General features: G+C 39.9%; 2 protein-coding genes and 2 long non-coding RNA genes across 4 annotated transcripts; 3 read left to right on the forward strand and 1 right to left on the reverse strand.

Moving 5' to 3' along the window:
• Positions 1-15,233: 15,233 nt before the first annotated feature.
• Positions 15,234-19,403, reverse strand: LOC141594752 (uncharacterized). Its single transcript, XM_074414745.1, has 3 exons — positions 19,337-19,403; positions 17,712-19,058; positions 15,234-15,361 (listed from the first exon to the last, which is right to left on the reverse strand). The coding sequence occupies exons 1-3, from the start codon at positions 19,401-19,403 to the stop codon at positions 15,234-15,236; spliced, it is 1,542 nt and encodes a 513-aa protein (XP_074270846.1).
• Positions 19,404-29,032: 9,629 nt separating this feature from the next.
• On the forward strand, positions 29,033-44,341 carry LOC141596473 (putative jasmonic acid carboxyl methyltransferase 2). Its single transcript, XM_074416651.1, has 4 exons — positions 29,033-29,231; positions 29,767-30,162; positions 42,513-42,764; positions 43,892-44,341. Exons 1-4 carry the CDS (start codon positions 29,151-29,153, stop codon positions 44,258-44,260), a joined length of 1,098 nt encoding a protein of 365 aa, XP_074272752.1. The 5' UTR covers positions 29,033-29,150; the 3' UTR covers positions 44,261-44,341.
• On the forward strand, positions 32,755-35,657 carry LOC141596474 (uncharacterized). The gene is made up of 3 exons (XR_012522490.1): positions 32,755-32,871; positions 33,860-33,946; positions 35,455-35,657. It is a non-coding gene; the product is annotated as an uncharacterized LOC141596474 (long non-coding RNA).
• Positions 39,038-42,485, forward strand: LOC141596475 (uncharacterized). Its single transcript, XR_012522491.1, has 3 exons — positions 39,038-39,226; positions 40,217-40,303; positions 41,815-42,485. It is a non-coding gene; the product is annotated as an uncharacterized LOC141596475 (long non-coding RNA).
• Positions 44,342-72,089: the final 27,748 nt, after the last annotated feature.

Below are 72,089 nucleotides of genomic sequence, written 5' to 3' on the forward strand. Positions count from 1 at the left end.
GTTAAGACATTTTTATTGCTTTTGTGTGCGCGAAACTTCGCTTTTATTCTTTTTGCTTAGGATTTTTAAGTACTTTAGACTTCGTTCTGGGTTTTGCGCAATTTTGGGCGCGTATTATTGTGCTTTTGCAGGTATTTAGAGCTTCTTAGCTCAAATCATTGAGCAATTACGAAGAAATAAGACGCTGCAGCAGTGTTTCCAGTCGATCGACTGGCACTATTGGTCGATCGACTGAATTGCAGGTTTACAGGAGCTACTGTTCACGTCCACCTGGTCGATCGACTGATCTCCGTGGTCGATCGACCACCGCTGCTGCTATATTCGTTCACGACCTCTCCCCTGCTGTGTTTGGTCGATATGCGGACCTAAGGGAGTTTTCTACTCCACTTTATTTTCCGTCGAATTATCCATTTCTTCTATTGTCTCATTTGTGCACAATTTTTACGCTTCAAAATTGTTTTCTTCGGTCTTATGCGTGGTTTTTAATTGTCTTTTTAGGTCCTTATTGGTAGCACTGCTGGCTACTGAAACCTCCTAGCTCACGCTGGTTTGGGGAGGTTTCCTTTGCTGCGCCTAAAGTCTTGTGAGTTCCTGATTTCCACTTCATGTCATATTTATTTATTTCTCGCAAATTCCCATTCCTCTTTTCTTCACTACATGATTTTGCACAATGGGGACATTGTGCGATTTGGTTTGGGGAAGGGTTTTGCGTCGCATATCATTTGCTTGCATTCACGTTTATATTATGTTTTTGCATTGTTGGTTCTTTATTCATATTTACACAAAATTCAAAAAACAATTGAAAAAAAATTTCAAAATTTCAAAAAATTGCACGTTTATTTTAGCATATAGGTCGAGTCGGAACGGTAGTATTCCTATGATGATTTTGCATTTGCACCTGTTTTGCCTGAGCCTTGCTAGATTAACATGTTATTAGTAGAATCGTATATGCATACCTACGAGTTTTCGTTAATTTATTTGCTGGACTTGAGACTTGACTTAGAAAATTGGCAAGCTACATCATTTTTCTGAGGTTTAGAGCTTATAACTGGTGACATTCATGACCAGTTCATTTAGGAATGTGAGTAGTACTCCTTATGAGACATGTTTCCTTAATTTGCATGAATATGAATTTGATCTACTTAATACCTGTATGCATTCGGTCTGTGGTTTGTTGACACATGTGGTAGAGGTTGCCTTTTCTCATTTTACCCATAAGCTTCACACTGCCAAAAATAGCCTTTTTGTCCCATTACTACATCCTACATTTAGCCTGTCCCTCGTCAAGCTAGTAGTCTGTGTTCTTGGGATTGTTACTCGTTTTGGTGGGATTTGCTCTGTTGAGATGATGATTGGAAAATGAAAAAGGAAAGGAAGAAACAAAAGAAAAAGAAAAAAAAATAATGAAAAAATGATTCGAAAAAGAAAAAAAAAAAAGAGAGTGTCATGTACTGTTCAAAGCAGTCGATCGACTGCCCCTTTTAGTCGATCGACTGAAGATTCGAGGAAGAAATCAATTCGCATAATTTAATCCTTATCTTTTGGCGATTTTTGCTCCCATGTTTCATTTATATCCTATGGGGAGTTTATTGATTTAAATAGTTTGGAGACTGTGAGATTTGTGCTTGATATAGCACCGTTTCGTTTGATTATGAGCAAGAAGTTGGATGTTGTCCTTTGGTTCCGTTTTGGTACTAGCTTGATCACCTGTACCTCCACTCTACCATAAAATGTTTTGCCTCTTCTTACCCATACCTCACATATCCCATATATATACCTCGGCATGTGTCATTGGTAATCTGTTCGGTTGGAATGCGTATGTACGGTCGTAGAGGTCACTTTCATATTTTATTGCTGGCATGTTTTCATAGGTCGTAGTTAGGTGAGAGTCACTACAAGTTTAATTCTTTCTATCTTATATATATATCACCTGTGCTTATTGAGTGATTTGAGCGACCCGCGAGAGTCCAATTTGATAAGTCTCTATAGTCAACGGTTCAGCAGTTTTTAACGACTTTATAATTCGTTTGCATGATTCACATTACTAATTAATTGTTGGTTGTGCATTAAATTGGTTTAGGCCTTACAGTTTGCATTTCGCTCTGAGATTGAACTCGTTCCATTAGGTCATTAGATCGAGTCTAGTTCTTGCTTGGGGACAAGCAAGGGTTTGGTTTGGGGAAGTTTGATGCGTGTTATTTATATGATGTTTTACATCCCATTTTACACGCATTTCAGAGCTCATTCTTGTAGTTTATGCTACATTTCTCCCTATTTCCGTCTACTTCCGTATTTTGTACATCATTGCAGAAATGTGAAGAATTCAACGGGAAATCAGGCCAATTCCGCCCCCGAGTAATCTGCATTGCAAATGACATAAAGGAATCACGTAAGGAACAAGCTTGGTGCGCAATTCAAGGCCCAAAAGACAAACCCACGAGTTTAAGAAGTCAAGTAGCAGCTTATCCTGTCGATCGACCATCCCTTTCAGTCGATCGACCATCCCTTTCAGTCGATCGACCGATGCTCGGGTTCCAGAAGCTACTGTTGCTGAGGAGCAGTCGATCGACCAGCCTGATTAGTCGATCGACCAGATTCTTATTCCAGACGAGATTTAGAAGGTCGTGAATCTCAAAGCCCGTGAAGTTTAGGTTTTAGAAATAAGTTGTTACGTTGATTGCTATATAACGTAACACCAACATCCAGTTTTAGTATCATATAACACATCACATACTTTATCAGTTTTTAGTTCTATTTCATAATTAGGGTTCTTAAGACTATTGTTCTTCCGTTAATAAAGTTCGGTTTACAGTTGGTATTTGATCTCTTCTTTTACGCGGTATTCTTCTGCTCTTATTTCAGTTTTACTACTTTATTGTCATTCATAGTATAGGAATTGCTAGGATAGTCTCCCGAAAGCCAACTTATCGTTCTTTGTTAATTGTTTATTTCCTTGCTTTGATCATGAATTCTCCTGTGTTATTAGTCAATTTTATTGTTATTGATATTCCCAGTATGAGTAGCTAATTTCATTGTGCTAGGATGTAGGCGATTTATGGCATAGGCGGCATTAGGTTAGAATAGGCTGTTTCGCGTGTTGGTCGATCGACTGACCATTTCAGTCGATCGACTGACCTCGTAGGGTTTATATTCGTTTTAATTGAATTTAATCTTGTTTTTAACAAATCGAATGCATGCGACCAGTTAGATACCTATTTTGTGACTGACCCATTAGATCGAAAGATAGGGGAGGTTATTAGACCGTCAATTAAATCGACTAGACTGTGCTAAGATCGAAAGATAGGTATAGTTTAGACCGTTAGTCACTTTTCAGGACGAAAGTTGGTATTAGTGACATTAGGGACCTATAACGAGATCGAGAGATGCTATTTGTTAAGAGTGGACCGAGAGGACCTCTTTATTTCCCGCCTTACCTGGTGTTTGATTCAGACCGACTTAGTTTTTTGTCGCGCTTGAAGCTATAATGACCCGACCATCCTAGTACCCTTCTTTTATCTGTTTAAATCATTTATTTAGTTTACTGTCTTTATTTACTGTTAGCTGTAGACCAATTCAAATCAACCCTCACATTAGTTACCTGAGACTGAACATAAATCAATTAAAGTTTACAACTGCCTCCTTGTGGTTCGACCCTGTTACCACTAGCCTAGGTTAGTCTTAATAGGAGATTATAAATTTTATCTTTGGTACTCACAACGACGGGTATCAGGGGATACGGTACGGCCTAAGCAGAACCAAGCCGAGGTAGAAGAAGCCGGGGCAGAAATTTTTACTTGCGCAGAATACGCTCAACACTCATCGAAGATCCATACCACGGCATAGACTACGCTGGGGGCAAATTGATGGGGCATATTCTGCACCCGCTGACCGAGTCAAACATATTGAGCAAGGTCAAAGATATCCAAAGCAAGTTAACACCTTGGGGACGCTGACCCTAGAGCGCGGACTGTCGGCTGTCCCTTGGGTCTCGGCCAGGCAACTAGCCAGCCGGGACACACATCCGCGTACTCACATCCAAGACCCCTCGGCATGGAGTCAACAGGGCCCGCCGGCCTGCCATGGGTCCCTCGGCCGAGGGTAGAGCAGTCTTTGAACCTGCTCTGCCACTTGGACTTGGCCAAGTGGCAGAGCAGGTTCAAAGACTGTTCTACCCTCGGCCGAGGGACCCATGGCAGGCCGGCGGGCCCTGTTGACTCCATGCCGAGGGGTCTTGGATGTGAGTACGCGGATGTGTGTCCCGGCTGGCTAGTTGCCTGGCCGAGACCCAAGGGACAGGCCGACAGGCTGCGTTGGCTAGGCTGTCCAAGGTGTTGACTTGCTTTGGATATCTTTGACCTTGATCAATATGTTTGACTCGGTCAGCGGGTGCAGAATATGCCCCATCAGTTTGAGTTGAGAGAGCCGTAGGACTTGGGCAAGAACCTGTAGACAATCAGAGAAAATGTTAATATGGAGGATGTTGCGCGAGAGCGCCCACTTTAAGGCTTCCCTAATTGCCAAAGCTTCCGCTTGTTTAGCATTCTCCGCCATTCCTTTGATACAGAATTCAGAAACAATATCATTATCAAAAAGGATGCATCCGCCAAACCCAGCAGCAAACTCCTTAGATCACGCCGCATCCACATAAATATGTGACCGAGAGCAACTCACAGAACTCTGAATCAGAGGAAAGGGTTCTCCATTCCTAAGATTAGTCAAGTCCTCCTCCGTCAGTGTTTGGGGAGCTATGGACCCCGATTTCCCATCTTCAGCAGAAAGAGCTAAGTTAAGGGAGTCTTGATAAAGAAATATAGCACCAATAGGGGAGCACTCGGTACTATCAAAAATCCTTCTGCACCTTACCACCCAAATAGTCCAAAAGGTACACAAAAAGGAGAGACAAGCCTCAAGCTTATTATCAGCCTTAAAAAGAACAGAGAGCCAGTTGCAAACCCAAGACCGGAGACTCAAATTATCCCCTGATTGTGCCCTAATCCCTAGGAGACTTCCAGCCCAAACTCTGTTAGCAAAAGAACAGTCCCGGAACAGGTGTTCCGGTGATTCTGTTTCTTGTGAATCACAAAGCACGCAAGTAAAAGGACCATCAAAGCCCCTCCTAAGGAATCCTTCCCCAGTGGGCAACGATTCCGTGAGAAGTTTCCATAAGAGAATGATCCAGCTTTTCGGCCCTGGCAGGTTCCAAAGGATTTTTTGAAAGACACCCATATATGCAGCAGGAACTCTTGATCGGTCCTTCGGGGAAGCTGAAGTGTTCCAGTGATTTTGAAGAGCAATGTGATAGCCAATCTTAACTGAGTAATTCCCAGATGACGAGGCAGACCAATAGAAAGTGTCGCTGCCTTCAGAGCATCGAATTGGAATAGCAAGAATGTCCTTAATGGAAGTTTCGTCAAAAGACATAGACACAAGTCTATGGTCCCACCTGTTGTTGTCACAAATAAGATCTTTGATTCTCAAATTACACAAGTTAGGTGAATCAGTAAGAAGCTCAACACATCGTGGTCTCGGCACCGTTCCATGAACCCATTTAGTATTCCAAACACCAAGGTCAGACAATGGGGAGAATTTCCACGCTAAATGGGGTTTGATGAGTTGAAGGCCCCAAACTATACCTTTCCATCCCCACGAAGAATTACTCTTGCCATCGTTAAAGAGAAGATCACCTTCACACCACTTTAGGCCATATTTAGCACCAAAAGACTTACAGAGAATAGAATCTGGGTGGGTGATCATTCGCCACCCAATCTTTGCTAGAAGTGCTTGATTGAACTCCTTCATACGTCTAATACCCAGACCACCATTCCTTTTGGGTTGACTAAGGAAAAGTCTACTATACCAACTAATAGAGGGAGATTTCTTATGGCCCGCCCACCAAAAATGTGACAAAATAGCATCTAGTCTTTTTGTCACACTTACCGGTATTTTGAATACCGATAGAAAGTAAACCGAGAGGGAGGACAAGACAGAAGAAATCAAAGCCAATCTACCCGCCGGCGATAGAAGAATGCAATTCCATGAAGATAATCGCTTCCTAACCTTATCAATGATAAACTCAAAAATTTCCCGTTTACTTTTATTCCCACCTGAGAGTCCCACGTCCGTAGGAATACCCAAGTAGGATCCCAAATTAGTGCCACACGGTATATTGAAGGTTTTCAAGCATTTTCGAGCAAAGGACAGACTAGAGCTCGAACTTAACATCATAGAGGACTTATTATCATTAATAACCTGGCCGGAGGCATGACAATACTCCTTAATAACTTTGTCAAGGCTTTCGCAACTCTTAGAATTACCTTCAATAAAAAACATAGAATCATCCGCAAAAAGCATATGGGAGATAGGTATACTATTTCTGCTGATCTTTATTCCTCGTATGATCCCCTCCTTCTCCATGCGTAGAATGTTTAACGAGAGAATTTCCGTGCACATAACAAAAATATAAGGGGAAAGAGGATCGCCCTGACGAAGGCCGCAACTCGGGTGGATACGTCTTGAAGGAACTCCATTTACCAGAATTTCATAAGACACCGTCGTGATACATTTCATAATCAGCTGAATAAAATTAGGAGGGAATCCCATCAAGAGAAGCGTACCTCTGATAAAGTTCCAGTCCAACCGATCATAGGCTTTACTCATGTCAGCTTTAAAGGCCATCCTACCCATCCGACCACTTCTAGATGAAGAAATTTTGTGTAATATTTCATTTGTAATTAAAATATTATCACCAATATTCCTTCCAGGAACAAAAGCATTTTGAAAGTCACCCACTAGTTTTCCCATGTACTTTTTCAATCGGTTAGTGATACATCTAGTAATGACTTTTGATGGGGCATATTCTGCACCCGCTGACCAAGTCAACATATTTAGTGGGGTCAGAGACATCCACAGCAAGCCAATGACTTAGACAACCCAGCCGATGCAGCCTTTCGGCCTTCCAGCCTGGGTCTCGGCATGGCAACCTACCAGCCGGGGCACATGCCCGCGTACCCACATCCAAGAACCCTCGGCATGGAGTCAACCAGGCTCGCCGGCCTGCCATAGGTCCCTCGGCCGAGGGTAGATCAGTCTTTCCACCTGCTATGCCACTTGGCCCACTTGGCCACTACGTGACAAAAGGTGAAAGTCTATAAATACTCCTCAATCCTCATTGAGGAGGGGATCCAGAATCTAACCTAAGAACCACTTAAATTGGTATTATCTCTCTCATCTCTCTACAATACACGTCCGCGAGCTACATACTACTTAATCACAATAAGTTCACTGACTTGAGCGTCGGAGTGAGTACGCTTGGCACAAAGCCAAGCCCTCAGTTTGCTCGTTGTTGCAGGAGAGGCCGAGGAGAGCAGTCAAGGCTAGACGAGGCATTATTCGACAAAGCTAGCGTGGTAAACAAACCTGCTTCGGAATTCATACCCGGAACAATTGGCGCCGTCTGTGGGGAAGCCGATACTAGAAGCTAGTCATTCCCAAACAAAAAAAAAAAAAAAGAAAACCCACCCAAAAAAAGCTAAGAAGATGTCAAAAGAACAAGAGGTGTTCGAATCAAGAGCCCCTCCACCGGTGATACCGTCCACATTTCGAGGTTGTGCAGCCCTCCACCAGCCGGATAATTCAACCGGAATTCGGGATGCCAATAATGCCAGATACGCCGCTGCCCGCCGACCAGGTCACCGTCATGGGGCGTGTGGTTGATGCAGCAAAGCTGAAGCAGCTTCTGGACCTGATTGTCAGCGCGCCGGCTCACACTGTCACACCGATAAGAGCGGCGGAAACTTGATCCAGAAGCTAGGGCCCAAAAGGTGACTCGAGAAACCCGAACGAAGCACTAAGAGAGGCCGAACTCGCCAAGACGCAGGGGAGCCAGAGTGTCAGTGGTAGAACTAAGCCCTTCCCGCGCTCACGGAAGGACGATGTCGCCGCGACACCCACGAGGCATGCCCCAGACGAGCGAAAGGAGTTCGACTCACCAGAGTCGGAGAAGGAGTCCGACTCACCAGAGTCGAAGAAGGAGTCCGACTCACCAGAGTCGGAGAAGAAGCCCTTCCCGCCACAGGGAGAGGGGCCGGACTAGGGATACGAGGAGCCGATCGCCGCGTGTCATTAGACACGTGGTCGACAGGCCCCTCAGTGCCTACGTCCTAGAGACCCAGGTGCCGCCAAAGCTAAAGCTACCGTCTATATCATACAAAGGAGAGGGCGACCCAACCGATCATGCCGAGGCTTTCGAGTCTCACATGTCGGTGTGGGAGCAGCCTGACGAGGTCTGGTGCCGAGTTTTCCCAACGACCTTGGTTGGAATGGCGCAAAGCTGGTACAAGGGGCTACCCGATGGGTCGGTATACTCCTATTCCGACCTAAGAGACGCGTTTTTGGCCCAGTACTCTACCAATAAAAGGAGAGCCGTCGAGACGTCGGATCTCCTGACCATCAGGCAGGAGGGAGGCGAGTCACTCCGAAGCTACGTGAAAAGGTTCGATGCCAGGGTTCAGCAGATTAGGGAGCTGAACAGCGAACTAGCGGCCTTCGACCGATGAAAGGCCTCCCGGAGGGGACTTGAAAACGAGCTCATCAAGTGCGGTGGCTCGAGCCTTGAGTCCGCCAGAAATTGGGCCGACCTGGCCATTAAGGTCGAAGACTATCACAAAATATGGATAGGCCACGGCGAGGCCGGGCACTCAGAAAGAAAGAGCCACCGGGAGGACAAGCCGGATGAAGGGCGCCGTGACAATAATAGGTCGCGGACCGACAGGCCCGCCAGAAGCGTAACCCCCGACGCCGGGGAGTTCAGTCCGTACTACCATAAGAAGTACAAAGATCACACCCCCGGTCGTATCGGCCGCCGAGGTCTTCTCCCGAGCGTAAACGAGGGGCGAGAAGTGGGAAAGGCCCCCAAACCTAGGGGGACGGTGACACGAGCCCATCTTCGTGAGTACCACGGCCACACCCGGTCACTTAACCAACGATCACGGCATTTGAAGAATGCCATTGAAGAACCGATCCGAAAAGGCAGCCTCGGCAAATATGTTGCCGGAGGCCAAAAGACTAGCACCGGCGGCTCAGATAAAAAATCCGTCTTTCAACGAATGGGAACAATTCATGTTGTCATCGGGGGAAACGAGAACGGCGGATCCGCTCACGGGCACAAGCGGCACCTGAACGAACTGTATCAGGCCGTCAACTTCGTGCCCACTACAGCGGCCCGCCCTTCCAACATCCCGAACATAACTATTGGGAGGAAGGACTACGAAGGAGTCATCGCCCCGCATAGCGACCCACTCGTAGTCCACTTAGACATAGCCAACCACCTGGTCATGAGATGCCTGATTGACACGGGTGCTTACACGAACATCATGTTCAGGGAGTGCTTTCTGGGGCTCGGCCTGAAAATTGAGGACCTTAGCCCATGCACCAACCCATTGTACGACTTCTCCGGGCAGGCTTGGTCCCCCGGGGTCTATCAAGTTCGGTGATGTTCGGCCGGTCCGACGCAGACCAAGAATGTGATGTCCGAGTTCGTGGTCATCGACGGCTCATCCGCATACAACGTTCTCATCGGTCGTGTCACCCTGAGTGAGGTCGATGCTGTAATGTCCATCCGGGCCCTGACACTGATGTATGTCTCGGACCGCGGAGAGGTTCATAAACTCGTCTCAAAGAACGAAAAAGACGAGGTGGTCAACGTCCAAATATCGGCAAGAGGATGCAACATGCAATCCTTCAAAGTGGCAAAGAAAGAGGAAAAAGGGAAGAACCCATCCTTAAGACAGGAGGACGAACCGATGAGCACCAACCACGTCGCCATGGTCGAAGGGGCTGAGACCGAACAGATAGAGATTGATCCAGGACGCACCGTGACTATCGGTGTCGGCCTGGAACCAAAATTCAGGGCCGATCTCCTAGACCTGCTGAAAAGGAACAAAGATGTCTTTGCATACTCGGCCACCGAGATGCCAGGTGTGAGCCGGGAGGTCATCGTCCACAAGCTGAACGTACTCCCAGCCCGCCCGCCCGTGAAGCGAGAGGGTGAGAAACTCCTCGGCCGAAAAAGAAGATGCCATCAAGGCCGAGGTCGATAAGTTGTTAGATGCGGGCTTTATCATCCCTTGTACATACCCTGAATGGCTAGCTAACGTTGTAATGGTTAAAAAGTCATCAGGGGGGTGGAGGATGTGTGTTGATTTTACGCAACTTAATAAAGCATGCCCGAAAGATTGCTACCCCTTGCCTCGGATAGATAGCTTAATAGACGCAACGGCAGGCTACACAATGCCGAGCTCGCTCGACGCCTTTTCAGGATACCATCGGTATTCATGGCGAGAGGAAGACATGCCTAAATGCGCATTCATCACCATACACGGCACCTACATGTACAAGATGATGCCGTTTGGTTTGAAAAAACGCCCGCGCGACTTACACAAGACTGGTGGACAAAGTGTTCCAAAATCAAAAAGGACGAAACATTGAGGCTTACGTCGACGATGCTATTGTCAAGAGCAAGTCCGACGGCGAGCACCTAGCCGATTTACACGAGACATTTTGTTCACTAAGGAAATACAAGATGAAGCTTAACCCTACAAAGTGCAACTTCGGAACCGGGCGGCAAATTCCTCGGCGTGCTTATCGCGCGGGGAATTGATGCCAATCCGAAGAAAGTGCGAGCAATTCTAGACTGCCGGAGCCGAGGAATCGCAAAGAGGTCATGATACCGGGAGGATGGCGGCCCTTGCCCGTTTTATCTCTCGGTCGGCCGACAAGAGCACCCCATTCTTCAAAGTGCTAAAGGGGAATAAGGACCTCTGGGGGAGGAACAGAGCACGGCTTTCAAACAATGAAGGCCCATCTCGCAAACTCTCCCGACACCGTCGGGCACCGACGCCGGGGAAACACTATATCTATATCTAGCAAGTAACCTCGGCCACGGTCGGTCGTCGTAATCGTCGAGAAGAAAACAAGCAAAGAAGACCCAATCTACTTTATCGCCCATACACGTTGTTCTCGCCGAGAGAAACTACCCGCCGATTGAAAAAGCGCCTTTGCCGTGGTTGTTGCCGCAAGGAAGTTGAAACCCTACTTTGACGCACATCCCATGACGGTCTTAACCGACCAGCCATTGGAAAAAGCATTGGAAAAATTCGAACAATCAGCGGACTTATCAAATGGGCAAGAGAGCTATCCGGCTTCGGCATTCAATACAAACCGAGGCCTTCGATAAAGGGGCGGGCGGCAGACTTCTTGGCCGAATGCACGTATCGGGAAGAATCGTGTCCCGGCATGTGGGAGGTATATACCGATGGATCCTCCACAACGAACGGCTCGGGAGCCGGCATCCTTATCATCGGCCCAAACGGGACGAATTCGAGTACGCTTTGAAGTTCACCTTCTCGACCTCAAACAACGAATCCGAATATGAGGCAGTGATAACCGGAGTTGAGTTAGCTTGAGCGCGGGGCGTAACACATCATTTTGAAAACAGACTCTCTCTTGGTGACTAACCAATACGAAGGAGAGTACGAAGCTCGGGACGATGGGATGGTAAGATACCTGGAAAAGGTAAGAGCCGAGACCTCAAAATTGAAGTCATTCAAAATGCGACACATCCCAGTGTCCGAGAACAACCGGCCGACGCTCTCTCAAAGCTGGCCGATTCGACCATAAAGAATATCACCGCACCGTCTTTGGTGGACATCGAACGCTAAAAGCATTGACGAAACCATCGGCATGGTGTGCGACGTGGAAGCCGAGACGACATGGATGACTCCGATAAAGAGGTTTAAACCGACAAATGAGTTACCGGAGGACCGCAATCTCTCACAAAAGATAAAGAGGATCGCAGCAAGGTACTTGGTATTTGAAGGAGAGTTATACAGGAGGTCCGTGACAAGGCCACTCCTGAAGTGTGTCGGTCCAACCGATGCAGAGCTAATACTGACAGAAATACACGAAGGCATCTGTGGTCATCACATGGGGGCAAGAACACTAGCCCACAAAGCTCTCCGAGCCGGCTACTTCTGGCCCACCATGCTTGAGGATTCAGAAACAAAACCGAGAAAATGCAACGGTATCGGATGCACGCTCCGGTGATACACGCACCTTCCCGAGACCTGCAACCAGTGCTTAATCCCCTTCCCTTTGCACAGTGGGGAATGGATCTACTAGGGCCATTTCCAACGGCATCCGGAGGAAGAAAGTTCCTAATCGTCGCCGTCGACTACTTCACCAAATGGGTTGAGGCCGTGGCGGTGCTGCAAAAATCGCTGCGGCCGTAAGAAAGGTGATGCGGGAAAATGTCATAACTCGTTTTGGGTTACCCCAAGTCATGGTGTTCGACCATGGCCGAGAATTTTGGAGTGACACAATAATGAGCTGGTTGGAAGAGCTCGCCATCAAATTTGCATACTCCTCCGTCTGCCACCCCCAGAGCAACGGACAGGCGGAGGCAGCCAATAAAACGATCCTCAACGGCTTGAAGAAGACAGTTGAAGACCTCAAGGGAAGATGGGCCGATGAGCTACCCGGCGTTCTATGGTCCCTCCGGACCACGGAGAAAGAAGCAACGGGTGATCCTTTTCACCTAGTCTACGGGTCCGGCGCGATCCCGCCGATTGAAGCAACGGTGCCAACATTCGAACGGCCACTTTTAACCCGGATGAAAACGAGGAAGAACTAAGAACCTCCCCTGGACCTGGTCGAAGAAAGCCGAGATACGGCACGCCTCAACTTAGCAAAGATATCGAGCCGAATGAAAAGGGCCTACAAACCGAAGAGTCCACAAAAGGGACTTAAAAGTAGGAGATCTGGTCCTAAGGAAGTCAGCCGCCACCAACAAAGGAAACATCCATGGCAAGTTGACGGCCAATCGGGAGGGTCCCTACAAGGTAGTTGAAGAAATGAGGCGGGTACATACCGGTGACGGACATGGGAGATATACCTTTGATGAGCCATTGGAACACCGACAATCTCAGAAAATACTTTGTATAACAAATGAGTTGCCCAAAACAATTGTTGGCACCCCAATGCATATTCATATCTAATGAGGAGTCATCCAAGTTTTTCATCAAAGTGTTAATCCACCCCAATCAGAAGGCATACTAACATATGTACACAAAGCAGACAGAGCAAAACCTCGTCTCATCCCGGCCTTTAACGGGAGTGACGGGGGACGAGCCGATATGCTAACATATGTTCAACGGCGGTCAAAACGTAAACTCCGTTGCCCGAATCTGGCCGGGAAGAGACGAGTGAAACGCAATCGCCTCGGCAAATTAAGACCGAGTTTAAAGACGTTAAACACAGTTGAGATACGCATTCTAACCGCCTCGGCCAGGCCGAAGGTAAAAACGAAAAAGCGCTCAATTAGTTAACGAATCGCCTCGGCAAATTAAGACCGAGCTTAAAGACGTTAGACACAGTTGAGATACGCATTCTAACTGCCTCGGCCAAGCCGAAGGTAAAAACGAAAAAGCGCTCAATTAGTTAACGCAACCGCCCTCGGCAAATTAAGACCGAGCTTAAAGACGTTAAACACAGTTGAGATACGCATCCTAAACTGCCTCGGCTAAAGCCGAAGGTAGAAACGAAAAAGCGCTCAATTAATTAACGCAAAAAGACAAGTGAAGGAATAAATCAAAGGCCTCGGCCAAGCCAAAGGCAAAACAAGCGAGTTCTCATTAAAGAAAAAGGTAACAAAGTTACAAGAAGGAGAAATACAGACGACGGCCGTCCCCTTTGGGATAAGCCAAGACTCTACCTACCAAGGTTCTACAAAATACAAGGAAAAGTAAAGCAAAAGGTTACGGACTGGTTCTTTGAAGCGCCAAAAGGATGGCGGGGAGAAAAAGCTTAATAGTTGGCCCCGAATAGTGAAGCTATCCGAGACGCCGGGTGAGCCCGGTGACGACCGCCCGTCTCCCTATGCTCGTTCCGCTTGCCCTTACCGCCATCGCAGCGTTACCCTCGGTGAGCGACTTAGATGCGCTCCGAGCAGCCTTAGCATCCTCGGCTTTCTTAGCGGCCTTAGCATCCTCACCGCCTTCGCCCAGCGAGACTCCTCCTCGGCCGCCCTCGTCTTTCTGCAAGGGCCGCCTTTGCAGCGTGATCGCCTCCTCCTCCTTCTTGGCCCTGGCATCCTCGGCGGCCTTATCGCGCAGACCTTCTCTTTAGCTTCGAGCCTATCATCGAACAGCTCGTCAAATTTTGTCCACCGAAAGGAGCCATCCGGATAGACCTCATCTACCACCTCCCTGAAAGCTTCTTCGGTCGGGTCCCTATACCGAGCACACATGCGTGGGAGAAGCGTGTTTTGAAGTGTCTCAATATCCTTCTCCCTTTGGGCAAGGATAGCACTAGTCTCCCTATGCGACTACGCTTGAGCCGATACGCCCTTTTCGACTCCTCCTTTGGGCGACAACGACGTCGTAGCCGCCCTTGTACTGTCCCGTTCCTCCTTGACTTGGCGGCGGAAGAGTCGCACCTCTACCTTGGCCTTCTCGGCCGACAAAGCAGCGGCTTCTCAATTTCCTCGACCCGCGCTTGTGCGGCAAGGAGGTCATGCTTAGCCTTTCCGGCCACCCCCTTTGCGGCAACAACATCGAGCCTCATTTGCTCTATCAACGGCCCCGTATCGGCCAAAGCCTTTCTTTGCTCCCTAATACGGAGCCGACCAGATCGGACCAAATCCCAACCTTCTTGCTCGACTTTGTACCCTCCGCTATGAGTAGGTCGTTGGATATCGACGCGAGTACGGAGTCGGCATTTTTCCCGCCGTCTCGCATAGGCCTCTTCTCAACTCGCCGCTCGAAGAATCGGGACAGATCGCGCGGTTGATCTACAAAAATTCAACCAAAGAGTCCACGTCAACGTTCATGGACATGCCGAGAGCGGTCATCGGTATATCTAATGAGCCGGCTAAATCGAGCCGCAAGTTAGACTGTCGGAGGGCTTGCTCTTCTTGGCCGATTGATCCGTTTGCTCGCGCGGCATTAACATGAGCGACGGAAGCGAAGCATCGGTGTCATGGGTCGATCTTTTCCTCTTGCGCCTAAGCGGAGATCCTCAAAGATCGGAATCCTCTCCATCGACAATGTCAACGACCTCCACCTCGGGTGGAGGCGGAACAGAGGTTGACACCGTCGCCGCCGTAGACTTGGCTTTTCGGACCCGGCGAGGAATGGCAGCAGCTACCTTGGCTCGGGCCGCCGTATCGTCCAAGCCCTTCAGGAGGTCGATGGCGACGGACGGCGGTCATGCACATCGACCTTCGGATTCTTCTCCTTAACGTTTCCGTCTTTGTCCAGCCCCATCTTCTCGAGGAGTTGCTCGGACAGTTCGGGACCAAAGTGCTCTGTAAAAGAAACAAAGCAAAACTTAGACAAAGGGACATGTCAAGAAACAAACAACGAAAAACATTAAAGCAGAAATGGGCCTCACACCGACCCCACTCACCCCTGTGCTAGGGCGGTATGAGGCCGACGTGGCAAAGCGGCTCATCCATCTGGATGACTTGCGTCGGGGGCAACCAAACCTTCGGCGCCCCATCATCATCGACCTCGAAAAGCTTCAGTGCCTGCTTCTCGTCCTCATTAAGATAGACATTCCCGGCGTCCATCTTATTCTTGCCCTTGGGGATCATCTTCTCACGCTCCCCTTTGCTCTCGCACCGCAAGTTAACATGGTGCTCAAAAGACCGAGGCAACGGATAATCATCTGGGACCTCGACATACACCCACCGTTCCTTCCAGCCCTTGCAAGAGGTGAGCTTAGGCACGGTGAGATAGCCCGCTCGTCGGGACGCTATACCACCCCGGCCACCTTGAACATTCATTCGAAGAAAATGAATTCGGCGGAATAAGTTTACCGTTGGGATCACCCCCTGGCGACACGACCACACAAAGCCGACTATAGTCCTAACGGCCAAAGGGGTGAAGCTGCGCGCCGCAACGTTCATCGCCTTTGAATTATGGAAGAGACGTACATATTGAGAGGAAACCGGAGACCATACTCCAGGTGCCTCATATATACACCGATGTGACCCGGGGGAGGGCAACAGACGGCCTGACCCTCCCCAGGGATGACAATGTTGTACCCCTTGCCAAAAAAGAAGTGCTCCTCGAAAAATTCAGAGCCAGAGCAGCGGACCAACTTATCGATAAAACCACGATCGGCGCCGGTAGTACAGGCATCGTAATGATGCAAGACTGTCGCCCTCTCCGCCCCGGAAGGATTCCTTTCCTCATCATCATCACCGTCATCCACATCGTCATCATCCTCCCACTCCTCCAGAACTCTGCGGTCAACTTCCGGGGAAGGAGACCTAGGGCCCCTCGACCTTAACGGAATTGCGGCTACCACCTCCTCCTCATCAAAACGCGACGGGGAACCCCCCGGCGCACGGCATCTTGGGACCGGCATCGTAGAAGACATGGTTCACAACAATTACTTAAACAAAACAAAAAGTTGAAAAGGTTTTTCGGTTTACCTTGAAGAAAAGTGCTACGCCGACGTAAAAATTCGAAGATCGGAAAGAGGGAAAGGCTTGGAATTTTGGAAAGAAGAAAATTTTTAGAATGAATGAAATTGCTAACCAATTTCACTTCAAAAGTCTGGTATTTATAGGCAAAAGCCCATAAAGGAGGACCAATCAAAACGCAGCCCATAAAGCGTCAGCCAATCAACGAAGAGACACATGTCAGGCATGCGTACACGGAATGTCAATCGACGCAACAGTTGAATGTCAATCAATGCAACAGTAACCAAGCGTCTTCAACACGCCCCTTTATATCCCTTCGACTATTCATCTTCCTCAGCAAAATCCTAAAGTATCTGTTCTCCGCCGGCAGTATGACTAACCAAGCTAGGTAGCACCGGCCGGGGGCAATCAAAAGTACACCGGCACTCTCAACCTTGAGTCCGCCGGCAAGTAACATTTTCTCTTCCACATTTGATGTCCATTACCCATCCATGTGGAGGGGGGATATGGAACGGCCTGCACAGAAGTAAGCCGAGGGAGAAGAAGCCGGGGCAGAAAATTTTCACTTGCGCAGAATATACGCTCAACATACATCGGAGCCCATACCACGGCATAGACTACGCTGGGGGCAAATTGATGGGGCATATTCTGCACCCGCTGACCAAGTCAACATATTTAGTGGGGTCAGAGACATCCACAGCAAGCCAATGACTTAGACAACCCAGCCGATGCAGCCTTTCGGCCTTCCAGCCTGGGTCTCGGCATGGCAACCTACCAGCCGGGGCACATGCCCGCGTACCCACATCCAAGAACCCTCGGCATGGAGTCAACCAGGCTCGCCGGCCTGCCATAGGTCCCTCGGCCGAGGGTAGATCAGTCTTTCCACCTGCTATGCCACTTGGCCCACTTGGCCACTACGTGACAAAAGGTGAAAGTCTATAAATACTCCTCAATCCTCATTGAGGAGGGGATCCAGAATCTAACCTAAGAACCACTTAAATTGGTATTATCTCTCTCATCTCTCTACAATACACGTCCGCGAGCTACATACTACTTAATCACAATAAGTTCACTGACTTGAGCGTCGGAGTGAGTACGCTTGGCACAAAGCCAAGCCCTCAGTTTGCTCGTTGTTGCAGGAGAGGCCGAGGAGAGCAGTCAAGGCTAGACGAGGCATTATTCGACAAAGCTAGCGTGGTAAACAAACCTGCTTCGGAATTCATACCCGGAACAACTTTCATTATAACATTGCATAAGCTAATCGGTCGGAAGTTATCAACTGTTTCAGGGGCACTAGATTTTGGGATAAGCACTAAGAAAGTCTTATTCAGAAATTCTGGTGAGCTATTACCATTGAGGATAGCCAAGACAGTCCCAACAACATCATGCTTAATAAAATGCCAACACTTATGGAAGAAGATAGCAGGAATACCATCAGGTCCCGGAGATTTTAACGGACCAAGTTGAAACACAGCCGTACGAACCTCCTTAGGGGTAAAGCGAATGCCAAGTGCATCTTTATCATCAGGAGAAAGGAACTCTTTATTAATACTAAACAAATTTTTCACAGTAAGGCGGTACTCCTCAAAATTGATCTGATTTGCTCCTTCCTGAAAGAGTCTAGAGTAGAATTGGACAAATAAACCCTTAATACCCTCACTGTCAAAATTCCACTCCCCATTATCCATTTTAATCCCAGCAATGTAATTCCTGCCTGCCCTACCCTTAACCCAATTAAAGAAATACTTGGAGCATGTATCTCCCTCGGTGTTCCATTTCATCTTGGCCCTTTGTTTCCAATATTTAGCCGAGACTTTAGCATACTCCACTTGACTAGCATATGCAGAGGTGAAAGTTCGAGTCACTCCCTTCGTCTCAATTTCGTGGAGCCCTTCGACCAAATTGTCATCAAAATCACTCCATTTCTTATTCCATTCCTTCCTCTTGGAAATAGACCAAAGACGCATACAATTTCTAGCTCTTGATAACTTACGTATCATTCTGACGGTGGCAGAGCCTAAGACAGGCTCAGTCCATTCGTTATGTACCAAGCGAATACATTCCTCATAATCCAGGTTCCAAGCCTCCATACGATAAGGTCTTCTACCATAACAAGTAATTAAATCTGTTTCAAAGATAATAGGCGCATGATCAGAAACTTGAATAGGAAGATGAGTAATACCAGAATTCGGAAAAATATCATTCCAATCCCACGATCCATATCCCTTATCAAGTTGTTCCAACACTACACTATGATCTTCTCTCTTATTGCACCAAGTAAATCTTGGCCCCTTAAACGGAATATCCATCAGAAGATGCTCAGCTTTCCATTTATTAAACAGAGCAGCCCCCGGAATCCGACCCTTACTACCTCCCCATTTATCTTCTTGATAATCAACTTGGTTAAAGTCCCCTATAAGAAGGAAAGGGTTGTCAAAAGATCGAATCCATTCACTAAGATCATGCCAAACAGCTTCACGTTTATGGGTCACTGGTTCGCCATAGACAAGACATAAGTACCAAAACCTACCGCTACATTGCGTGACTTTGATAACAATGAAGTTTTGACATGCTAGAAGACATTCAAAATTGGCATCATGTCTAAAACCAAACCAGAGACCTCATTTGGTTTCATCAGCATCGACACCAAAGCTCCGAGAAAACCCAAAAGAACGAAACATAGGATCAACTAAAGCTACTTTACATTTTATCTCAGCTAAGAAAACAAAATCAAAATAAATACTCGAAAGAAGCGCCCTAGTCTTAGCGATTGTAGGGGCAAGGGGATTATTAAATCCCCTGACATTCCAACAAAGTCCTTTCATGAAGAGAAAACCACCACAGCAATACCAACCAACTCCACACCAGGCTCATACCGACACAACCCAATGATTCCCCTACCACGAAACCAACCCATAGCGGCTCACCAGAGGCGATCAGAAGAAAACAGTAGCCATCCAAACGTCTTACAGAAAACCAAATGAAAATCGGAGCGAAAAGGCCACTACAAACCCATACCAAATCAATCTCGAACACGCACAACACATTCAACCAACACAAGAGAGAACCAATAAAAAACCGCAACAACCCCGGGAACAATAAGTAATAAACCTCATGACCACAGCCACCCTAAAAGTCGAAATAACACCAACATGACAGTAACCACCCAGCCAAGGGCCAACACACACAAACCCGTACCATAAAAAGCAAAAAACCAGGAGAGGAGCACTAAACATGAACCCCGCAAAAGACACCCAATTTCACCAAACGACACCTCCCAAGACCACCGCCATACAAGCAAAAGGCCGAACAAAGAGACGACAAAGGCAAAACACAAGAGACACAAGAACACAATAAACCGGCCAAACCAGGGGTGAGGGGAATGGGGGTATCACCCCTAGGTTGCGAATATGGTTTTCGGTGACAGGACAAGGGTACGGAGGGACAGGTGTCCGACACAGATGGGGCATAAAACCAGACCTAATAAATGGTCATAACATCCATTAAACTAAAATGGAATAAAAAAAAACTCCACACTCCTTCCATGAAAGTCCTAAGCCCCTCGGAAGAGCACAACGCAAACCACCAATCCTTCCCGCTCGCATCGAACACCATCACAGGGTGCGAAGAACAATGAAGTCAAAGAAGGAAGGCCGCAAAAGAAAATCCGGCAGCTGGAGCGACAACAAAAACACGACAACATCAAGCTCGCAGCAACAAGCTCGAACCATTTAAAACATAAGAAATTCCGACCAAAGGGATGACCGCTAACAGTCGACGTAGTAGAACAAAGCCAGTGAGTGACGACCCAAACCAAAAACTCCATTGAAGAGGTCTGGCAATTCACCTCACTCGGCCATACCATTCATCATCTACACCGTTCAGAACTTAATTTCCAATTAAACCTGCAAAATAATCAACCTTATTGCAATTCAACAGCGACAATTGAAATGTATGAGTTTTTCTTCCAAATCAATCAAAATAAATGAAAGGCGCCAGAAACAACACTCGCGAAAACCAGCAAGAGTCACACTAAAAACGCCACTGAATCATAAAGGCCTCGCTAACCCATATTAGCAACAGACGAGAATAGACGACGGTGAACCGCACTTCACACTCCAAGGTAAGCCGCAGACGGGTAGACAAAAAAACGGCGGCAGGAGAAATCGATCCGCCGGAGATGAGCAAAGACACCGCCTCATCTCCGGCAGACCGCCGGTCGGCAGAAGAGCGAGGGTGTCGGGTGGTGGCTGAATGTGGTGGATTAGGTTAGTGTTTGATTTGGGGGTTTTTAATTTGGGGGTGAAGAGGCTTTCTCTCTCTACGGGTTGCAGTTGCTGCTGAATATACTGTTTTTAATGCGTGGAGGAGGAAATTAATGGAACACAATACTAACATTTTTTTTTATTTATGACAACCACTATTTTGACTTTATTTTTATATTATAGGTGATTCATTGATTATATCGTCATGATTTTTATTTTTATATATTTATTTACCATAAAAAAATATTATTTCAAATAATAACACATGTTACGGATATTTTATTATTAATAATCCACCTAAATTATTACTCCATTTTTTCATTTATAATCTTATTTAGCAATTATGGTTTATACATCGTAAATACATTATGATGATGCGTAGCATAATGTTTCACTACAAGAAAACTTGAAACAGGCGACCGAAATTTGGCGACTGAAAGAAGTAGTCGCCAAATTGGCGACTGATTTTCAAATTGGCGACTGAAATTAGTCGCCAATATGGCGACTGACTTTTTCAAAAAAGGAATCAAACGTGGCGACCGAAATTTTGAATTTGGCGACTGAATTATGGGTAGTCGCCAATTTGGCGACTGAATTTCAGTCGCCAAATTGAAAATCAGTCGCTAAAATTTTTAGTACAAACCAGGTGTCATTTTAAAAAGGGAATCTCGTGGCGTCGATGACTTTTTGAATTTGGCGTGAAATTAGGGTAGTCGCCAAATTTGGCGGCGATTTTCGATCGCCAAATTCAAAAAGTCGTCGCCAATTTTTTATTACTTTCACCCCCTCTCTCCTACTTTACTCTTTGCGAAACAAAAAAAAAAAGGGGACGAGCGAGCGATTTGGCGAACGACGACACCAACCAACAACACCACACAACCACCCTTCCACCGCCATTTCCACCGCCACATCCACCCTCTTTAATTAGGTTAGTTGTTTTTGTTTAATTTCAGTTTATTTAGTTTAATTTGTTAGATTAATTTATAGTTAGTTTGATTAATTTGTTGTTAGTTGGTTAGATTTATTTGTAGTTAGTATGTTTGATTAATTTGTAGTTAGATTTAGTTTAATTTGTAGTTAGATTTAGTTTAATTTGTGTTTGAATTAAAAGGGAATGATTAAGGGGTTTTTGTCTTGGTTTAGGGTTATGGGTGGGGGTGGTTGGGTGGGTGATCGGTCGTCGGTGATCGGCGGCGATCGGCCGTGGTGGGCGTGGTTGGGGTGGGTCGTGGGGTGGTGTTTGGTGTTGGTAGCTAAGTAAAACCGTCTCATTATCATTAGTATTAAGCTAAGTGAAACCGTCTTAATTAATATTATTATTATTATTATTACTAAGTTAAGTGAAACCGTCGTATTATTATTAATATTAAGCTAAGTGAAACCGTCTTTTGCATTAATGGAATTAGCTAAGTGGAACCGTCTTTTGGATTAAGAGAAATTAGCTATTAGCTAAGTAGAACCTTCTTTAGGACTTGATTTTGATAAATTTAGTTTGATAATTCATGTTATTGATGAATTGAGGTAGAATAACCTTGTTATTTTTGTTTTTCTTTTCTCTTTTCAGGGTTGTCACCATGTTTGCTAGGCACCACCGCACGTGTAGCTGTTGCTTCTTGTTTTCTTTTCATTTTTGCTTTTATTTTATTAGGTAACCTCCTCTTACCAGTTACCTTTTAAATTTACTAATTTTAGTTCAAATTATGTTACGGACTTTAGGATAGAAGCCTTTATTATGTGGTTGAATTGGGCTATTGATTGACTTAATTAATTTAGTACTTGATTGTGTTGTTGTTTGATTTGATGTTGACTTAGTACCCGTTCAAGAATTACTCATTAGGAGTAATTCTTGAATAGTCCCCATTTTGGGATTGTCTTTTATGCGTTTCAAGTCATTTAGGTAGTAAACACGTACTTGTGATTTATTAATGAGGAATGAGTTTGGTGGCGATCCCTTTAATGTTCTCCGAATACATGTATATGTGTATTTGGAGAATCAAGGGAATTGCTTTGCCGAATTTTTTCCTCATTAATAAATTACAAGTGTGTTTGCTAGTGACTTGAAACGTACATTGACGGGTTTAGGTTGGAGTGATAAGGACCCCATTCGAAGATGGATTACTTATTGACAATATTTATATATTGTTTTCATATGTTTATTGTATAATGTGGAGTATAATGTTTAAATTTTGTATGTAATATTATTGTTATTTTTTAAAAATGTTTAAATTACTTTGGGGTCTTCTTTAGATTAAAATGAAGAGATTGGAACGTTCATGGATGTATGAAGGAAGATTAGACCATTCCAATAAGAAAAGACGTCCTACCGCTAGATTTATAAAGGGTGTTAGCGAGTTTATTGAATTTGCTAAACAACAAGATGAATATGACTTGGTAGACAAAAAACTTAGGTGCCCTTGTGCCAAATGCAAAAACACGAAATACCACTTGACATTGTAGTAGAAGAACATCTCATTATAAACGGGTTTAAACCAAATTATTACAATTGAATTTCACATGGAGAAGCATATTCTCCAATTCATGAACAAACTCACACCCAACAAATACAAAATGATGAGAACCCATATAGAGAGATGGTTGTTGATGCTATGGATTCCACTATTTTTAATAGTGATGACCATACAACTATTTCTGAAGAACAACCGCCACACCCACAAGCAAAAGCCTTTCTTGACATGTTAAAAGCCTCAGAAAAACCCTTGTATGAAGGAAGCAGAATGACATTGTTACAAGCCGCTTCTAGGCTAATTACCTTGAAATGTGAGTTCAATATGCCATTTGTTGCTGTTGATGGCATTGCCTCGTTACTTGAGGAATCTTTCCCCGATGATAATATCATGACCCAAAGTTTCTATACTACCAAAAAAGTAGTTAAAGGTCTTGATTACCGCATGAAAAGATTGATGCATGTCCTGAAGGATGTATGCTATTTTGGAAAGATGATGCTTTGCTTAACAAATTTAAAGATTGTGGGGCGGATAGATATGAGACAAGTGAAGGAGATACAGTTTTGGTGTTGAAAAAAGGCAACGGTAGTAAGAGGGCCAAAAAGAGTAAGAAACCAATAGCATGTAACCAATTGTTTTACTTTCCTCTCGCACCAAGACTTCAAAGAATCTATGCCACCAAAAACATTGCCGAACAAATGAGATGGCACAAAGAAAACACACGTGCTCCGGGGAAGATGAGTCATCCTAGTGATGGGGAAGAATGGAAACGATTTGATCAGATGTATCCTGATTTTGCCAAGGAACCCATGCAATGTACGACTTGGCTTGTGTACGGATGGATTTGATCCTTTCGGTAATTTTGGGAGGAAGTATTCTTGTTGACCCGTTATGGTCACACCATACAATTTACCACCTTGGTTATGTATGAAAAGACCATTTATCTTCTTGTCACTTATTGTTCCCGGACCAAAAAGCCCGAAACGTAATTTGGATGTTTATTTACAACCATTGGTGGAGGAGTTGAAATATTTGTGGGAAGTTGGGGTGGAAACTTATGATGTGTCTAAAAAACAAAATTTTCAACTTAAAGCTTCCCTTTTGTGGACAATAAATGATTTTCCCGCCTATGGTATGCTATCTGGGTGGTCTACACAAGGACAAAAAGCATGTCCTTGTTGCATGGAGGAAAGTAAAGCATTTTGGCTTCCCAATAGCAAAAAAATAAGCTGGTTTGATTGTCATAGATGCTTCTTACGAGAGGGAAATCCACATAGGAAGAACAAGAAAGCTTTCACAAAAGGTAAAGAGGTGCTTGATGCCCCTCCGAAACGAGTGCTTGGGATGAGATATGGAAGACGGTATGTGATTTACCATCCCTTATTGATGGTACCGAGGAAGAATTTAAAGAATTGAAAAAGCAGAAAAACGGTTGGTTTAAAAGAAGCATTCTTTGGGACCTTCCTTATTGGAAGACAATGTTGATAAGACATAATTTGGATGTAATGCACATAGAAAAGAATTTCTTTGAGCAACTAATTGACATGATCATGGATGTAGAAGGTGAAAAATGTGATAGCATTGCTTCTAGAAAAGATTTGCAGAAATTTTGTCATCGTCCCAAATTACACATTCGCGGCGACGGGACTAAGCCAACATCCATTTTCACTCTCGACAAAGCTAAGAGAAAAGTATTGTGTGAGTGGTTACAAAATTTGAAGTTTCCTGATGGGTATGCATCAGATTTTAGTCGATGTGTTGATCTTAAGAAGCTGAAGTTGCAAGGCTTGAAAAGTCATGATTGTCATGTATTCATGGAGCGATTATTACCCGTTGCTTTGAAACACCTCGTGCCGACAAACGTTTGGAATGCAGTTGTTGAGATTTGTCAATTCTTCCGAGATTTATGTGCCTCTTCAATATGTGTTGATGACATGATTCGTCTAGAAGAGCAAATACCACAGATATTTTGTAAGCTTGAAATGATCTTTCCTCCTGCATTTTTTAACTCCATGGAGCATCTACCGGTTCATTTGCCATATGAAGCCAAAGTTGGGGGACCCGTCCAATATAGGTGGATGTATCCATTTGAAAGGTAATTAAGATAATCTAGCTACTTTTAAATTAAAATTAATAATAATAACTAATCTATTTATTATATGTTAACTTTATTATTAATAAAATTCATCATTAACTTTTATAGGTTTCTTAATCATTTGAAGAAAAAAATTGGTAATAAAGCTAGGGTGGAAGGTTCTATATGCAATGCTTATTTAACGGAAGAGATTGCAAACTTTTGTTCTCTTTACTTTGAAAAACATATAGAAACCAAAGCAAAAAACTTGAATGTTGAGAAACCGGATGAAGTAGACGGAAGTTTACCCGAATTTTTTCAAACTCAAGATGATGAAGGGTGTTCATCAAAGGGGCAAACAAGATATTTGGATGATAAGGAGTATAATCGTGCCCACCTTTACGTGCTATCTAATTGTGATTTCTTGGAGCCATACGAAACACAGTTTGTTAATGATTTCATTCAGAGGAATCCTAATATAAGTAAGGATGATGTTTGGGACAAACATGAGGACCAATTTCCATCATGGTTTCAGAAGCATGTAATTGAGTTGAATATTCAAGATGATTTGATAAGAAGTTTGGCTTTTGGTCCTTCAAAAATGGTAAGAACGTGGAATCGATACTCGGTTAATGGGTTTAATTTTCAAACATTCAACCACGGTAAAGGTAAGGCTAGGTGCAATTGGGGGGTGACTATTTCTTCTCTTGATGACAACGAATACTATGGTATAGTTGAAGATATCTTTGAAATTAGTTATAGTGGACGTGACCGAGCTTATAAAACTGTCTTATTCAAGGTTGACTGGAAGGATAATTCTGCGGCTGGAATGAGAGTACATGAACAATACAAGCTTGTAGAAGTGAATCGTACTAGAACATACTCTAAGTATGATCCATTTATACTTGCACATCAGGCTCATCAAGGTTATACTTTAATTTTATACTAATATGAAATTTTGTCGCTTTTTTTTTGTAGTTATCATTTGCTTGGTCACCGTCTCAAGAACAGAATGTCCGGATCAGGTACAATGACGTCGGTACTCGACGATATCGGGACGTGATTTGGAAGGTAGTTAGGCGCCCAAAGGAAGCAGACCACATGAAAGGTATTTAATTAACTTGTTTTGTTATTTGTATTAATTAGCTTATACTCTCTTATATTATAAATAATATCAGTAACTTATTAGTTATGATTTCATATGTGTAATTGCAGGTGACAAGTATGAAGGCTTAATAAAGCATACCAAAAGTGAAGCTTTTCAGAAGAAGTCTAAGCAAGCATCCCTCAACAAAAGAGGAGGAAAGGAAGACGCCGTGAACGAGCCTACTCATTACGCGGGTTCACGATCGTTCTGGAATCGTATGTTGGGTGTAAGTACTTTGTCTATTATTTTACACTTTTTTTTTGTTTTCAATGCAACATGTTTATTTTATGTTAGATTTTTTGTTGATTTTATAACATGTATGTTTTTTTTTTCATTCAGAGAGGAAAGAAGAAGTCACAGCCGATTGCGACGGTGCATGGGAACATTTTCGGACACGCATTCGGAGTTGACCACAAAGGGGTTAGAACTTGGACTAAGCCAAAAGACAAGCAATTATATGTAAGTTTTACGTAACACTTAATTTTTGTTAATTTATTCTCTTTTAAAATGTCGTATATAAGGTGGTTACCATATTAACTTACTACCATTTGTTTAATATTGTAGGAAGCATTTGAACGAGAAAAAGCCGCCAATCCGTAAAGACCGGACAATGACATATGGTATGAGTTGGTGGATGGCTTCAAGAAAGGGCACGTGTATGGTACCGGAAGTTCAACACCGGCTTTCTATGAGAAAATGCGTAGAAGATCGACTTCAACAATTCCCAAAGAACACGTATCAACCGGGAATTATTAGTCAACTTCAAAGTCAAATAAGAGAGCGTGATGAACGTGATGCCAAACGTGATGAAGAACTTGCCAAACGTGATGAAGAATTCCGGCAAATGAAGGAAAGAATGGAAATGTTTGAGAATTGGTGGCAAGGTTGTAACCCCGGACCTAGATCCAACTACGATCCAAATGATCCGCATGGTCCACATGGGGGAGTGGGAGGTGTTGGCTTCCAAGTAAGATGATTTTAGCATGTAAGCTTGTAAAACTTGAACACTTTAGACTTAAACATTTAGAATAGCTTAGCTTGTAAAACTTTCATTTTCAATATATGAAATGAAGTTTGAGAAATTGGGAGGTGTTGGGTTGAAATGTATGGTGTTGTGTGTGTTGAAATTTGGGATGTATGGTGTTGTGGAACATCGGTTTGTATGCAGGTTGTGAATATTTGGCTAGCAATGAAAACGAAAAAAACCACCAAAACATACAGTGGCTTTGGCGATCGAATTGGGATTTGGCGATCGCAATTGATTGATCGCCAAAAAATGGCGATCGAATTCGATCGCCAAATGCCAACTCGATCGCAAATTACCTCAAATAAATCGCTCGTCACCCAAAAAAGGCGACTGAATAGGCATTTGGCGACTGCAATTCAGTCGCCATTTTGGCGACTACCTTGAATCAGTCGCCAATTTGGCGACTACCCTATCTATCGATCGCCATTTTTGGCATTTGGCGATCGATTTTTGATCGCCAAATTTGGCGATCGACTTTAGTCGCCAAAGCTAGAAAAGGCGACTAAGGTCCGCGACTGACGTTTGGCGACTGATTTCAGTCGCCAAAATCAGTCGCCTGTTTTAATTCTTTTTGTAGTGTTTATGGGTTTTTACTAGTTCAAAAAACCTAATAAATTTGGCTCCATAAATTTCAAATACTCGGTATTTGATTATTTAAAATTACGCCGTCGTCAAATACTAAAGGCATCTAGTATTATGTACGCATTTGTAAGACTCGGAAATTATGAGATGATTATGACAAAGATTTTCATATAATCAATACACAAAAAATTATATTTGCATATAACTCGAAAAATATGAGATGCTTAATTATGACAAGGTCCTTTATATAACATGTGGAACATGGCCTCGGAATTCTATTGGCCGCCCCTGCTATACACGTGGCCTCTTTAGCATTTGACCCCGGGATTGCACAACTGCCGCTACTTTGATGTAGGGGAAGAAGCAGATAAGAACAATCAAGATCGTTGTAAAATTTTTTTCCCGAAAATAAAGTGATTTTATTGTCTCAAGGAGAAAAAGGTCATATCTCTTAAGCACTCCCTCTATTTTTCTATATATGACTTTCTCACATTTCGAGACACATACTTATCTCTTTAATATCTTTCAAATTATACTATTAAATATAGTGATATGTATACTCTTATGAAAGAATTTTTCATAAGGAATTTAATGATATAATTTTTATAATTTTTTACCAAATATATTTTTGTAAATATTAAAGTCAAAGACTCGTTTCAAAAAAGCAAAATGTCATATATTAAAAAAATAGAGGGAGTATATTATTGTTAATTGTAGAGATGAGTTATATTAAGTGATGAACAGGAGATAAAAATCATCAAAATTACCATGGAAAAAAGGTGAATAAGCAAAGGAAATTGAGGTGAATTAAATTCGGTCAATTGCACCATAGAACATAGAATTTTGCTTCAAAGAAACATGCTCAAATTCCAACAGTTTATATGCATGTGGCCTTAAAACTATTGCATGTCAATTGTCAAGGACATGATAGAATATCGAGTACAGTATAGTAGTATACCTTAAAAGATATAAATATTAGCCTCAAGCAAAGGAGAGGAGAGCAAACAAACTAACCACATAAATATTTATTTTCTTATTTTTCCTTCAAATAATTAAATAATTGTAAACTTTTGAAACATTTTAAATAAGTATTTAATTACGAGGATGACAATGAACATGCTCCAAGTATTTCACATGAATAAAGGTGGAGGGGAAACCAGTTATGCAAAGAACTGCACTATTCAGGTAAAATTAACTTCATAGCAAAACTGAATTGAAAAAAAAAATATTATCAAGCACGCTTAATAAACGATTCATCTTATTCACAATAATTCTTGCTCATTTGATTTTTAGGGTTAAAATTACAAAATTTTAATGTTAAATTAAATATGTAAAGAAATATAAAAACTATATACTCAAAATTTTGTTCATAGATATAATAATTACATCAGTACATAAAATAATCGTCAAATTTTTTTAAATATTGATCAACAACGAGAACATCAGAGCCTTAGTTTCGAAATAATTTGATACCCACGTAATCACATAAACCACCCATTAAAACCATAACATGCATACGAATTGCACACCTATGTTTCTCAAAGATAGAATAGACAAAACAAAATAAGATAAGGTGATTTTTAGTTAATTACTTCGTCCTAATTAATAATTTTCTTTGTTTGAAATTTTTCTAATAAAAAAAAATCAAATAGATAACTGTTATCTAAGATAGAGAGAGTAAATAGTACTTAACCTAACATTTTCTTTATAATTGACATAGAGCAAGATATTGTCCATCACAAAACCATATGTGGAGGCAGCAATGCATGACTACATTAGCACAGGTATTATTCCACGGGACACATTTACAATTGCCGAGTTAGGCTGCTCGTCCGGGCCAACAGCCCTAGACGCGGTGACAACGATCATGGACGTGGTCGAAACAAGAGGAAGAGTGGCCAAGTTTATGGTGTACTTGGTTGATTTGCCTAGTAATGATTTCAATGAGGTGTTTACTTTTATACCAAGTCTTCAAAAGAGGGAAAATGAGGAAAAAGGTGTTGGTTTTGGACCTTGTTTCATAGCTGGTCTCCCTGGTAACTTTTATGACAGATTGTTACCTAATCATTCCTTGCACTTTGTTCATTCTTCTTCTAGCCTTCATTGGCTCTCTCAGGTGACTTGCTTTAACTCATATTAAGTCATTTTCCATGGTATTTTTTGCATAAATATATTTCATGTTCTCTTTTTGAGGAATTGTACTAGGATACTCCAATTTTTATTTCAAGTAAGTCTTGTGTAAAACTGTTTTACAATAAAATATTGTAAATTGTTTACTTTTACCGTCTCACTATTTGTTTACCGACTAAGAAGAGACCAGAAGACTATACGTGCTTGTTGTGATTGGTTAACAAGTCGATAATAATGGATATAGAAGATCAAATTACCCAGAATATTTGTAACATAAAATGGTAAGCAAATGAATTAGACACCCAAAAATGAAACAAGTAAACAAATAATCATGAGGAAGGGAGTATACAATAATTAAAAAGGATAGAGAAACTTGTGATCCTATTGATAAGTAAAAGGATAGAGAAACTTGTGATCCTATTGATTTTTCAGATTTTGGAATTGATATGATACTACCTTGTTTTGAAATGAGAGCCTTGTGGAATATTAGAGAAACCTTCTCTTGGAGTTTAGAGCTTGGTATTGGGATTCTTGATTGAAGGTTTATTTTTTTTAAGGAACCCATAGTTGTCACTAGTTGGATACGAATATAGCTTTGTTGGAAGCCTTGACCTTAGGCTTGTGAAAGTTGTTTCTGGATGTTTGAGGATTTGGAGCGATGAGATCACACTTATAGTGGAGTACCTTGTTTCAGGGAATAGATTAGGATGATGTAACATAAGCGATGGAGGAAACCCTTGGGAGTGATGTGGTTATGAGTTTTGTTGTTAGGAAGTTTTCGGAACCGTTTTGAGTGATGTTGTTGTTTGAGATAAGAGTGTCTGGCGTTTCCTTATTGTTTAAATTCCCTTTCTCCTCGATCATAAGCGTTACCGTTCATACCTCCTTTCCTCGCTTCATCTTGCTCCTCCTTTAAGTTTGACACTCGTATCTTGTGAAACTCTATCTTTAACATCCTTGTAATTTTGACTTCAATTTTTACCCTATGGAAGTCTTTATAGCTCTCTTGTTGGTTAAGTTTGAGCTCTCTTAACATACCTTGTTTTTATGCTATCTAAGTTACTTTCCTTTTTGTACAACTTCTAAACTTTCAAGCTACCAGTTTCGATTCATTCTTAAAAGTTTATGTCACTTCTGCAAACCTAACCTATTTTTAAAGATCTGAAAATGAAAATTTGATTTAGTTCCCTATTCCTTCCTTAAATATAAACTCATTTATCGTAATTTTAATTACTAGACCCGAGATTTCTTTAAATTTTATCCAATTTCTATTAACCTTGATCTATTTATGATTTCTTTGTCAAAGTTTAAGATTACATTTTCAGAAATTTGATTCCTTTTCGAGTTTAAAAGTGAAACCTTTATTTCTATCTAGACTTTTTGCAAAAGAAAATTTGAGTAGATTACCTTTCTCTTAATTTGATTTTAACGTTGATCGGATGTTAGAACTAGTTATTGGAAACGTTTGATAACTTGTTCTACGCTTGTCGGCGAATAGTTTTTGTTTTAAATTTGTCTCTGACTTGGAAAGTTAGCGTTCTTGTGTGCACGACAAGAGCAATTCCGTTTCATGAATGAGACTTATATTTTTGAAAACTCTTCATTAATGTTTTTGAAGGTATTTTGATTTTTGATTTATACAAATGATTTGCCTTTTGACCTTATCTTGGATTTGGAATGTGATGTTCTTGAATGCGCAACGAGAGCACTTCCGTTCCTTTGATGAGAATCTGGTTCTGTCGGAAAATTTTACTTGAAACTTTTGAAAGAATTTTGATTCTTACGATAGATAACCTTTAAAATGTTTTGGTTACCGATTCCAATTTCAGTTTTATTTTTATAACTTTTCATTTATACTTTCAAGTTTCGAGGACGAAACTTTTTAAAAGATGGGGTGATTGTAACACCCGTATTTTATTAAGTTGGATAAAATTCTTTTAATTGCTACTTTATATTTAATTTCGTTGGTTAACAATTTATATATTTATTTTCTCAGCTAATTAATTAATTTCATTATAATTGTTATTACGTTAAATTTAATAATCATTAATGAGTTTATTTAAAGTTAGTTCGAATTTATTGAAGTTAGTTCGGGTTTATTTATTTAATAATTTCCGTTTCTTTACGAGTCCTTATGAAAGTTGTTTTAAGTAAACCCGAGATGGATTTTGGGAACAAAACCGCCCAATTAGCTATTTTGAGCTTATTTCACTAAAATAGCAATTTTTATTAATATCCGTTAGTTTCGTAAAAATCGCTAATAATTCCGGTTCAAGCTGATAGAGTATTATTTCCGTTAACTAGCTGAGTTTATTTTATTTTCACTCATTAAATTTATTTATTATTAATTCCGTTTTATTAATGAAACTTTTTCTAAAAACCGATTTTATTAACTCGAGACGATTTTAAAAACGAGTGAAATTACTTAACGATGAAGAAACGTACGTATAATATATAGCAGGCAAGCAAGCTCGTCATTTATTATTATTATTATTGTTATTATAATCCCACGTCCCCACCCCTTGTTTTTTCCCCTTTCTTTTTCGATGGGATTAGCAAAGAGAAGAGCAACCCAACCCGAGATACCACCAACACCATTTTCGTCACCTTAAACCCAGATCCCGTCTTCATTTCTCAACCAAACTCCATTATTTTTGTACCATTAGCTTCCTCGTCCCTTCCTCGTTCTTTTAAGGTAATAAAGTTTGAGTTTTGACTGAGTTTTCAAAAAGGTCGTCTTAAAAGACAGCTCGGTTCTTTATACTTTTCCTCATTTTGTATGCTCTATTTTAGTTGCGATTATTAATTTTATCCGTAGTTATAATATTTGTTTTCTATACTGTCATTATATTATTGGCAAGATGGGGTTAATTGTCTGACAAAATTGTCGAAATATGGTTACCGATTTTAGGGGGGCACTGAAATATGTTAATGGGTATTGTAACTAGTATTGGTAAATTATGAATTAGGTTGGAAATTATTGGATTAGAATCAATATTCTGGATGAAGTGGGTAGGGGAACTACTAAGCGTACTTCAGTCTTTACGATTTGGGCTATTGTTTTGCTAGATAGATGTGTGCTGTAGACTTGTAGAAGGGTCATAATTTTGGAAAGTGTGTTTAGTGTTGTTGTACTTGGCATCATCATAAGTGTGCTGCGATTAATTTTATGCACTCATGGTATACAAGACAAACTGAATAAAGGGCTATAAGTGTTACATTTAGATTAGGATTAGTTACCTAGATTATTTAAGGATGGTAGTATTAGCTGGCTTCTTTGGGAATGGTATTTCCCTAATGATGTAAGGATGGTAGTATTAGTCGCCATCCATGGGAATTGTAGTTACCTAATAAAGTTAGGATGGTAGTGTTAGCTGGCATTTCTGAGAAATGGAGTATTATGTTATGAGACGGAGTAATGAGTAGGACGGAGTAATGAGAGAGATGGGGTAGAGAGTTGAGATTGAATTAATTTTTGGGACGAGAGTGACTTTTATAAGGGTGGCCTAGGCGTGCTTTGGCCGTGGCCTAGGCGTGGCCTGGCTAAGTCGCGAGTTTGGGCCGTATCTATTAATTGTTTTGACGCTAGTTTGGTTTATTTAAAATATAATTAAATTAATTTTCGTCTCATATTTTATATAAAGATAATTCGTTAATATCGTCCTTTCACATAATTATTTTAGGTGGCTCATATGTGGTTGAAGAGGAAGAGTAATTTTGGGTTTTAGAAGCTTTCTCAAGTTTATTACTTGTCTCTTTGCTAGCGTAAGGTAACTATTCCGAGTTACTCGACGAATTAATGTCACATTAGTAGTTAATGTGTGCCTGTTGTTTGATAAGTGCTTAGGTGAATGAATAATGTTAGTAGTAAAGATAATAAGGATGGTAAAATTGTGCTCATATTAATAGTTATCACATGTTAGGATAGTTTACAAAATGAAATTGTAATTAATAGGCTCAAATGAATTTTATGGTGATAATTGTAATGTTTTGTTGATTGTCAAAAACCGAGCCTTAGTCCCTTTGATCGATGCGATGTCGATTAATTGAGTGATTGGTCAGCCGCAATTTGACCCGTACCTGTCGCAGAGCTGGGGTTGCGGGTAAAAATTCGGTTGAATGAATTAGATAATCGGCCTTTTTCTTGTTTTAGGCCATTTATTATATCTCTATTTCACATGTGTAGTTAATTGAATTTAAATAGCTTCTTATTTAGTTAGTTGAATTTAAATAGCTTCTTATTTTGTAGAAATGGCCCTAGTTTTCCCTAAAGCCTTTTATATTGTTAATTGCTAGAATTGGAAGTTAGTATTGAATTCTTATTGAGGAACTGTTGGGATTGTATGCTGTAAATAGACATTTATATAGCTTTCACATGATAGAATGTTAGAATTTATGTTGGTAAGTAGAACTTTTTGCCCTCTTAAGGTTAAGTGGGTGTCTTACTTGATTTATGTGGTGAGTTTTGGGTGGTGTGGGCTAAAATATTCATGCTGGGACTAGCTGTGACTAGGTCCTAGGTGAGTATTTCGGCTTTCATCATAGATAGGACTTTATAGTCTCTGACGAGTATATGTTCACTGCTTGATAGCCTTTGTGTTCCTGACTAGTGGATGTTTATCCAAGTTGGGGCATGACCTCAGGTACTAATTTTGATAGTATGGGGTCAGCTTAAGTACTAGCCGACCCTTCGGTGGTGTCCTTAGGGTACTCACTTCACTTTGTTTTAAAAAAGTTGTGAGTCTTGGGTGCGGTGGTGTGTATCCGCATGTTTAGGTCTGCTTGATTTTAGGCTAGGGTTGTGTTGTCTCTTGGCCATGTTTTCTTAATAGTAACCACTGAGCCAAGATACCGGTTCGATTACCTTCCCTACCTCGTGGTATAGACTTGAGTTACAAAGTGACTATTGACCGTACTAAGAACTTATGCCTGTCTTTGATATATTGCCCTTTCTTGTATGGTGATTCTATGAATCATAGAAGGTGAGATGCAAGCCGGCTATGGTTGATAGAGTTTGGATTCCTGGATGTTATGTGATTCACATGATAGTGTAGTATGAGTCGGTCTAGTATTCACATGCTAGAACTATGTGTTGTTATATTGTTGTTCACATGATAAGCACGATTGTCTAGCATCTATATGCTAAGGCTATGTGTCATTCATATTCATATTCTTATGTTTACATGTTATATTAATTATGACATTTCGTGGCTGGGAGAACTCGGAGTTACTCCCCACTGACTGTGGCTTTCGTATTTGTATAAAATGCGAATGACAGGTAGGTGAAGCATATATATGGGGTACATGGACGAGCTAGCGAGCAAAGTAACCTTGGGACCTAGACTGGTTTTATTTTATTGTGACCCTTAAACCCTTTTTATGTCACATACATTTTAGGGACATATGTCTCCCTTTCTCATATTTGGGTTGTATAACTTTGTTTCGCGACTTTAGCGATGTTTCATTCATGAGATTTATTTTGGACCTTGCATGTTTGACACCTTCCCTTTTGGATATCTTTATAACAGGTTCAGGTTTTAAAAATTACAGGTTTTTACCCAATTGAACCTATTACAAACATATCCCGTCAGTTTTTCTGTAGAATTACGTGTTTACTTTTCCGCAATAAATGGGGGTGTCAAAGTTGGTATCAGAGCATATTTGCTCCCGACGCACGTTTGTGCACCCCAATATAAATAACTTGACCTTAAAATAATAAACTTGAGAGATGGGTAAGATGGGTAGATTTAGGACCTTATGTTGTAGTCTCTTTGTGTTTGCTCTTTGTTAGGTACTAACCTGTTTGTTGATTGTCATTTAATAATTGTTGCGTTCTTGGATCGATGGCCGTGAGCTTATCTATAGCTAATGGAGTTTTTACCCTTTGAACTAAAGATTTTGAAAATATTTTAATGTTTTTCACTGGTTTTAACGTCAATTAGTGTTAAAGCTTGTTATTGGAGACGTCTGATAATTAGTTTTATCATTTGTTGGCGTAAAAATGTATTTTTATGTCTTTGAATTGGAATATTGATGTTCTTGAGTGATCGCCAAGAGTATCTCCGTTCCATTGAAAGGACACTTATATTTTACGAAGATCAAGATTTAGTGCCGATTGCTGAGGATTGAAGATTTGTTCAACCTTTGAAGAATGCTTTTACTTCCTTGAAGATGTTTCTCTTTCTTTTTGTATCTCGCCTTATTCTTAATCTCTTGGTGCTTATCCTCCTTCTAAACTCCCTTCAGTTTTACTTTAAAAGCTACGCTTGTACTCCTAACTTGTCTTTTGTTCCTTGCTTATCCTCCCTTAACGTCATTTGATACTCTTTCTTGTGAGAAATGTTGACCTGGGTTGGAAAATTCGACTTTTGAGGAGATTGTTTGTGTCTGACCCTTAACCCTGGCTTTGAGAAGTCGTGATGTTAGAAAGACTTAGGTAAGGTGATGAGACATACTTAGTGATTCTTATACCTAGTTCCTTGACTAAGTAAGTCGAGTTGTGATTGGCTTCCATAATCACTTTGGACATGAGAGTTTGATAATGAGTATGACCATATGAGAAAAGCTAATGTGGGATTATTAGTTGGCTCTTGAGAGTTCTTGAGTTGAGAGAGATTTAGTATTGAGAAGAATTTGTTAACCCTATAGTTGTATAGACCTTGAGGTCGCATTGAGTACTTGAGATGATGGGATGATGTCGTAGCTGAGTGTAGCTGAGTGTAGTTCCGCTTTTGGGAATCCTTGATAAGTAAAAGGATAGAGAAACTTGTGATCCTATTGATTTTTCAGATTTTGGAATTGATATGATACTACCTTGTTTTGAAATGAGAGCCTTGTGGAATATTAGAGAAACCTTCTCTTGGAGTTTAGAGCTTGGTATTGGGATTCTTGATTGAAGGTTTATTTTTTTTAAGGAACCCATAGTTGTCACTAGTTGGATACGAATATAGCTTTGTTGGAAGCCTTGACCTTAGGCTTGTGAAAGTTGTTTCTGGATGTTTGAGGATTTGGAGCGATGAGATCACACTTATAGTGGAGTACCTTGTTTCAGGGAATAGATTAGGATGATGTAACATAAGCGATGGAGGAAACCCTTGGGAGTGATGTGGTTATGAGTTTTGTTGTTAGGAAGTTTTCGGAACCGTTTTGAGTGATGTTGTTGTTTGAGATAAGAGTGTCTGGCGTTTCCTTATTGTTTAAATTCCCTTTCTCCTCGATCATAAGCGTTACCGTTCATACCTCCTTTCCTCGCTTCATCTTGCTCCTCCTTTAAGTTTGACACTCGTATCTTGTGAAACTCTATCTTTAACATCCTTGTAATTTTGACTTCAATTTTTACCCTATGGAAGTCTTTATAGCTCTCTTGTTGGTTAAGTTTGAGCTCTCTTAACATACCTTGTTTTTATGCTATCTAAGTTACTTTCCTTTTTGTACAACTTCTAAACTTTCAAGCTACCAGTTTCGATTCATTCTTAAAAGTTTATGTCACTTCTGCAAACCTAACCTATTTTTAAAGATCTGAAAATGAAAATTTGATTTAGTTCCCTATTCCTTCCTTAAATATAAACTCATTTATCGTAATTTTAATTACTAGACCCGAGATTTCTTTAAATTTTATCCAATTTCTATTAACCTTGATCTATTTATGATTTCTTTGTCAAAGTTTAAGATTACATTTTCAGAAATTTGATTCCTTTTCGAGTTTAAAAGTGAAACCTTTATTTCTATCTAGACTTTTTGCAAAAGAAAATTTGAGTAGATTACCTTTCTCTTAATTTGATTTTAACGTTGATCGGATGTTAGAACTAGTTATTGGAAACGTTTGATAACTTGTTCTACGCTTGTCGGCGAATAGTTTTTGTTTTAAATTTGTCTCTGACTTGGAAAGTTAGCGTTCTTGTGTGCACGACAAGAGCAATTCCGTTTCATGAATGAGACTTATATTTTTGAAAACTCTTCATTAATGTTTTTGAAGGTATTTTGATTTTTGATTTATACAAATGATTTGCCTTTTGACCTTATCTTGGATTTGGAATGTGATGTTCTTGAATGCGCAACGAGAGCACTTCCGTTCCTTTGATGAGAATCTGGTTCTGTCGGAAAATTTTACTTGAAACTTTTGAAAGAATTTTGATTCTTACGATAGATAACCTTTAAAATGTTTTGGTTACCGATTCCAATTTCAGTTTTATTTTTATAACTTTTCATTTATACTTTCAAGTTTCGAGGACGAAACTTTTTAAAAGATGGGGTGATTGTAACACCCCGTATTTTAATAAGTTGGATAAAATTCTTTTAATTGCTACTTTATATTTAATTTCGTTGGTTAACAATTTATATATTTATTTTCTCAGCTAATTAATTAATTTCATTATAATTCGTTACGTTAAATTTAATAATCATTAATGAGTTTATTTAAAGTTAGTTCGAATTTATTGAAGTTAGTTCGGGTTTATTTATTTAATAATTTCCGTTTCTTTACGAGTCCTTATGAAAGTTGTTTTAAGTAAACCCGAGATGGATTTTGGGAACAAAACCGCCCAATTAGCTATTTTGAGCTTATTTCACTAAAATAGCAATTTTTATTAATATCCGTTAGTTTCGTAAAAATCGCTAATAATTCCGGTTCAAGCTGATAGAGTATTATTTCCGTTAACTAGCTGAGTTTATTTTATTTTCACTCATTAAATTTATTTATTATTAATTCCGTTTTATTAATGAAACTTTTTCTAAAAACCGATTTTATTAACTCGAGACGATTTTAAAAACGAGTGAAATTACTTAACGATGAAGAAACGTACGTATAATATATAGCAGGCAAGCAAGCTCGTCATTTATTATTATTATTATTGTTATTATAATCCCACGTCCCCACCCCTTGTTTTTTCCCCTTTCTTTTTCGATGGGATTAGCAGCAGTAAGAGCAACCCAACCCAGATACCACCAACACCATTTTCGTCACCTTAAACCCAGATCCCGTCTTCATTTCTCAACCAAACTCCATTATTTTTGTACCATTAGCTTCCTCGTCCCTTCCTCGTTCTTTTAAGGTAATAAAGTTTGAGTTTTGACTGAGTTTTCAAAAAGGTCGTCTTAAAAGACAGCTCGGTTCTTTATACTTTTCCTCATTTTGTATGCTCTATTTTAGTTGCGATTATTAATTTTATCCGTAGTTATAATATTTGTTTTCTATACTGTCATTATATTATTGGCAAGATGGGGTTAATTGTCTGACAAAATTGTCGAAATATGGTTACCGATTTTAGGGGGGCACTGAAATATGTTAATGGGTATTGTAACTAGTATTGGTAAATTATGAATTAGGTTGGAAATTATTGGATTAGAATCAATATTCTGGATGAAGTGGGTAGGGGAACTACTAAGCGTACTTCCGTCTTTACGATTTGGGCTATTGTTTTGCTAGATAGATGTGTGCTGTAGACTTGTAGAAGGGTCATAATTTTGGAAAGTGTGTTTAGTGTTGTTGTACTTGGCATCATCATAAGTGTGCTGCGATTAATTTTATGCACTCATGGTATACAAGACAAACTGAATAAAGGGCTATAAGTGTTACATTTAGATTAGGATTAGTTACCTAGATTATTTAAGGATGGTAGTATTAGCTGGCTTCTTTGGGAATGGTATTTCCCTAATGATGTAAGGATGGTAGTATTAGCTGCCATCCATGGGAATTGTAGTTACCTAATAAAGTTAGGATGGTAGTGTTAGCTGGCATTTCTGAGAAATGGAGTATTATGTTATGAGACGGAGTAATGAGTAGGACGGAGTAATGAGAGAGATGGGGTAGAGAGTTGAGATTGAATTAATTTTTGGGACGAGAGTGACTTTTATAAGGGTGGCCTAGGCAGTGGCCTGGCCGTGGCCTAGGCAGTGGCCTGGCTAAGTCGCGAGTTTGGGCCGTATCTATTAATTGTTTTGACGCTAGTTTGGTTTATTTAAAATATAATTAAATTAATTTTCGTCTCATATTTTATATAAAGATAATTCGTTAATATCGTCCTTTCACATAATTATTTTAGGTGGCTCATATGTGGTTGAAGAGGAAGAGTAATTTTGGGTTTTAGAAGCTTTCTCAAGTTTATTACTTGTCTCTTTGCTAGCGTAAGGTAACTATTCCGAGTTACTCGACGAATTAATGTCACATTAGTAGTTAATGTGTGCCTGTTGTTTGATAAGTGCTTAGGTGAATGAATAATGTTAGTAGTAAAGATAATAAGGATGGTAAAATTGTGCTCATATTAATAGTTATCACATGTTAGGATAGTTTACAAAATGAAATTGTAATTAATAGGCTCAAATGAATTTTATGGTGATAATTGTAATGTTTTGTTGATTGTGCCGAAAACTGAGCCTTAGTCCCTTTGACTGATGCGATGTCAGTTAATTGAGTGATTGGTCAGCCGCAATTTGACCCGCACTGCCGCAGAGTCTGGGGTTGCGGGTAAAAATTGGTTGAATGAATTAGATAATCGGCCTTTTTCTTGTTTTAGGCCATTTATTATATCTCTATTTCACATGTGTAGTTAATTGAATTTAAATAGCTTCTTATTTAGTTAGTTGAATTTAAATAGCTTCTTATTTTGTAGAAATGGCCCTAGTTTTCCCTAAAGCCTTTTATATTGTTAATTGCTAGAATTGGAAGTTAGTATTGAATTCTTATTGAGGAACTGTTGGGATTGTATGCTGTAAATAGACATTTATATAGCTTTCACATGATAGAATGTTAGAATTTATGTTGGTAAGTAGAACTTTTTGCCCTCTTAAGGTTAAGTGGGTGTCTTACTTGATTTATGTGGTGAGTTTTGGGTGGTGTGGGCTAAAATATTCATGCTGGGACTAGCTGTGACTAGGTCCTAGGTGAGTATTTCGGCTTTCATCATAGATAGGACTTTATAGTCTCTGACGAGTATATGTTCACTGCTTGATAGCCTTTGTGTTCCTGACTAGTGGATGTTTATCCAAGTTGGGGCATGACCTCAGGTACTAATTTTGATAGTATGGGGTCAGCTTAAGTACTAGCCGACCCTTCGGTGGTGTCCTTAGGGTACTCACTTCACTTTGTTTTAAAAAAAGTTGTGAGTCTTGGGTGCGGTGGTGTGTATCCGCATGTCTAGGTCTGCGCAGATTTTAGGCTAGGGTTGTGTTGTCTCTTGGCCATGTTTTCTTAATAGTAACCGCTGAGCCAAGATACCGGTTCGATTACCTTCCCTACCTCGTGGTATAGACTTGAGTTACAAAGTGACTATTGACCGTACTAAGAACTTATGCCTGTCTTTGATATATTGCCCTTTCTTGTATGGTGATTCTATGAATCATAGAAGGTGAGATGCAAGCCGGCTATGGTTGATAGAGTTTGGATTCCTGGATGTTATGTGATTCACATGATAGTGTAGTATGAGTCGGTCTAGTATTCACATGCTAGAACTATGTGTTGTTATATTGTTGTTCACATGATAAGCACGATTGTCTAGCATCTATATGCTAAGGCTATGTGTCATTCATATTCATATTCTTATGTTTACATGTTATATTAATTATGACATTTCGTGGCTGGGAGAACTCGGAGTTACTCCCCACTGACTGTGGCTTTCGTATTTGTATAAAATGCGAATGACAGGTAGGTGAAGCATATATATGGGGTACATGGACGAGCTAGCGAGCAAAGTAACCTTGGGACCTAGACTGGTTTTATTTTATTGTGACCCTTAAACCCTTTTTATGTCACATACATTTTAGGGACATATGTCTCCCTTTCTCATATTTGGGTTGTATAACTTTGTTTCGCGACTTTAGCGATGTTTCATTCATGAGATTTATTTTGGACCTTGCATGTTTGACACCTTCCCTTTTGGATATCTTTATAACAGGTTCAGGTTTTAAAAATTACAGGTTTTTACCCAATTGAACCTATTACAAACATATCCTGTCAGTTTTTCTGTAGAATTACGTGTTTACTTTTCCGCAATAAATGGGGGTGTCAAAATAGTCCTCCCTAATGTAATGAGTGCGGATTTTATTGTCATTAAAAAAACAATATAATTATAGAAAATAAACAATTTTGATAAAATTTAGAATGAGACATATCATTCCTAAATTTTGTTACTTGGTAATTATAGTGATATTTATTTTGTTGTGAATATACTAAATATTTTATACATAATCTAAGGAATAATTCCACATTTATAAAAGTTAGAAAACACAATAATACATCAAATTTTTGATTATCAATTTAATGTAATGCACTAATTTGGAGAAAGTAGCATATTGTATATTAAATTTTCCAATTCTTAAATTTTCCAATTCTTAAATTTATAGGTACCAATAGGGTTGGATGGTCCAAAAAATAAGGGAAAGATATATCTATCAGTGACAAGTCCAAGCCATGTGATTGAGGCATACAAGTTCCAATTTAGAAACGACTTTTTGTCGTTTCTCAAGTGTCGTTCACAAGAAGTGGTTTTGGGAGGACGAATGGTGTTGTCATTTATGGGCAAGATGTCCACTTTTGAAGAAGATTATCTTCCATTGGAGCTAATTGCTCGAGCTCTTATGACCATGGTTTCTGAGGTTATTACTCACTACTCCCCATGCATACCAATTTCCTATGTTTTACTTTTTTTCGTCTTGGTTATTTGTCTGTCTATTTTATTTTGGGTGTCTAAGTTTAACTTAACTATATCGAAATTGGGTTTTTCTACTCGGCATAGGTTAAGAAAGTCAAAAAATAGAAAGATTTTAATAATGTCTTTATGGGAAATTGTAATATACAATTACTTTTACTTTTTTTTTCCAAAGGAAAATATTAAAATCTTTCTATTTTTGCTTTGTTATCTTATGTCCACTGGGCATAGGATAGAAAACCCGGTCAAAATTTCAAATAAATTGAGAATTGTTCCAACTATATAAGAAGGTGATTAGATTGTTTTTACAAAATTACATATAATAGTTTATTTTTGTGTGTGAAAACAATAAGAATATGAATGAAAACAAGGGTAATGATGAATACAACCCTTAAGATTGTAAATAAGAATTTAATGCATTTTCTTAAGTGGAATTAAAGTAGAAATTAAAGACAAATTTACATGTTTATTGATGTCATTAATGCTTGATTTAAACTTTCATTTCCTTTTTGAAGCTTTAAATATAGTTAGGGCTGTATATATCATTTTCCTAAAAACAATTAAACTATGTTTTAAAGACTGTGGAAAATTAATAAAAAAAATAAAGATAAATAGTGACCACTTTATAGGAGAATATTTATTTGTTACATCACTAAGCTAAGCTATAAATTTAGGATACAAAGGTAATATAAGTAAAATAATGCAAATATACAATACCGAAATTGAGTAAGAATATAAAACATTTTATGATACGACATAACAACTTTTTTTTTCATTTGGAATTAAAAGTGTGGTAACTTGTTACATCAAATCATTATTGTATCATTTTGTTGTAGGACTGTCATGGCGCAAATTGGGCAGTTTATGTTAATTACTCATTCTGTCTCAATTTTCTTTTTACCTTTTTTTCATCCCTTACAAATTATGATTTTTTTTCCCGGAAAACAACAACTCCGTATAAAAAATATTTTAATCAAAGATAAATAAGTGATTGTTGATCAGACAGATCAAGTAACTAAATACATAATCGATTAGTAAAATAATTTAAGTAAAGAATTATTATGCATGATGTAGGGACTTGTAGAAGAAGAGAAGGTGGATTCTTTGAATGTACCATTCTATGCACCATCCCTTGAAGAAGTTAAACAACTAATAGAAGAAGAAACGTCATTTAACGGAGATCATTTCGCAGCGATTGAAGTCGAGTGGGACGGAGGGAGCCGAATCAACGAGGAGTTTCAATCCTTCAAGGGACAACTTACTAGAGGAGAAATAATATCTAAGATGCATAGAGCCGTGCTCGAGTCGATGCTAGAACACCATTTTGGGGGAGACATTATGGATGAACTTTTTCTTAGGTATGCTAAGATTTGGGATTCTCATCTTTTGTTAAATGAGAACTCTAAATTGACCGTTTTGGTCATTTCCTTAATAAGAATGTAATCTTGCACCAAACGCATGTCATTTATGGCTTAGGCCCCGTTATTTTAGATTTAAAGTTATTTAATTTAAGTTCACTTCAAATTCTATGAGTTCAGTTTAGTTCAGTTCAGTTCAGATTTTATAAGTTCAGTTCGGATACTATATGTCATTTAATTTAAGTTCAGTTCAGATCCTATAAATTCAGTTTAGATCTTGTAAGTTCAGTTAAGTTCAGATCTTATAAGTTCAGTTCAGTTCAGTTCAGTTCAGTTTAGATCATATAAGTTCAGTTCAGTTCAAATCAGATCAGTTTTAATGCAAAAGAACAGGACCTTAGTGTGTTTGTCACTAAGTTCAATTGTATAAATTTTAGGATGGTCTTTTTTAGGCTCCCGCTAATGCCAAGAGCCAAATGTACCAAGCCAAGAACTTATGTGAGACTCTCAGTTGTCATATATATATATCATTCGTTTTTTGGGTTGTTAAATCATGTCTTGTGTTTTACTCATTATATAAAGAAGGATATTTCCACATTGAAAAAAAAGAGAAGCATACTCTATTGTTGCTCCATTTATTACTAATTGGTTTTAAAATAAACCTCATTGAATTTATAAAGTGGACACCCTCCAATAGAAGTATAGAACTGTTTACACAATAACTATTGTTGAAATTATTGGTCGTTAATTCATTATCCGTAATGGATATGATCTTGGCCCACACAATTTGTCATTTCTCTTACATAATATAGACGGGACTAGTAGTTTTTCCAACCAGAGCACATTTGATTGGGTCAAGAAATTGATGGTGCAAAACACTACACTAACTCACAAGTCGCAATGGTCACTTTCAATAATTTATATAACCTTGAAACACAAGGGACAACATGTCATAACTCATAATCAGGGCGTCTCAAAATAAATAGAGGTATTGTACAACATAAAAAATGAGGCGTTAAATATGAATGTATAAGTGTATTATATTTTAAAATTTGTATTGAATTCGGTGATCAAAATTAGAGGTCCGGTTCCGCCGTCCATGATTGCCTTTAGTCTTAGACACCCCTGCTCATAACGTAGGGAATGATCATCACATATATTCCGTATAATCTTTGAAAAAAAAAAATCAGGATGGAGTCACTGAGATACTTATATAAGAAAAATGATAAAAAAAAAAAAAAAAAAAAAAAACGATCTGAAATAAAATTTTAACTTTTTGGAGGTTAACTCATTAATTTATTGAATTATGATTCACAAATATAAGACAACTAGTATTGGTGCCCGGCTTCGCCCGGGCTACCTCTACTTACCATTAATTTTTTTTTTTCATTAAATAAAATTATTTAAAGTTGCATAACCCATAAATTTATCATTAATTTATTTTTCTATGACATATCCTAAAATTACGTTGAAATAAATTCACTACTCCCGCTATTAAAATTTTAATCTTATTAATTAAATAATAGTAATAACATTTCACTACTTTCCCGTAATCATTGTTACTTTCACTACTCCCGCGTAATTATTGTTACTGTCACTACTGTCGTATTAATATTGATAATTTCACTACTTCCGTTGTAATTATTGTTACTTTCACTATTGCCACATTAATATTGATTATTTCACTATTCCCGTTGTTGTTTCTACCGCTTTCACTAATCTCGTTGATAATATTGTTACTTTTACTATTCAAATGAGTGATTACTATCATATAACTATATCCAATGTTACTATAATTATTTTCTTTACTGATGAAATTACTTTTACTAGTTGGCATGCAATTTTAAGAGAATTATATATTTATATAAATATATTACATATATGCATTAAATCAAATCGAAAGAATTATGCAATATTATATATTATGGAATCTAACTTGAATTACTTATAACCTACTTATATTATATTTGTGTATGTTAAATAATTATCATCTCTATACATCTAATAAACTATAAAGTTTAATAAAATTGCATAGATTTTAAATTTCATATATAATTTTATGATGATAATAATTAATACCATAAGTGTGCATGTTTATACTAATTAATTATTTTATTTTAAGGAAATTGACCATCTTCTAGTCTTCTACAAATATTTTATTTTATTTTAAGGAAAATTACCGAGCATCTTCTTTCTTTTAGTCTCATTAAAATTGGTCATCTTAATTAATTATTTTATTTTAAGGAAATTGACCATCTTCATTAATTATTTTATTTTAAGGAAATTGACCATGTTTTAGTCTATTACAAATGTTTAGGAAAATTACCAAGCTTCTATATAATTTAATTTTAACCCAAACTATATAATATTTGCATTGAGATCCCTTAATTGCGTCCATCACACACGGTCTTTAGTGATTTAAAACTATATAGTATAATTAATTTGTATAACTTTCTTTTATTACATTGAAGTCCCTTAATTTCTGTATTTAATATATAGTATTGATATGTTAATTGGATATATAAAAATTGTTAATTAAAGGCGACAATTGTGGACTTCTAATAAATAAAGTAGTGAGCATATGACACTAATTTCCTAACTTGCTTTTTTTGATGTACCAAGCAAGGACATAATAAGTGGTATTAAAGTGGACGATTCAACCTTAGGTGTGATGTAATGTGGTGCTCGAGAATGTGGGGTGAAACGTCAACAAAAAATGTACCCTTGATTAACAATATAGAATGCGATTTGTATGTACAGTAGCATTAGTCAAGGGAAACTTAATCAACATATGTTTGTTTATTTCATTTTTATACTCTTGTTCTATATACATATATTGATTCAACAACGTTAAATTATTGACTAATCTAGTAATCGTTGGTTTATCAAATAAATACAAATACTCGTACTTCTTATTTAATTATATAGATGTTAGAGTCTTAAATTTTAATATATAACCGCAAGTCCGCAATTGATACTTTTAAGATGATAATTCATAAATCTACTTTGTTGACTTTAAGTTATTGTCGGGTAACACTAGTATACATATATATGAAAAACATTTTAATCAAACATTTGAAAATGAACCGAATAGAGATAGTAGTATAAAAGACAACACAAATACTTTTTTTTTTGCTCAAATAAGCGTATTATGTCGCAGGTTATGAATTGATTGATCTTTCTACTCCTGATAATATTGCAACAGCTGACTCAGAGTAAAAGAACAAAGCCAAACCTCAACGAATAAAGAGCATGATTAATTCTGCAGGAAAAGAACTACGGGTTTCAGAATGTTCTAGTTGTAGATATAAAGGGTGAAGGTTGTTAATAGGTAATTAAAACATTGTAACTAAGTCCGTAATTCTAGGGAATTAGTTAGGACTTTGTTATTAAATACACTGTATTTCCTTAGAAGTTTCTAGAATTCGAGTGTATATAAATAGCTTGTACAGTTTCATTTCTAATTATTCAATACTATTACAATTTTTTTTAGCTCTCTATTCAAATTCAATTTCATTAGTTTTTCTCAATCATTTCAATCTTTATCTTCTTCAAAGTTTGAGGCTTTCTTTAATGACATTGACACATGTTATGATCCATGTTTTCACATAGGTAAGCTTTTATAAAGCGGTTTTACACATTTTTTTTCCTTTTTTATAAAACGGATTTTCTTAATATCCAAACAAATATAAGGATATTCCACGAGATAATATCTTAACAAATATATTATCTACGATAATATATTTTCCTAATATATTTCTAATATAATATTCTCTAATACTTAATAATCACTTTTGTCCACTATCAGAATTATATTTAAATTCGTTCTGTACTATATTACTGTAAAATCGTCTTAAGTAAAACTATGAAACATAATATTGTCAATCGTTCCTATTATAATGGATGTACAAAAGCCGTAAATGGCATGAGAGTATCGGGAGGACCAAGACCAAAAAAAGCAATATTTTAATTGGAGGACATGTTCGCACTTCGCACTGCCTTCTGCCTACTACTCCCTCCATTCATACTAATGGTTACATTGACTTTTTGACACTATTTATGGTCGTAGAGAATGTTTGATATTATTCTTAATCTGTAAGAGAAAATATAGTCATGTGAGATCTTGTTTGGTTTATCGTCATAAATGAAATAAGAATATTAATTTTTTATAATTTTTAATAATGTATACTAAAGATATTCACGTTACAAAATACGTCTCGACAAGTGTGATAAAGTCAATGTAACCTTTTGTATGGATGGAAGGGAGTATATTCTACTACTCCCTTCATTTTTTTATATATGACGTTTTGCATTTACGAGGTAAACATTTAACTATAATATTTACAAAAATATATTTGTTCAAAAAATATAAAAATGGTACCATTAAATTCCTCACGAAAAACTCTTTCATATGAGTATACATATCATAATATTTAGTCTTATATTTTAAGAGATATTGAAAAGAGAAAATAGTGTCTCGAAATATGAGAAAGTGATATATAAAAAAATAAAGGGAGTATTACAATTACTCATTACTTATCACGTTGTTTAAATGTCATAAAAGTTTTTAAAAATGCTTCAATACTACTATTCCAATTACAATTATTTTACGACTACAACATCGTTGGGGACCTCGTGGCCCAAAGTTGTTGCCTATTGTAACACACGTGGCTAATTTAAAGTTTAAACCATGTTGCACACGTTTTTAGATCTTTAATTATTGTTATGCTTGAAGATGACCCGTGGCGGAACAGGGTAGGAATTAATCGGAAGTTGTCCCCTAAACAAAGAAAAATCAAAATATTTTGTTGATTTTTTTTTGTTTTTTCAATTTCTTTTCTTCTACTGACTTTATTGCATAAGTACTTCGTTTCTTATTAAGAACAATTAGTCTGATTGTAAACGGGTATATCCGTCTAAAGTTGTAGACGAGTAAAATATATCACCACTTTCATAATAAGATAACCTCACTATTCCACTTGTTATTTATCTTATTATGAAAGTAGTGATATATTTAATCTGTCTATAATTTTAGACAGATAACATATTACCACTTTCATAATAGGATTTTGTGTATAAAATAAATCTTAATCCTAACACTGATCACGACACTATGAAAAATCTAGAGGAATTAATTTTTCTTTGATTTTTTTAAGACAAAGATGTACTATTATAAAAGCAGAAACGGAAACTACATAGGGTTCAGATACACAAACCAACTAGAGAACAAACACAGGCCCAGTAGAGGGGCCTAAGTTACTTGAAACCCATGATACCGTGGTAAAACTAGAAACGAAAGAAGACGATAGACGACGTTTCTTGACTGGTGGATGGTAATGGTTATCGAACTGAATTATGCGAGCGTCCTTTCTTTTATTCCCGTTGCCTTCTGCAACCGTCTTAGTGTACCTGCAAAAAGAAGATAAAAGCTCAACAGATACCAAAGAATATTTCTTCAAATTACCAGTAACCCGTGACATTTGACCGTGACAGTTAGTGCGCTCCACCTTGCAACTACCTTTCTTTGATAAGAGTAGGCTATCACTAGATTTTCCAAATCTAGCAAAGTTGTAATGCCGTGGCCCATAGTGGACTAGTGCCTAGTGGGTAAAGTTAAGGTGGGGGAGGTACACAAATTCTTATCTCAGACCGACACTTTTGGTCTTATTTGTCAGACGGATAAATGGTTGTCATTTTTTAAGAAAATGTAACCAACTAATTCACAAAATGTTATGATTAGAGGTGTCATTTTTTACCCTGAAAATGATGTGAACAATAATGGTAACATGTTATCAAAAAATAACAACATTTTATTGTAAAATGATGACATGTTACCCGTCTTATTTCAGACCAAAAGCAATGGTCTTAAGAAAAACGGACGGGGAGGTAAAGTATAAAAAGAATTGTTATTCATCTTCTTTTTTCTAACTTTTCTTCTATCTTCTCCTCTAATAATCGTTTAAAATATAATATATTTGACCTCATTCACTTATCATCTAACCTCACCCGATATATATTAACTTAATCGATTGTTAAAAGGTAAAGAGAGAAAGTGGAAGAGAAGGTGGGTAGGAGAAGGTAGATAACATTTTTCGAATATAAATTAAGTTGGTGAAAAGTTGGTGAAATTACATAATTTAAAATGTAAATAATTCTATACCATTAAAAAAATACTTTTCGTGTATATTCAAATTCATAAGATTGTAAATCTAAAATATGAAAGAGTAATTCTTAAGAAAGCGTTACATTAACAATTTTTCAATAGCTTTCTAATACTGACTAAATTTTTAATTTATATATATTTTTGTAACAAATTTCGCGAAGCTTATAAAAAGTCATAATCAAGGTTAATAGCAAAAAATAATACGTTTTACGACTTACGAGACTTTCACACGTTAAAATGACATTTTTGACATATAAAAGACATTTATATACTTACAACAGCTTTATTTTATGATTTTTGATTTCATTAAAATTTCAAAGTTTGCTCCTACTCTTGTTGTGTAGTCAAAAGCTCAAACATGTCACTATTTGAAAGGTTGAGAAATAAAATTTAGAGATTATCTATAAGTGAAGAAGGGAAGGAGTATATAAACCATCAAACCTCCATTGATGAAAGAGAGGATGCAGATGGTTGTGTGGACACGGGCTTATGGGGGTGCTTGGGAACAAGCGTTTGCATTTGTGGATCGCCACCAATTTATTGTGAAAAATTGAAAACCGTTCGAATACCTCATGTCATGTCAAGACACAAAGTAGTGACATGAACACCAAGAACTTGTTACCCTTAGCATTCTATGTCTAGAATGACTCTCGTGGATGCCAATGAACACGGATGTTCACAGAGATCTGGAGTAAGGGGTGAGGGTACGTATTAGGAAGCTCTTTTGATCGAACACCTAATCTCGCCCGCCTCGATAGTGGCCTCTACTAATGATTAGGGAAATTGTCTATACTCGATATATTGTCGATTTATATGCATGCAATGCAACAAACAACGTTTTAATCCTAACATGTGAGAATCAACTAAGTTGGTTAACATGTAATTTATCATACAAGTGGGTCGAAGTAGAGATTTAAATCATTTACATGTGAAAACATACAAGCAATAATAAAAGGAATACAATAATAATACAATAAAGAAAATTACAATAATTACAATGGATTAATGATTTGTGTCGAAAATACATCTAAAACGGATAATTTGAGAAAGAATAAATAAATAAATTAACGAACTGAAATTAGGGTGATAGTACGAATAATAGTTAATTAATACGTAATTAATAAACTAGGTCAAAGCAACACGGGAGTTTAGAGACAGAAATCAACCAGGAACAGGCGCGGCAGAGCTGCGTCCCTTGGAAGAGGCGCAACACTTGCTGCGTCCGTTCCTTGGCTCAGTTCTGGCTGTGAAGCCGAAATTGCAAATCGTTAGTATTCGTTGGTGATTTTAATGATCGATTATGAATAATTGACTCGGATGAAAGTGATTAAAATATTATTTACATGTGATTAAGGGTCATAAAGGCAATAAAACATGGATGAAACCGATTAGAACGAATTATTGTGAAATTATAAGGTTAATTAATTACAAGTTAACAAACTAATCAAATTAATTAGACTAAACAGGTTATTAATGACGAATTAATGATGGTGACGATGAATAACAGATGCAACTATGTCAAAGATCAAATTCCAGAGACTCAATATTAATGAATCGAATCTCCAAAACTCGGATTGACTTTAATGACGAAAATCAGCAAATATTGGTTAAAAGGGATTTAAGTCGGGATTTAATGACGAATGAATCAACAATGAATTACTTACATGTTAGAATTATCAAGTTCAAATTATTAAAGAATCAAAGAACGAATGAAAACAAACGATAAACAAACGAATTGACAAAAGACGAAGGAAGAAGAAAGGAAGCAGGAACTGCGGCAGCCTCACGAAGAGGCGCAGCAGGTACTGCGTCCCTTCGAAGAGGCGCAGCAGTTGCTGCGTCCTTTCTCGATGGTTGTCTCCTGATAATCCGTAAAAAGGGTGTTAAAACATGGTTTATAAATCGGTTTTATACATATTTTCGACATAAACCTTACAAGATGATTACAATAAATAAAGAACAATAATAAAATAAGGATTTACACCCTCAGACTTACATGTTTGACAAAACGAGATGAACTAAGTTAACGTTTAGTGATGCTCGACTCGAATGTATGACGAAAAGTGCCCTCTAAGAGGAATTAAACAGATTGATTAAAGTTGATTATGGTGGAGTTGGTCAAATTGGTCGGTCGTGCAAAACGAGACTGGTACTCAGAAGGATCCGAGCTTACGTGGTCCAAAGTTCAAGCACGTAGACGCCAAAAAGTAAGAACGTGGTCTAGAATGCAAAGGGAGAAGAGAAGGGCGGACACTCGCGTGAGAAATATGTGAGACCGAAGGTCTCTATTTATACTAATCACACGGAGGAAGTAGGGTTTTCGGAGAAACTTTGCAAGTGAATCTCGGAAAGATACAAAAATACGCAGAAAAGGACTTGGGAAGAGGCGCAGCAGGCACTGCGTCTCTTGGAAGAGGCGCAACACTTGCTGCGTCCTTTCCCAAGTGGTTTCCTCCTGCGGAAGAAAGATTTCCGTGTTTTGGTAATGGAATAACGGATTAATCGTACTTTCCTTAATATTTTGTGTGAATATTACGGGAAATTCTTTGCCAAAGATTAAAAGATTGCAAAAATATGGAATAGAAATATCCGGAACATTCCAGAACATTCAGAATCGGTTTTAGAAAATGAAGACGGTTTTTTGACCCGAACTCCAAATGTACTCTAATTACTGCCAAAATGACCGTATCGGCACGTAGATGACAATTAAGAGGCGGCTCAAGGGGTCTGAACCAAGGACTTGTCGTCGAGAACATTTTAGAGTCTGTCGACTATCGGGAAGGGTCGTTTAAAGTCCATTAGATTATGTAAGGAAGCTCGCCAGCCATAAGAAGAAACCATACCTGAAATTCCTTGAAACTCCAGGGGAAACAAAACGCGATATTGGGAGAAGACAGCAGGACATAGTCTGGAACTGCTGGGAGAAATCTGCTTGTGGTCGGCTTCAAACAAACTTCAGAATAGCTTGGGGTCGATGTTGATCTCCATGTCTCGAGAGGGACAATTGTCTGTCGTGAAACTCTCGTTGGGGGAACATAATCGAGAACTGATCTTCATGTCTCGAGAGGGAATGTCTATCCGTGTACTCTCGCTGGGGAAACATAATAAAGGCGTGTCGAAACACCTGTGAAAGAAGAACCGCTCGTTGTAACAAGCTAGGTCTTGGCAGAACATGGCAACAGTTTGCTGTTGGCTTAGAAATACGGATCCGGGTGAAGAATATACGTCGAACGGACCAAATATGTGATACGGCATCGAGGAAGAGGCGCACCAAAGATGGACCCACAAAATAACGAACTTATAACGAATCTTCAAAAATTCCTATGGAGGGAAACTGAGGAAGAGGCGCAGCAAGAGTTGCGTCCCTTGGAAGAGGCGCAACACCTGCTGCGTCTTTTCCTGGGCGTGTCAATCCTGCGTAAAAACCCGATGAAACAGGGGTTTATGTTTCATTTATTCGAAACACAAATTCTTGATTTCTCTCTCAAATTCCAACCATTTCCGTCAAAATTTGATCCAAAAGCTTGCATTTGCCATGACTAATCGAGGTATGTGTATCAATCTTGCGTTTATCTTCCGTATTTGATCAAATGGGACCGACAAAATTAGGGTTTTCGACCCTAATTAGTCGAAAATTTGGAGTTTTTCCCCCAAATGATTTTGCCTTGCAAAATTGATTTTGTAAATGGATAATTGGTAGTATAAGGATCATAACCATGTAATTGTTTCGAATTTTCATTGAGTTTTGAGCGTTTGAGTGAAATTGTGACGGTTTCACAGCTAAACCGTAAATCGCTTCGAAAATGGCCTTAGGATTTTGCCCATTTGTGACGAAACTTGGTATTTGGAATCCTTGCATGATGGCTAAACTTCCTACCATCTCGAAATTTTAATTTGTGACGGCTTTTTCAGGACACTTTCTAGGGCATAATCGCCGTTATAACGAAATGTTGTCTAAATTACGACTCGAACCCATGAATAGGCTTCAACTTAGGCTTGACTTGACCCAACTTAACGCATGAGCGGACGTGTTTGTGGGAAAATTGCCAAAGATGGCGAGAAAAGAGCGATTTCGGAGCTCCGAAAACTCGAAAATCCCTTAATTAAGGCTTGTCGTCACTTGACGCGGCCTACATTCACTTTAATTTTGCAGGTGACGAGGCTTCTACATCTGGGAGAGATCCCATGGACGTGGACACTGCTGTGGTGACGGCTGCGGAGGACGAGGTTGTTGAGGAGGAGGAGGCCCCGAGACGGGCCAACGTTGGACGGAGTGGTCGCCAGCTGAGGGGAGCACCTGCGTGGGCTGAGACCTAGGACAGTAGGCACCTGCTTTGAGCTGCGAAGGGTCACCTGTCCTAAAGGACGGTGAAGAGCTTGGTAAATCGAATTCATTACCCTTCATTCATCTTCTTTCATTTCTGTTTGTCATTCCTTTTCTTCTTCATTTGAGCTAAAGATAGCTTTTGTTTCAAATCAACATAGGAGGCCGAGAACATTAGATCGTTCTCGGGCTATACGACAGCGATGGGGTGCTACGAGAGGCTGTCGGCTGAGGAGCGAGCCATGATCGAGCAGGGAGCGTTCGGTACTTTAGTGCAGGCTTGGAGGGATATCGCGAGGAGGAAGCTTCGGGCTAACCTAGTCTCGTCCGAGCTTTCTTGGACCGGTTTTGGGACACGACCTCCACGTTTCACATGCCTTTTGGCGAGGTGGGGGTCACGTTAGAGGACTACGGCATGATCTCTGGTCTTCCGTGTGGGACTGAGGTGGTGGAGTGGTCGGAGACAGCCATGAGGGTTGACTCGGCTGAGGCTAGGAGGTTGATCGGCTGGAACTTGGCGCCGAAGGCAGCTGCGGTACCTGGTTTGATGCCTAGTTCTTATGTTCGGGACTACTTTGCGGGGAAGACCCCGGCGTTGGTGGTGATCGAGGGGAGGGAGACGGCTCCTCGTCCCTGCACTGCAGAGCAGAGGGTGCGTTTGTGGCTCTGGTGGTTTATGTCTTCGATCTACCTCGGAGACAAGGGAGAGAGGCTTTCGAGGAAGCTCCTTCCCTTTCTTTCTGACCTGAGCTCCCTAGGCCGTTGGGACTGGGTCACTGCTGGTTTTGCGGTCCTCATCCACTTCATGAGGGCCATGGTTCGTCCGGACTTGGTGGAGAAGGGGACTTCTCCTGCTGTTGTCGGCCCTGGACTGTTGTTGGAGGTATGAACCTTCACTTCACTTCATGAAAGATAATTTCTTTTCTTGTCAAATCACGAAAGATCGTTATTGACTATCTTATTTTACAGGCCTGGGTGTACTCCTACTTTCCGGGCCTCGCGCCCAAGAGGACGGAGCCGGTGGAGAAGGCCTATCCCGTTGTGAGGGATTGGGTGATGTGTCGCACGAGGAGTTGGCGTTCCTTCCACGACGTCTGTCGGCGGGAGGTGAACGCTCTACAGTTGGACGGCGTGAGTACTTCACATTCGTTCGTTTTTTATTACCTTTTTAGAACCGATCATAAGAATGACTTCTTGTTTGCTTTTACCAGTGGGTGCCCAGGCCTTGGGCGGAGTACGTTGGCGCTCCTCCCTTTGTGGCTGAGGTCCTTCGACCTAGGAGCTCGAGCCGGTTGCTGCTGAGGACGTCGATGGGTCCTGTGTGGTACTTGGGTGAACGCTTGTCTCGTCAGTGCTCTCGGAATGTCTTGACGGTTCCCATCGATCCTCCTCGAACGATGTTTAGGGAGCCTTCTGAGGCTGAGAGGGAGGCTGACATGGCTGGCGTCGGTGGTGACGCCCTCCTTCTTCCTGGTGAGGACTACTCGGCGTTCCTCTACGGGAGGTTGGCGTACTGGCCGGTTGTGGTGAGTGATTTATCCTCTTTTATTTTTGATTATTTTGAGAACACGATGAATGATCATCGGATAATGGAAATCACTTGACTTTGCAGGAGGTCGAGACGATGGGCATCGAGCCCCCAGAGTACCCCGAGACCCTTGAGTACACTGACGCGACGGGGATGACGACAATCTCCGAGCTACGTGACTTTGACGTGGCGGTGAGAGATGTTGGCTTGGACAAGTGGCGGCATCTGATTCGGAGGGTGAGTCTCCCAACTTGCATAATTTTGTGTAAGAACACATTTGCTCGAGTTTGTCCAATCGTTAAGAATTTTTCTTTCGAAATGTAGGTTGCGCCATCCCGGTTCGTGGCTTTATGGAGGGTAGCCAACCGGCTGCGGGCTACTGCCGTCGAGGCACTTGTTGGCGGCCGAGGGCGTCAGGTATGAACCTTCCGTTTACTTCATCTTCGAATTTTTCTAATCTTCCTTATGTTTGAAATGATTGACATGAGCCAATTCTTGTTGTTTGCAAAGGGAGCGCGAGCTGGAACGAGAGCTTGCCCAGTCCCGGGAGGAGACAGCTCGCCTGCTGAGAAAGCTCGAAGTCCCCGACGCCGAGGTTGCTGCTCTCGAGGCAAGAGTTGCTGAGCTAGACGGCAAGCAGCAGTAGCTTTTTTGTTGTTTCTTTTTTTTTGCTGTGTTTTATACATTTGTACATTTTTGGGACTTACATTTTGGACATTCAGACTTTGTTTTGGGGCTCGAGCCTCCAGCTTGGTGTACATGTACTCTCTTGGTTGTATATATGATGGCCTGAGTGCCTTTGCTGCTGGGTTGCTTTGTTTTTACCTGCAGGTTAGCTTTGAACATGTTTGGTAGATGACGGTTTGCGTCGTCATGCTGCCGAAATTTACATAGAAGTCACATAGAACATAAATTTGTACACATGGCCTAAATTAGCGCGAAACCATGTGTAACACCCTCTAATACCAAGGTACCTTACCAAGGACTACCCTAGCATGAAAGGCTGTTACCATCTCGGTTTTCCGAGGTTAGTATATCAAAGTTACCAATTCCAAACAACCTTTATTGACGTACAAAGAGTTAGCGATTACAAGTTTACAAACACCAAACCAAAGTAAAAGTATAAAGGCTCAATACAACTGAAATCACAGATAAACTAAACTCGTAGCATGGAAGCTAGACTCGAAGTGATGACTCCCCATGACTGTCCCAAAGCTAAACATCTGCATTACCTGTCATAATCTGCTCACCATCCCCGAATGGATCACCGCAGGTTTTACAAATCAACAACACGGGGTCAGTACCGTTCAATCAAGATAAGACAAACAAATAATGTAACCAGCTGATCATCCTCCAATATCCCCGGTCTCCCGGTCTCACACAGTAACCGACTACACACCGAAGTGTGTAGCCCTGCCAGATTACCCATCGCAACAGGTAATCCTCGCCGCCAGTGGGTGACCGCAGCCCATCCCCACCTAGTCCAGCTCATCAACGAGCGACTAACAATCCCTATCCCTTAATGTGCACATCCCCTCCCGTGACGGGTTCCACGGAGGGCGAACTAGGGTGTGAAGCCACCCCCGCAAGTGACTCCACCACAATCACACAACACCACAACATCACAGCTGTCACAACACCACAACCGTCACAACACAACCACATCACTACCGCCATCACAACACCCATACTCCGATGATCAGCAGATAACAACAATTACAATATAAGCACAGTCTTAAATCAATTAACAGTAACTGAGTAGGGAAACCCTACCTTTATGCAATCTGCTACGCTGTAATAAATCATACAAATGCACAACTAGTAACACATCATCACCTACAATTGCCGAAAATGCAAAAAAATTGCCGAAAATCACCGCACGGTAGGGAGAGTTACCCCCTAAAAAAAGAAAAAATAGAAACCTATAAATTTGAAGGTTAATGTGGGATGGTAGTGAAATGATTCCCCTAAGAGAAAAATGAAAAAGAAATGTATAAGTTTGAAAATGAATAAATTAAATTGGTGAAATGATTCCCCAAAAAAGAAAAATAAAAAGAAATGCATAAGTGTGCTAAAAATGACGAAAATGTCGATATCGCCTCGAAATGCGTGCCCGTGAAATTAGGAAACACGAAATATGACAACTTGACTTATTTACCAAAATAATAACCCGTATGAATAGAAAATTATTCGTTGAGGCGCGTCCCTTCGAAGAGGCGCAGCAAGTGTTGCGCCTGTTCCCCAGTGCATCCGTCCTGACGGATTTTAGGAAACAACTTTTAGTATAAATAGAGACGTCGAGGGAGGTTTTATTCACATAATTCTTTCGTCTCTCTTCGTCTTATTACATACATCATGAATACTCTCGAAATTCGTTTAAAAGAATGGACAAATGAGTTCTCTAATGTGGAAAAACACGATATGGGTGCTTATAATTTTGGATCGCTTTTGAGCTTGAAGCTGATCAAGGTAGTCAAACCATTCCTAGATGCTTGTCTTGATTATTGGGACCCGAATTATCACGTATTTGCCTTCCCTGGAGGCGACATTTGCCCATTTCCCGAAAAAATTGCTGCGATTGGTGGTTGGGACCCGGAACATTTGCCTGCTATTCCATCCACTTCTTAAGGGTATAAGAACAAGTTTCGAGACTTGCTTGGGTTGGCAAGAGCTGATGTGGACCGTCTTGTGACTTCTAAAGGAGTGTGGATGTTGGATTTCGTCGATCGATTCATCAATATGGCAGATCCCACTATCTCTTATGTTGCGAGGCGAAGGGCCTTCGGGTTTTGCCTATTACATGTATATGTCCTTCAAAGGCATGTTGATGAGTATTTGAGAGGCGACCCTCGTCTCTTGAGCTTGATTGAGCAAATGGAGCTGCGTAGGAGCCCAGCTTGTCTGTGCTTAGGAGAGATCCTGTTGGGTTTGGATAATAGGAAAGCCAATCGCGACCTGCCTTATTTGGGAAGTCCCATTATTTTGCAGGTAAAAGAACCTTTTTTTTTCGTTTTCTTTTTTTTTTTCTTTTTTTTTTCTTTTTTTTCGTTTTTTTCATTTTTTCATTTTTCTGCTTCTGGTAGGTCTGGCTTAAGGAGCGTCTTCGATTGATCGAGCCCCCAGTTAATGTTCCTGCTTATCATGCTCGCTCAATTGCAATGAGGACCCGGCTTTACATGGTGGACTTCACTCGAGTTTGCAATTACTGGGAAAACAAACTGAAGAGTGAAGATGACCCCTTAATTAGATGGATCGTACCATGATGGCATCTCAAATCTGTCACTGGAGTATCTTCTTTGGATCCTACCCGATCTGTTCGCATTCCCGGCTTGGAGTTTATGATATGCATCTTCCCGGAGAGGTTGATGAGACAGGTTGGATTGAAGCAGACGATCCCGAAGCTTGACACTGTCCCGCAGACTGCCGTGGCGCTTACTACTGAGAGTCGAAGAGAATAGGCCATTAAATGGGCTTATAGGGACATTTGGTTCTTGAATTCTTCTGTTAGTGCTCTATGGGTGTCGGATTCTTATCTGCGGTGGAGGAAAGCTACTACTCCGGAGGAGCGCGAGAGATTAAGGAAGCGCGAGCCTGTTAACTACAAGGTTCGCGAGGTGGAGAAGGAGAAAGAGAAGCATCTGACTAAGGGAGAGGAAGAAGCCGGATTTCGAGTTGTTCATCCTTCGAAGAAACCAAAGACTTCTCCTGCCGTCGAGATGGTGGTTGACAAGAATGTCAAAGCAAGACCACGAGAGAGACCGTTGGTGATTAGGTCGGAAGTGGCGCAAGAGCGTCCGGCTCGAGGTCGGGACAAGAAATTTGACAAAAGTGACAAAGGCAAGGGGAAAATGGAAGAGTAGCCTAAGTCTTTATTATTATTATTGTTGTAAGAAGAAGTTGGGGTTTTTAGAATCTTAGCCTATTTATTTTTATTATGTAACGTATTATTATTACTAAAATAATGAAATAAAAAGGTTAAGTGGTTATGAAACCGTTATGATTTTCTATGATTATTCTTGTCGAATTTCAAATGCAATTGCAAAATAATGTCCTCCTATTTACATTTTGAAATTAATGGGTTGTATCCCGTGAGGGATTGCCTATGTATTCATTTAGAAAATGAAATCAAACCCTTGCGCGTAGTTCGAGTAAATGTAAAAGAATAATTGTTCTAAGCAAGAGCTTGTAATGAACTTAGAAAATAAGCATGAGCATTACTTACTCTTAAAATGCAATTTAGTTTATTTGATGATATGAGAATGACAAATTGTCAAAATGCAGGAGCAAGATGACGTTAGCTTAGTCTAGCTTGGCCATGGGCCGTTTATTTCGTGCCACAAGAGCGACACGTGGGGTTACGCGAGGCGCGTTTTTTGCTCCTATTCTAGGCATAGTAACGTTTCAGTTAGTCAAGGTTTGTTGGGTTGGCAAATTGATTCCCATCTAGGTCCGTGGTTCTAACCGCACCCCTGGAAGTATGGACTTGACTAGGAATGGCCCGGCCCAATTGGGTTTCACTTTTCCTCGTGGATCGACAGCAAATTGATTCCCATCTAGGTTTGTGGTCTATATGGCGAGGAGTGGTGATGCTTAATTTTGTACTTGGCTAGCAACTGTTCAGTTCAGCTTGGAAATGTGATCCATTGTCACTGATGATCTCATGTGGGCAACCATATCGACAGATAATGTTGTTTTGTATGAACTTTGCCACGTTCTTGGCTGTAAGACTGGTGTAGGAAGCCCCTTCTACCCACTTGGTGAAATAATCGATTGCTACTAGGATGAAATAGTGACCTCCTGTTCCGGCTGGAGTGATCTTGCCGATGATGTCAATTCCCCAAGCAGAAAATGGTCAGGGAGATGTCATGGTGTAAAGCAATGAAGGAGGGACATGTTGCACGTTCCCGAAAATCTGGCAATTATGGCAATGTCTTACATATTTGATGCATTCAGATTCCATCGTGGTCCAATAATACCCTAAACGTGTGATTTTCTTTGCTATCATGGGTCCACTCATGTGAGGGCCACATTCTCCATCATGGACTACTTCCATCACTTTCCGTGTCTGTGAATGATCAAGACAGCGTAGGATTACACCAAGAGGTGTTCTTTTATATAGTTCTCCTTGCATGAGAATGTATTGGGAAGCTAGCACGCGGATAGCGCGTTGTCCCCTTTTATCCATTTCTGGTGGATGGGTGCCATTGAGCTTGAGGTTTAGGATCGCTTGGAACCAAGGTTCCTCCGTAATTTCCTCTTCATCGGTGATTTGGTGCACATAAGCTGGCTCTGATCGTCGTTCGATGCATAAAGACATTTGTACCATGCTATCCGCCATGTTAATCAAAGATGCAAGTTTTGCAAGAGCATCTGCAAATTGATTTTCTTCTCGAGGTAGATGTAGGTAGGTCACTTGGTCGAAGAATTGGGCAACTTGGTCTATTCTGGCTTGATAAGGTGCTAAGCGTTCGCTTCGGATTTTCCCAGATCCCGTAATTTGATTGATGATCAAAGATGAATCCTCATGTACTCGAAGATTCTTGATGCCTAGACTTACTGCCGCTTACAATCCGATGAGACAGGCTTCGTATTCTGCAGTGTTATTTGTCACCTCGAAGTCGAGTTTGACAGAGTTTGGTGTATGCTCGCCTTCAGGAGAAATGAGCAACACTCCTATTCCAAATCCTCTGAAATTTGATGCCCCATCAAAATAGAGGTCCCAGGAGTCTACATCCGTTTGGAGTATATCCTCATCCGGAAACGACCGGGTGTCTATCGTTTGTGTATCATGGATGGGATTTTCTGCGAAGAATTCGGCAACGGCGCGCCCCTTTATAACTTTCAAAGGTACATACTTAAGATCGAACTCTGAGAGTATCAAAGTCCATCTTGCTAAACGTCCATTGAGAACGGGTTTCTCGAAGAGGTATTTGACAGGATCCATTTTGGAGTATATTTTGACATAGTAGCTAAGCATGTAATGGCGTAGCTTCTTCGTTGCCCACACAAGAGCGAGGCATGTCTTCTCGAGTGGTGTGTATTTGCACTCGTACTCCAAGAACTTCTTACTAAGGTAGTAGATAGCTCTTTCTTCTTTTCCTAAAGTTTGAGCTAGCATGGCGCCCATGGCCGTTTCAGTTACCGTGAGATATAAACCAAGAGGTTGATCTCGTTAAGATGGCATGAGCACTGGTGGTTTGGCTAGTATTTCCTTGATTCGTTCGAAAGCCTTCTGACAGTCATCATCCCACATGGTGTGATCTGTTTTCTTTAACTTCTTGAAGATAGGTTCGCAGATCGTGGTGAGTTTTGATATGAATCGACTTATGTATTGCACCTTGCCTAGGAATCCTCTAACTTCTTTCTCCGTTTGAGGTTCGGCATTTCGATTAGGGCTTTGATCTTAGAAGGGTCTATTTCTATACCTCGTTGGCTAATGATAATGGGGTTTGTCGCACTCCCCCAATCAAATAATTTACTCAACTAATGTAGTAGGGTAGTCGAGGTCGAACGACAAGGAGCAAGGGTGATTACTAATTGTCTAAATTCTTATGCTTAGCTAAGTCGGATAAAACAAGGATGAATGATTATCTAAAGGACTAAATTAAATAACAAGAAATAAATTAAACTAATTAAACTATAGAATGAGAAAGCAAGCTATTATATACGATTTACTCAAGCTAGTTAAGGCCTAGGGAACGACTAAACCACTGACATTCGTAATAAATCATGGGTTCCTTCAACTAGTTGTCAAGGGGGGACTATATTGCGTGGAGACGCCTCTAATTCGCCCACCAACTCCCTCCCGGGCTCATGGTGGGACACTAGTAATACCGAATCAACTCCCTCCCGGGCTCATGACTCGATTTCCCCCGACTCAAGACTCAAGGCTCACCAAAGTGGGCCCACTCCGCTCACCTCTCATCAAGATCAAGGGCTTAAGCCCGCGATAAACTCCCGGTCATCCCTACCCTTCTCCTGAAGGCGAACTTCAAACCGAAAAGTAAAGGCACCCCACTTGGGTTCTCCCTCCCGGGCTCAACCCAAGTCGGCACACGATCAAAAAGGGGTAATGTAATCAATCCCAACCTAACCAACTCTCGTTGGTGGACAAGGGTCAAAACCGACAATTACTCCCGAATAGACACAACAATTCAATTCCTTTGTTTAAACACAACAACCCCTCCTCAACAACTAATTTAATGAAACTCAATTAGATAAATTACTCATGTTAGGGTCTAATCGTACCCTAGTGAGAGACTACTCACTAATCATAAATAAAAGTAAACTAATTAAACTACTCATTAACATTAAAGATGAAATAAATATAATTAAACAAGAAAGATTAAAACTTTAAACTAAACATTACTAATCTAACTCAAAATACATTAGAAACTACACTAAATATTATACCAAGTACAATAGAGTAATAAATGTTGAAACTTTGATTAAATTAAACATGAAATCTATGAAATCAATAAATGATAAAACAAGAACAAATAATAAAAGAGGGAAGAAATTTATACCAACAATGGAAAGGAAAGTGCATAAATAAGGTAGAATTACTCTTACAAAACCCAAAGGATCAAATCTTGGCACTAATTAATCTATTTCTAAACTAATTTTGAATGTGTTTATAAGGAAAAATACCCTAAAATTAACTATTCCTACTCCTACTACTTCCGTCTTTTTGCTCTCTGCCCAGAAAACTAACACCCAATTGAAGCTCTCTGAACTCACACCCCGAAATCCCCCAAAAATGACGGCTTGCTTTAACAATTGCCAATATAATTGGGTAAAGGGCTAGTTCATGAAATTACACCAATAGCCCACTTGCTTGTGAGCTCATTTTTGGTACGTAAAACTTGGGCCTAATGAAATTCCAAGCCTTTTGAGTCCATTAGCTATGTCGGCTATGTAGAATACTGTCCAAAGTCTCCAAGTTTGAGGTATGAGATTGGACGTGGTATTCGACCACTTTCTCGATTCCACGCTTTATTCCCGAATTGCGTCGCCTACAAAATAGAATATCGAATCGCAGTGCCAATATCCAAAAAATAATGTAAATTGCACTATATAAAACAAGACGACTAATATTCTATTTAATATTAAAATGGGTGAATTAAGCTAACTCGGCTTATTAATTAAACTAAATAAGAGATCAAATCTGAGGTAAAAAACTAGTAAAATAGGGTGTTATCAGCTAACGACGTATCCCAGGAGTTTGCCAGATGTCACTCCGAATGCGCATTTCTGAGGGTTGAGCCTCATGTTGTACTTCCGTAGCCTTGAGAAGAATTTGTGAAGGTTCGCAATGTGTCCCTCTCTTTCCTTGGACTTGACAATCATGTCATCTACGTATACCTCAACTTCTTTATGCATCATGTCATATACGAGCGTAGTTGCGGTGCGTTGGTATGTAGCTCCGACGTTGATTAACCCAAATGGCATAACCGTGTAGCAATAGGTTCCCCATTGAGTGACAAAGGCGGTCTTATGCTTGTCTTCTAAGGCCATCTTGATCTGGTTATATCCTGCGTATCCATCCATGAAGGATAGTAACGTGTGATCCGCCGTATTATCCACTAATATGTCGATATGTGGTAGAGGAAAGTCATCCTTAGGACTCGCTTTGTTTAAGTCTCTAAAGTCAACACAAACTCAGATTCTCCCATCCTTTTTGGGTACAGGTACTATGTTAGCTACCCAGTCTGAGTACTCGGAAACTTTGATGAAACCGGCTTTGAATTGTTTATCGACTTCTTCTTTGATCTTGAGAGCCCATCCTGTCCTCATTCGACGAAGCTTCTGTTTCACAGGTTTGAAACATGGTTTGATTGGGATTCTATGCTCTGCGATGTCCCTGTCGATCCCTGGAATATCTTTGTAGGACCAAGCAAAAACGTCTTTGAACTCATGCAGGAGGTCTATGAAATTGACCCTTTCGGTGGGGCTCAAGGTTGTCCATATCCTAAGTTCATGGGGTTCTAGTTCAGTTCCTACGTTGATGGGTTCAGTATTTTCTATCACTGGTCCCCCTCCCTCCCCCCCTCTTGTAGTATTTCTTTGGCTATGTAGGGAGGTATTTCGATTGAGTTTGGGTCTGGGTCATCCTCATCATCATCGTAAACAGAATTGCATTCAAGATAACACGAAGAGTAAGCAGAACCTGATTTATTCATATTAAAATTTGAGAAAAGTTGAAAAAAAGAAGCCATCTGATCTGTAGTCAGTGGCGGTAAAGGGATAGCGGTTGGGACATTTCCCGAACTACTGTTGCTATTTGACACTAAGCTAGGAGAAACGAGGGGAGTGGGAATGACGACAGGAGGAGACTCTCTAGGAACTTCTCTAGACTCCGACTCTGACTCTGACTCGAATTCATCGTCTTCTGGTTCTCCTTTGAACATCTCTCCTTCTCCAGTGGTGAGCTTGAAGAGTCTTCCTTGATTGTTTGTCCACTTGATCGATTTTCTCCATCCTTTCTGCTGATTGGTGTTAGTTTCTTTGCCCAGTGTGGTAATGATCTCATCTATGATGCTTTCGGCGCTCTTGATTAAGGGAAGATCTTGGAGGTAGACATCTTCCTCGCTATCCGTCCATATCCCATTGATTCCTCTTCTTTTGGGGAGATACGATGTGAGCAATCTAAGGTAGATTCGTCACTTGTAATCATCAGAACTCTAAGAGGATTCTGAGTGTTGTTTGGCTTGCCTCCAGGTGGTATTGGTAGGAGACCGTCTTCAATCATATCTTGAAGTACATTTTTCAGTTTGTAGCATTTTTCTGTATCATGTCCCTTACCTCTATGGTATTCGCAGTACGAATTCTCATCCCAGAACTTGGATTTCTTTTCTGGTTCGGGTGTAGGGCCTATGGGTTGAAGTTTACCCAGCTTCATCAACCTTTTCAGAGCGTTGGAATATGTGTCCCCCAAATTTGTGAATTTCCTTGGAGGGGTACTCTTCTTAGATGGTTCGATAAGGTTAACTTCGTCGGTTTTGCTAGTAGATCCGTAAGAATGACTTGTTGAGCCTTGATATCCACGACCTATCGTTTTGTACAAGAGCCCTTTACGGATGTCATCTTCGATCCTCGTCCCTAGTACGGTTAAATCGTTGAAGGTCTTGATGTTTTAATACCTCAAATGATTTGCATAGATGGGCTTTAGGTTGTCCACGAATTTCTCCATGAGGGTAGCTTCATCCGGGCGTTCAACAAGTTGAGTACTAGTCTTCCTCCACCGACTTAGGAAGTCGGTGAAACCTTCTTTTTCATTTTGGGTAAGAACTTCCAAAGTGCGCATGTTGACTTGGATTTCAGCATTATCCGCATATTGTTTAGCAAACTCGATTGCGGCATCATCCCAGGTAGCGATTTTCTTGTGCTCTAGCAAATAGAAACATTGTTTTGGGATGGTGTCAAGAGATGAAGGAAAGATCCTTAAGAACATCTCGGGTTTAATGCCTTTGATAGACATGTAATCCTTGAAAGCACGAATATGGTTCAAAGGGTTTTCGTGCCCCTTAAATTTAGGGATATCCGTCATGTTGAAGATTGTTGGCAACTTGGAACTCACGGCCTCATATTTGCCATTGTTTTCTCTATAAATGTCATCCCCTTTGAGATACATCAATTGCTCCTCCAAGTATTAGAGTCGTTTCTCAGCTGCAGTCATACCTAGGGGAGAGTTTTCGTCCCCGAAGTTGTTCACAAATTCATCAGAGACTTCACTTTCTCGAGGAGGCATCCTCGTTTCCACGGCATATATTCGGCCCTCAATGGTGTCAAGGCGATCATACACTTGGTCTTGAGTAACTTGGAGACGAGTTAGCGCGGCTAGGATTTGATCATTACCATTCTGGAGTTGGTTGAAATTCACGTCGCTTGTTTCAGGCATCTTGGAAACTGGATAAGAGATCAACGACGAATCAAAATACGATCGACCATTCTAGCACACTTACTCGAAAAGAAGTGTTTTGACTCGTGAAGTGGGAGTGTGCCACTTGTGTCAAGTGAGTTTTGAGGAAATGACAAAGTTTGAAAAATGTTGGTCCTAGTCAACTTTAGTGTAGTTGTAGGAGTGGACTCGAAGTGAGATTTTTAAATGGGTTTTAAAGCCCGGATTTTGACTCGACAATTGGACAGAGTTTGAACTGATTTTGAGCTAATATTAGACCCAGGTTTCGAAATTTTTACATTTTAAAGAAGGATTTTGATTTTAAAAAAATCGTCATGGTTTGTTTTAGAAATGGTGATCACATATGGTACAAACATTATACAAGCATTATAACGGGATGCTGAGTGCATTTAAAAGGGTTTTGGTTTAAAGGGTGGGTTGCCATACCGAACAATCAAACCCGAAGTCTGTGTAGAGGTTCATACCAAATAAGAGTAAGGCTGATTCCTAGTCCATTTCCTCAAGTAGTGAAAGCCCTTGATACAAATAGGAGTAAGTACCATGGTATGGTTGACGTCAATCGTTATCCATCCTTAGGCCCAAATAAGAATTAGGACCGTTTAGACGGACGATTGGTCGAATGGGTTGGTTGGGCCTAGGAAGGCCGAATGAAACGATCTAGGAAGACCGAGTTATGAAAACCGACAATTGTCTTGTACAAACTATTCCCTAACCTTGTTCAAGTTTCACCCTTTGGCTACACGTAAGTGTATTATCCCCAGCGGAGACGCCAAACTGTGGACGCGGGCCCACGGGGCCGCTTGGGAACAAGCGTTTGCATTTGTGGAGTCACCACCAATTTATTGTGAAAAATTGGAAACCGTTCGAATACCTCGTGTCATGTCAAGACACAAAGTAGTGACATGAACATCAAGAACTCGTTACCCTTAGCATTCTATGTCTAGAATGACTCTCGTGGATGCCAATGAACACGGATGTTCACAGAGATCTGGAGTAAGGGGTGAGGGTACGTATTAGGAAGCTCTTTTGATCGAACACCTAATCCCGCCCGCCTCGATAGTGGCCTCTACTAATGATTAGGGAAATTGTCTATACTCGATATATTGTCGATTTATATGCATGCAATGCAACAAACAACGTTTTAATCCTAACATGTGAGAATCAACTAAGTCGGTTAACACGTAATTTATCATACAAGTGGGTCGAAGTAGAGATTTAAATCGATTACATGTGAAAACATACAAGCAATAATAAAAAGAATACCATAATAATACAATAAATAAAATTACAATAATTACATTGGATTAATGATTTGTGTCGAAAATACATCTAAAACGGATAATTTGAGAAAGAATAAATAAATAAATTAACGAACTGAAATTAGGGTGATAGTACGAATAATAGTTAATTAATACGTAATTAATAAACTAGGTCAAAGCAACACGGGAGTTCAGGGACAGAAATCAACCAGGAACAGCCGCAACAGAGCTGCGTCCCTTGGAAGAGGCGCAACACTTGCTGCGTCCGTTCCTTGGCTCAGTTTTGGTTGTGAAGCCGAAATTGCAAATCGTTAGTATTCGTTGGTGATTTTAATGATCGATTATGAATAATTGACTCGGATGAAAGTGATTAACATATTATTTACATGTGATTAAGGGTCATAAAGGCAATAAAACATGGATGAAACCGATTAGAACGAATTATTGTGAGATTATAAAGTTAATTAATTACAAGTTAACAAACTAATCAAATTAATTAGACTAAACAAGTTATTAATGACGAATTAATGATGGTGGCGATGAATAACAGATGCAACTATGTCAAAGATCAAATTCCAGAGACTCAATATTAATGAATCGAATCTCCAAAACTCGGATTGACTTTAATGACGAAAACCCGCAAATATTGGTTACAAGGGATTTAAGTCGGGATTTAATGACGAATGAATCAACAATGAATTACTTACATGTTAGAATTATCATGTTCAAATTATTAAAGAATCAAAGAACGAATGAAAACAAACGAAAAACAAACGAATTGACAAAAGACGAAGGAAGAAAAAAGGAAGCAGGAACTGCGGCAGCCTCACGAAGAGGCGCAGCAGGTACTGCGTCCCTTCGAAGAGGCGCAGCAGTTGCTGCGTCCTTTCTCGATAGTTGTCTTCTGATAATCCGTAAAAAAGGTTTTAAAACATGGTTTATAAATCGGTTTTATACATATTTTCGACATAAACCTTACAAGATGATTACATTAAATAAAGAACAATAATAAAATAGTGATTTACACCCTCAGACTTACATGTTTGACGAAACGAGATGAACTAAGTTAACGTTTAGTGATGCTCGACTCGAATTTATGACGAAAAGTGCCCTCTAGGAGGAATTAAACAGATTGATTAAAGTTGATTATGGTGGAGTTGGTCAAATTGGTCGGTCATGCAAAACGAGGCTGGTACTCAGAAAGATCCGAGCTTACGTGGTCGAAAGTTCAAGCACGTAGACGCCAAAAAGTAAGAACGTGGTCTAGAATGCAAAGGGAGAAGAGAAGGGCGGACACTCGCGTGAGAAATATGTGAGACCGAAGGTCTCTATTTATACTAATCACACGGAGGAAGTAGGGTTTTCGGAGAAACTTTGGAAGTGAATCTCGAAAAGATATGAAAAATACGCAGAAAAGGACTTGGGAAGAGGCGCAGCAGGCACTGCGTCTCTTGGAAGAGGCGCAGCACTTGCTGCGTCCTTTCCCAAGTGGTTTCCTCCTGCGGAAGAATGATTTCCGTGTTTTGGTTATGGAATAACGGATTAATCTTACTTTCCTTAATATTTTGTGTGAATATTACGGGAAATTCTTTGCCAACGATTAAAAGATTGCAAAAATATGGAATAGAAATATCCGGAACATTCCAGAACATTCTGACTCGGTTTTAGAAAATGAAGACGGTTTTTTGACCCGGACTCCAAATGTACTCTAATTACTGCCAAAACGACCGTATCGGCTCGTAGATGACAATTAAGAGGTAGACGCAAGTATTTGAGCGATCCCTTGACGATAAACTTACGAACTGTCACAAATCATTCCGCGTACCAAACATGACGCCCAATCATCACCGGGTGGTTTGCGGGAGGTGCAAAAATGAGGTATCTACAGGTTGTTATGTAATTTGAGAGAATTTAGAGAGAAGATTATAGAGAGAGAAATGCTTTGTATATTATTGATACAATATTCTGAGAAAGGGTAGTCTGATTACAACGAGTGATCTTGCTTATATACTAAGACCTCTAACTAACTAACAAACTTAGTTAGTGGTTAGTTATATGTTAGTTACAAGCTTATTGACTAGTCAACTAACATTTATAGACTTATATTGTCTACATTCCCCCCTCAAGATGGACTACAAGAAGATAGTTGTAGATCAAGCTTGGCAGCCAGAAAATTATGTTCACTGGTACCTAGAGGTTTAGTCATTATGTCAGCTAACTGCATATTTGTGCCAACATGTTGAGTCTTTAGAAACCCTTCCATCTGCTTGTCTCGAATGAAATGGCAATCAACATTGATGTGCTTCGTTCTCTCGTGAAACACAGGATGCTGAGCTATGCATTGAGCAGCTTTATTATCACAGTACAAGGGAATTGGAAATTTAAGGGGAACCTGCAGCTCTTGTAATATACTTGCAGTCCAAACCAACTCACTTGCTGTATAACTCATGCTTCTATATTCTGCTTCAGCAGAGCTCTTATTCACAGTTTTTTGCTTTTTTTTGTTTTCCATGATATCAGAGAACTGCCTAAGAAAATATAATACCCACTCAGGGACCTGCTGCTAAAGACACATGTTGCCCAATCTGCATCAGTGTAAGCCTGCAATTCCAGTGAAGCAGATGCAGAATAGGACAGGCCTGCATTAATAGTACATTTCAAGTACTTTACCAAATGCTGAGCTGCAATATAGTGTTCATCTCTAGGAGCACTCAAGAACTGACTCAAATGCTGGACTGCATATGAGATATCTGGTCTAGTCAGACTAAGATATAGCATCCTCCCAATCAGTCTTCTATACTTCTCTGGTTCTGATAGGAGTGTCCCTTTATCAGTGGATAGCTTTAGGCCCTTTTGCATAGAAAATAAAACTGTCTTGGATTCTTCAAAACCAGCATCTTGAATGATATTAATTATATACTTCCTCTGGTTCAATAAAATTCCATGTTCATTTCTTGCAATTTCTAAACCCAGAAAATACCTCATTAAGCCCAAGTCCTTTATTGTAAACTTGGAATGCAACTGATTCTTCAATTATTGTATTGCTGCAGTGTCTTCACCAGTCACCAACACATCGTCTACATAAACCAATACAACCAGAAACTTCTTTGTAATAGGATCAGTCCTTGTAAAAAGAGAATAATCCAACTTGGATTGAATGAATCCCAAATCCATGAGATACTTAGTCAACTCAAGGTTCTATTGCCTTGAAGCTTGCTTAAGGCCATATAGTGATTTTTTAAGCTTACAGACCTGCCCTTTCTTTGCAAGTGTATACTCCAATGGAGGCTTCATATACACTTCTTTATTCAAAAAACCATGAAGAAATGCATTATTAATATCAAGTTGATGCAATGGCCAACCCTTAATAACTGTCAGTGCCAACAATATCCTTACTGTTGAAAACATTGCAACAGGAGAGAAGGTTAACTTGTAGTCTCTATCTTTGACTTGATTATAGCCCTTAGCCACTAGCCTAGCCTTATACCTCTCAATGGAACCATCTAGTTTATACTTAATTTTATAAACCCATTTACTCCTTATAGCCCTTTTATTTGAAGGCAAGGTAGTTAATTCCCAAGTTTGATTAGCCTCAAGTGCTCTCAACTCTTGATTCATAGCAAGAACCCATTTATCATCTTACAGGCTTGATGATAATAGCTTGGTTCATATGACTCAACCACATTGCATAAGGACATGACATAATCCTTATCAAAGGC

Source organism: Silene latifolia, chromosome 8, assembly GCF_048544455.1.
Source record: "Silene latifolia isolate original U9 population chromosome 8, ASM4854445v1, whole genome shotgun sequence".
Taxonomy (NCBI): Eukaryota; Viridiplantae; Streptophyta; class Magnoliopsida; order Caryophyllales; family Caryophyllaceae; genus Silene; species Silene latifolia.

Excerpts from the sequence above, each read along its gene's own strand:
- LOC141594752 (XM_074414745.1), bottom strand. The coding sequence starts at position 19,403 with ATGGGTTGGTTTCGTGGTAGGGGAATCATTGGGTTGTGTCGGTATGAG. Across the intron at positions 19,059-19,336 it reads GCCTGGTGTGGAGTTGGTTG|CATGTCAAAACTTCATTGTT; the intron begins GTATTGCTGTGG and ends AATGTCTTCTAG. Across the intron at positions 15,362-17,711 it reads TATAATGAAAGTTGTTCCGG|AGCACTTTGGTCCCGAACTG; the intron begins GTATGAATTCCG and ends TTTCTTTTACAG.
- LOC141596473 (XM_074416651.1), top strand. The coding sequence starts at position 29,151 with ATGACAATGAACATGCTCCAAGTATTTCACATGAATAAAGGTGGAGGG. Across the intron at positions 29,232-29,766 it reads CAAAGAACTGCACTATTCAG|AGCAAGATATTGTCCATCAC; the intron begins GTAAAATTAACT and ends TAATTGACATAG. Across the intron at positions 42,765-43,891 it reads TTATGACCATGGTTTCTGAG|GGACTTGTAGAAGAAGAGAA; the intron begins GTTATTACTCAC and ends TGCATGATGTAG.